Genomic DNA, 60,948 nt, shown 5'->3' with positions numbered 1-60,948 from the left:
TTTGCAGAAGAATCTTTGAACTCAAGTACGTAGTCTTGGAACTCAGTATTTAATGTGGAAAAGAGTATGATTCAAAGATAATTTTTGAATCTGATCCTTCAGCTAAAGTTTTTATTAAGGATATTTTACTGTGGTCATAAGATAGTTAAAGAAAAAGGCAGAAAAATGAATGAGTCACTTGGCTGAAGAAGAACAGCAGCATTGAGGTCTGAGTGCTATGTGTTAGCTCATGTCTAGGAGTATAAAATAAGTTGGAAAACAAAAGCCTGTTTGCAATTTATTTTACAGTCTAACATGTTTTCCCTCTAAAATACAAAAAAAAAAAAAAAGAAATCTTGTATAAACCTATAGCCTGCTGACTTCCTCAGGTTTGTGAAATATCATTCCCTGATCCCACAGGAGGAACAGATGGGTTGTCCTTGTACAAAATATGGTATCCACCTGCACTTCATTAGAGAGCTGCATTTTTGTACATGCCACACCACAAGATCACCATGATGACATAGCAGCTTCAGAGAACAGCGTGACTAGGGCTTTTTTTTTTTTTTTCCCTCTTGTAACACAGAGGATCTGGCAGACTTTTACCTCCTGACACTGTTTAGAGCATATATTGGTCGATACAGTCTCTTATTGCATCTGCTCTGGGAATTAAGGAAAGCAGCTTGAAGGCAGTAAGGTAAGTGCTGCTGCATGCTTTAACCATAATGTTCAGCTGTTTAAATGTAGCTGCAATGGGAACATGAAAACATGACAGTATAAGTTTGCCAATTTGTAAATTGAGCACAAATCAACAGTTGCTTAGTCGATTCACTTTCTCAGTTCCCTTAAAACAGCTTCACGTATTTTGTACATCAGTGATGCAATTTTTTCTGTCCGTTTTGTTCTACATTGGAATATGATTTGACATAGAGTACAAAGAAGTTTGTAAGAGTATTCACTGATTATTTTTTTCATTCATAATATTAGTGAGAGCTCTGCTCCCCATTCACTAAATCATTTTGCTTCATTCTACAAAAAGACAATGTACACTGATATTTAAATAATTAATGACATAAACAATTAGAGGGAAACAGTTTAAATTTATAATTAATTTTACAGCACATTTTAAATATACTAGTGAAACTTTTTAAAAAACATGTAATCTTTTGCAAACTGTGTAGGTAGTTGAACTACAGAATTAAGGTTGATTGACTGTTAATTTTATACTTCTTTTGTTTCACAATACCTTAATAATTAAGAAAATATAGATAAGGTCAAAAATAGTTTGAATAGTATTTCTACCCTAATGTAGCAAGCGTTTTCCCAAAATCTTGGATTTACTATTTAGTATGTTTTGGCAAGTTGCCTGAGCAACTTCACAACTATTTTCACAGGTATTTTGCAACAAAACTGCTTAGAACAGGCACAGACAATTAGTTAAAGCATGTTTATGTTGTAAGATAAGCATATAAGAATGTATCCTGATTTTATCTTTGGTATTCCTGTAGTACAGTGCAACAAATAAGCATGATCTATTAACCTTTTACACTTCTGACAGTGAAACATTCAAATACCTGAATGAGAAATGTATGAATAAAACAAGTTAAATAAATTTCCACTTCACTTTTTTAATGTCACACACATGCCCATGTGCCCTTGAACTGCAGAATTGTCACATAAATTTGGAAACATTTTTGATAAATTAATTTAAAACACTTGCTATCTAACATTTTAGTTACCTTCAGGGTTCTGCAGAGCACTAAAACTTTGTACTCTAATAAAGGACTGTAAGACTATGATATCAGTAATGAAACTTAGCATTATAAATATAATTTGAAACTAGAAAAAAACCCAGAATTTGAATCTGAAATGTCAATGTTATTTTAAAACGATAAAATTAAGGAAGTGTGTAAAAAATGTCACAGTAAGGCCGAAGAGTGTAATCCAAGGAGTTAATTACACTCTTTTTTATACTTTGAATACAGAAGCACTTGATTTCCTCTCTTTAATGCTTAGCATCTAAATAAGACTGGATTTTGAGATGAATTGTGTTACTTCAGTCTTTGCTTTCAGATGAGCTGTACTTATTTACACCAGCAGGGCACTAAAGGTCGAGCTCATGTTCATGTTGCATGTTCTCATGCTGTAATGAAAGACAGGCAAAGAAAATTACACTGACAACTAATACTTCAATGATTATCCTGGTGTTTGTAACTAGGTAAATGTGATGGATTCAACACCACAGAGATCATATACAATCAGATTTCTTTTTCAGGGGATAGCAGCTTAATATCTAGCAATGAGACTTTATGGGTTATGGAGTGGAGGTAACATAAGAACACTTTTTAAAAATTCTTCGTGCTGTACTGCATGAGATCAATAGGCCCTGCCTAAATGAGACTGTTATCTCACTAGAGTATTATGTGGCTTTTAAGTCAATAGAAGCAAAGACATTTAGAATTAGGGAAAGTTTTGTAGCTATGGCCCTACACTTTAACATGTTAAAGTCCTCTGTATAACAATTCCAATAGCAAGACTAATTTACTCTGCTGGAAGATTGCCCAGATCTGAGATCAATGTCTTGTGGTGTGTTTACAGGCTTCACATACTTTCTGAAATTCCTTGAGAGAAAAAAAGGTTTGAAGGATTTTCTTAATCCTTTCATTCTCTGAACAGTAATTAAATACTTGGAGCCTTGTCTTGTACTGGTGAAAATCAAAGTAAGCTCACTGACTTTATTGATCCTAGACCTACTTTTCCAGCAGAACATCTGTCTAGCCGAGTAAGAGTTATAAGCAAGATACTAGTCTTCACAGATTAATTGGCATCTTGGGGAGTATCTGATGAGAAAGCTGTGGCCTTAAAAAGTTAAGTGATCCCACTTATACTGAATCACAAACATCCCCAAGCGCACCAAATGTCCTTTTTCTGTATGTGAACTGAAAGATTAACAATGTGAAAACCAGTGTTCTATTGTTCAATTGATTTAGAATGGGCACAGCCAACACCTCTATTGTACAGAGAATTTGCAAAAACATTTTCACTGTCTGAAACTCAGTCATTTCAGGTCCACTGTCAGATTCACTCATTTCAGATCCACTGCACACATTTGCAATACTGGTTGTTTGGCATGTTAAAGATAATATGCTTTATATTTCAATTAGTTTCTTCTTTAGGTGACTATGAGACTTAGTGGACCATGCTTTACAGAACATAATCCATTAGAAAAAGAGCTTTCAAGCTACACACATCTTAACACACAATGCATGAGAGCATTACCCTCAGTTTTAACAACCCTGTCTCCTTCAAACTTAAGTCAAAAAGCCACATGTTTAGACATGAGACAATTCAGCACATTAGGAATGGTTGATAGAATTTAAATGGTGGAACTGCCTCTGAACATGGCCTTCAGCAAAACTGAAAACTTCTGTGGCAAGTTTAAAAACCTTGTACTTCAACATCTTTCTTGTGACTTAATCAATGAATGCAGAAAGATATGAAGAAAGTTTTACTTAAAACAGCAAAATAGGCAGCAATTTTGCATTACAAAGGAAGATTATACAAGACAGAGGCAGTAATATAGTAGTAACAATGTAATACTAATAACCCAATATTTTTTTTCTTAATTAAAAACTTTAAATAGGAACCATAATCAGTTTTTAATTATAATTTTTATGTGGTAAAATTTCAGATATTGCTGAAAGAGATAAAGAATTAAAGTTATATCTTGTTTATTCCCTTTCACCATACAGGAACAAGACACATTAGAAAGATGACTTTAAACTCCCTACCTATCTTTCTGCTGTTGATTAGTGGCATTTTTTGCCAATATGACTACGGTCCTGGAGATGATTATGGTTATGATCCTTTTGGGCCATCTGCAGCAGTCTGTGCCCCAGAATGTAATTGTCCTTTAAGTTACCCTACTGCCATGTATTGTGACAATCTCAAGCTGAAAACCATTCCAATTGTACCAAGTGGAATAAAATACCTATATCTTCGAAACAATATGATTGAGGGAATTGAAGAGAACACATTTGACAATGTAACAGACCTACAGTGGCTGATTCTGGATCACAACCGTTTGGAAAATTCAAAAATTAAGGGAAGAGTCTTCTCTAAACTAAAGAACCTGAAGAAGCTTCACATTAACTACAACAATTTGACTGAAGCTGTTGGACCACTACCCAAAACTCTAGATGACCTGCAATTAAGTCACAACAAGATCACAAAAGTCACACCTAGTGCACTTGAGGGGCTGATGAATCTGACTGTCATTCATCTCCAGAACAACCAGCTAAAAGCAGATTCTATTTCTGGAGCTTTTAAAGGCTTGAATTCACTTTTGTATCTCGACTTAAGCTTCAATCAACTCACAAAGCTACCAACAGGACTGCCTCACTCCTTGCTCATGTTGTATTTTGATAATAACCAGATTTCCAATGTTCCTGATGAGTACTTCCAAGGTTTTAAAGCCCTGCAATATTTACGTTTATCCCACAATAAATTAACAGATTCTGGAATACCAGGTAATGTCTTCAACATCACATCACTGGTTGAGTTGGATCTCTCCTTCAATCAGCTGAAAAGCATTCCAACTGTCAGTGAGAACCTGGAAAACTTCTACCTCCAAGTCAACAAAATTAACAGTAAGTTAAATTTGCACATATTCATTAATGTTTATCACAGACTGATGACCAGTGCAAGTATCTGAAATAATAGATGAACCAGTCTGAAAAAATGGTACCGGTTAGACTATTAACATGCTGAAATTTACCCTACAGTTGTCCACATTCATGTTCAAAGACAGATATTTACCCAATAGCCACTCAATATATCCTTAAAATGAGAAATTTATGTCTTCATACTAATGTGGATTTTTTTCCTCAAATTCTCATCTTATGTAAATTAGAGTAACTCCATTGAAGCCAATGGGGTTTTCTTATACAATTCAGAAAAAAACTGAAATTTTTGATTGGTGCAAAAGATGTTCAGAAATCTTAAGTGGACACAAAGAGAGAGAAGTCAGGTGAGGATCTGACTATGGTAACTTTTAAAGAGCTGGTAGTCAAAATGCTGGAGGGAAGAGAAAGAGAGAAGACAACAAATTCATAAGGTAGCAGGCACAAGATACTGTGAAAAAAGATACATCAAAACTGTATTTGTTTCTTTCCTCCCTTGCCTCTTGCAGTATCCCTCCAAACCTATCTTGAAATTCAAAGAGCTGCCCCTGTTCTTTTTTTTCATTCCCATTTCACACATTATATGATCAACTGGCAAGTTTGTCTTCATTCACATATGATTTGAAAAATGTTCCTTCTGAAGTCAAGAAATGCCACACCTTGCATGAGACCATGAAGGTTTCTGCTGAGACAGAGCTTGTACAAGGCTGTCCCATTCCTGGGTTGACGAAGAGGTATTGCAGAGCTGGAGAGGCCTCACCAACATGTCAGAAGTTCTCCAGCTGTACCTCTGTTGGTGGCAGTCCCTGATGGAGAGGGAGATATGCCAAATGTAACTGTGGTTCTTCTAGAGGATTTATATCATCTTGTTGGTTGACATAAAGTAAACCACAAAATCCTCCCTGGTGTTTGCCTACTTGTATCTATCAAGGATTAACAGCATCAGTGTGAGCTACTCCATACATGGCTAACTCCACTGTGATGTAGCCTCTAAAACCAAATATTTTTAGTGCAGATCTTACCAGACTGAGGGCAAGACATTTTGAAATGTTTTGTATTTACTATGTTTCATTTTTCTCAGTGGCTTTTTTTCCTAGTGCATCTCAGTTTCTTGTTTTGATGAGGGAAAACAATGAGTTTATGCTTCCCACCTAAGGCCCTATATACAGCAACATGTGAAACTCTACCAGATACTCTGCCACTTCTAAAATAGTTAACAATGATGATTTTTTATTACTCATGAGACATATGAAGCACTTTGCCCTGCTTAGAATGATCCAAGCCTTCTGCAAGATACCCAAGTACCAAGCTTGGCTGCCATTCACTTTTCCAACGATATCAGAGTCAAGGACTATGACAACAATTTTAGCTTTTCCAGGAAAGCTGCTTTTCAGGGCGATGGTGTGGGGAGTGAGTGTTCATCAGCTACTACTACACTGTCATCACGACCCTACGGACTGATGAAACAGAATTATGATGTACTGCGTTTTTTTTTTCTTTACCATAAAATCTAGCAGACTTCAAGCATCAGTATTCTCAGCTACCTAATTTCACAGGTGTAATATATAGTTCCCTAAGATGCTTATTGACAATGTGGGATAAAAATTGATTAGAAATAATCATTAATAAAGGGCAATCAAAGCCCTTGGATTTCACCATTCATGACAACTGACCTACAGCTGTGAGTGTCTAGTCTTTTGGAAAATTGAGTTGATTGATCTGTGATTATTTAAGCCTCAAACCAAAGACAAGTCCCTTTGTTCAGTAAATTATTATAATATACCAGTGATTTGTGAAAGGATGACTGTAGGGCCAGCTTTCATTCCATACGATGGCCTATGGTACATATATGCAGTGAGAGATTTCTGTCTAAGGAGTAATGATAATTTGTCCTCAAATCTACAAAAGGTGTTATCTTTCAGTTTATGCTTACTTAGTTTGAAGTTTTCATTATACTGAGACCCAATATAAAGAAATTTCTCTAAATTTCTTAACTTGCTATGTCTCCCTTTTTCTCAGGTACCTTAAAGCTTGCAATTAACATTTATATTTATCTAAGAAAATGTAATCTGGTTCCAACGTTGTTGATATTATTGGAAAGAATATTTTTCTAAATTACTGTCCATGAGTTTCACCATGGACTTGCTACTATCACTATGCATTGTCATTCATTTAAAAAAAAAAATCTGTTTGAGAAATATCCGAATTTGAGAGACTATAAGTTTTTTGAACAAGAACTGATGAATAAACATATAAAAATATATAGCAGAATTGGCTTTTCCTTAGTATGTTCTGTTTCCCTCTGTATTGCAAGAAGCAGTGGATGAAGAAGATAGCAAAATGTTAAGAAAACAAATTCAGAGTAACTCCTCTGATTTCTAACTAATAAATTGAAGCACATCCATTATATTGATTATAGTGTAAAATCTATAGTTTTATCTACTCTATTGATGCTCGTTGGATCTTCAAGCTAGAATAGGTCCATGGAAGATTTAGAAAAGCCTTTGCTTTCTCCATACCTCAAACTTAAACTGCAGTTTCTAAATTGAAATACCTTTAGGATGCCATTAATACTGTCATATACACACACATGCACGTACACAAACACACACAGACACAGAGAATTTTATTACAGAGTCCTCAAGACAAAAAAAAAAAAAAAAACAACTCTGCAGGATGACAAAAAAAACAAACCAAAAAAAACCTCAAAAAACCAACCAAACCCACAAATAAACCCTAGAATCTAGGAGTTTCAGTGAAACAAGAAGAGGGTCCATGTTTGGATGGCTTTCTCCATGTTTCATCTGTTCTTGTAAGGGATTAAGGAGAAAATTGTTACTTCCACAAGAAACCCCAGGAAGTAATGGGGTTACTCCACACAAATGGAGTATGAAAGGAAATATCAAAACGTTCCAGAGGTCAGTTAAGAGACTATATATCGAATTGTGGAGGTGCTTTATGGTTTTTTATTTGGCTAATTTTATCTATTCCCAAAGGAATTTTTTAACATGACCTGTCTAGAATTGTTTCAATGTGATTAGTGGACAACAGACCAACAATAATGACTATGGGACTTCAGATCCTGTTAGGATTACCCACTGTACTGTTAGATGCAAATCCTATTTTCATCCAATACTTCTTATTCTCTCAGTGTCTGATTTATACAGGAATTCTGTGTTAGGAAAATATGTGGGGAAAATTGCAGGTATATTGTCTCTGAACCTTAATTTTATAAATTCAGGAAGACATTTTTTCACCTGCAACATTAATAAGTGTAACAAAAGAGGAAGTAAACTACTGAGATATTTTATGCCACAGTTCTCCAGTCTAAAGGATTGCAGTTCCCTGTACAGATCATACAGGTAACAGCTCATCAAATGCACTCACAAGACCCACCACTTATTTTCTGCTAGTAGAGACTGCAACTAAAATGAATTATTTTTTAATGTGCTTTTAACAACTGAAAATTATATGAAGAGTATAAAAAACTGGTACCTACATTCCAGCAATGTGCACCAAATATTGGAACAAAATCCCACTGAGGTCCGTGACTGAGTTCATCTGACTTCTGTGAGGACAAGATCTCCATCTACTTCCTAAGCAGTTTTAGTCTCACAAAGAGTCAGCACAGATCAGAATTTTGTTATAACAGTTAAATTTTGTGGTTCACATATATTAAGTATATGTCCTTTGAGTAGTTAACCGTCTCTCCAGCTTGTACAAGCATATCTTCTTTTGCAACCAAATGTCAGTATTTATGTTCAAGAGTAACAATATGGGAAAAAAGGACCTAAAATTTAAATTTATGAAGTTCTTAAATGTTTGTTGTCAGCAAAAATATACTTACTATGTCATTTCTGAATGACAAGAAGATGGAAAAAATCGATATTAGAATTCATGTTTATCTTAAACTTTAGAAACTACACTCAAGTTACTTGAAGAAAACTGGAACTAAATAGTCAATGGTATAGCCTACAGCCCAAGAAAATGTGTTAAAATCTCAGGAATCTACATTTTCATTCAGCAAAATTCCACACAGACCATCCTATGAACATCTCTCAGATCATATGACCTTAATGAACAAAAATCATTAGTTTGGTTCTGCTGGTAGATTCAGAAGAGTATCAGAATTGACTTGGTCTTAAAATTTTGCTATATTACAATATGGACTGCCCAAAGGATGCATTCATCTCTCACACTTCCAAAAGAAGGCTGCACACTACACAAAATCTAGGAAATTGCTTTGATCTGCTTTAATCAAATTTAATCAAGATCTGACTTTTAAATGATATTTCCTTAACTCCTACTCAAAACAACTTATTTTGTAGAAGGTACATGAATCTTTAGCCACTCCTGACATCATATCTCTGTCCAAAAAATTATCTAAGCTGTCATGCTCTAAAGAGCTGCCTGTACATTTATACTGAAGTTACAAAAGCCATGTTTCGTTACTGATAGAAAATTATTGTAATGCAGGTCCTGGAAGAATCCAATTAGAAGAATGTTAACCCAAAAGTTTATGAGAAAGTATGAAAGATACTTCCTCCACTTCCTTTAGTACTACAGTTTGATCATACTTAGACAAGTTAGGTATCCATGTAGAAAAGACACATAAGGTGACCTATGAAAGGTAAATCAAATGGCATTTGATTTTGATAATACTAACTTGATGTCTCAGAAATTATGAGATGTATGAGTTTTTTGACCTTTTAAATTATTTTCTGTGTGAATTCATCTGATGTCGGTGTTCTGAAGAAGACGTATCTCAGACTGCTTCTTTAGTAGTTACGGAGCCTTTTGATAGACTAATCCTCTGTCTGACTCAAAGGAAACACAAGTGGGAATGAAGATCCTCTTTGCAAAATTACACAATATGGTATGCAGGAGACATCAGATTTATTCACATACATTCTCTCCTGAGGGTAGATCTTCTCTGCATGAAAGAGGTCTATAATATGGGTATGTGTGTGCTGTGCATACTGAGCAGAGAACTTCCGTGATACTTGTAATTTCTAGCTTGCAGTTAATACACATCATTGGATAAAAGACAGATTTCCTTTCAAGATTTATCTAGTGTTAGGTGAACCAAATAATACCTCAACTGAAGAGAGACCATATATAACACAATACATAAATTACAATAAATATAAATATTTTATAAGTATTTTTTTTGCATTCATACTCACTTTCTAATCTTGATGTGGAAAGGTTCAACTGCACAATTTAAATGTAAAACTCTTCTCCCACCCTTCTTCTCATTCTGAAACAGGTAAATCAAAATGACACATAAAAAATACACACGAAGTACACAGACACCCATTGGAATGCCTATTCTTTAGGGTAAAGCTGTATAATGGTTTCAATTTCTCCAGAAACCTTATATCTCTCTTAAAAAGAGTGATTTTTCCTTTTAGCTAAATGCCAGATTAGACCTCTATATAAAATCTGAAGTCTAAAAGTCATATTTGTACTGGAAGAAAATGGAATTTGAAAAAATCAGTCTTGAAATTCTGAAACTCACAACAGAAGGAATATCTCCCAACACAAGTCCCTCAAGTTCCAAAAAAAATTAAAGGGATTTATGTCAGTGTAAATGCAAAATATTAAAAATAGTATAATGAAATAAGGTCACAATTTCCAACTGAAATTAAAAAAAGAGCAGAAAAATAGTGCTTTTCTCCTATTTGTCCTAATTATTCATGTTTTCTTCTTATTTCTGTTCTGTTTGCTTCAGAGTTCCCACTGAGCAGCTTCTGTAAGGTAGTTGGACCAATGACCTATTCCAAGATCACACATTTGCGCCTGGATGGAAACAACATCACTCGGGCTGACCTGCCACAGGAGATGTACAACTGCCTTCGGGTGGCCGCTGAGATTTCACTGGAGTGAGATACCTGTCATCATCCAGCTCTCTTCCAGGGGCAGGAACTACAGGAACAACACACCATGATAGTGCTTTAAAATTAGGATATGCCTTAAAGCAAGTGTCAATCTGCATATTATTCATTCTGTTTGTTAATATTTAGTGTGGACTCAGCTAACTTAAGGGAACATGTGCACATTTTTACAAATGTTTCTATTTAGAAAGCACAAGAATTACCAAATCTGGTGCAAAATATGCCCTTTTCTGGCTAGATGAGTTGATGAAAAAGATTCAACTTCATAAAAATCTATATCCATGCATGCAATAAATGCCAGCAGGTTCCAGACTCACAGCGAAGTTAGGTGGGATTCATTGTGAGTTACAGTGAGCAGTACGAGCTGGCCTGTGTCAATACAAGATTCCTGTCCAACTTTCCTAATTATCGTGCCTTTTGTATATTGTTACCCATTTCAAAGGAAAAAAATGATTTACCGATTTATGAGCAATCTAAAATTTGTGAAAATATGTGTTCAGAGCCGATGACATTGTTAAATTAATGGAATATGTGAAAGATAACAAGGAAAAAATATTCAGGTTTAACAATTGTTTACTCTTCTTTTAGTCATGCTTTCATTTAACTTTCACAGTAAGATTTTTATTCATTGCTGGTATAATTGTTGTTTCAAAATAAATCATATATACAAATATTTTTATTCAGTTATTTGCATGCTACTTTTAACCAGACTGTAGAAAATAAAACATATCAAATAGTGTCCTTTAGTCCATATCATTGACAACTATGTTTCTTTCTTTTATAAAATGAAAAAATAAACCAAGTTAAGACAAGAAAATCTAAGCTATTCTATTATTATTAAAATTTGTTATAAGGTTAAATAATCTTTTTTCTCTAATTTGACGTTTCAATATGTTTGTACACAAAATATAACATGTGCCACTACACTTGTGTTGGCCAATAAATCGATGCCTTATGAAGTTTGCAGTAAGAGAATCATGGCACTATGAAAACGTGCAAATTAATGATTCAGTATTGTCAAAAGAAGTGAAATCTCTCAGAAACCACAGGTGGCAAGTATAATGCAGCTACACATGGTAAAGACATGGTAGTATATTCTACTCAGGAATAAATAGTCCAAATATTGTCAGCATCTTGGAACACACTTAAATAAATGTGTTAGTAACTGAGAGCTGTAAGTGGCTTGCTTGCAAGTACAGATTATCCCACGGGTACTATTTTCTTTTCAACTACTAGACTATTAAACACCCAAACAGAAACTTGCTAGTTTCTATAGCAAAACCAGAAACTATCACCTCTGAAAAAAACCCAAACCAATTCATACCAATTCGCATGTTGCCAATTGCAGATGTTCAAAACCCAATCACAAAGAAACCTGGGACTAAAACAAGAGATTCAGATAACAATATAAATATTTCCCTCCTATTTTTTTTTAAATTTTAGAATTCATAAATATTATTGCTTTTTTACCCCTATACAGGAAGGATTGAAAATAAAATTTGTTACTAATTGACTAGGATTTTCATTGCAGAATGAAGTCTAAATCTGGGGCTTTCTGAACAAATCAGAGTGGTAATCACTGTGGCATAGCACCTAGACATTGTAACATAGAAAAAGAAGAAGGAAGTGCATGCAGAACTCCCCAAAGTAAAGAAAAAATATATGGGAAATGGTATTTATCCATTTCCAGAGAGCTTTAACCCAAGATTTCCCTTCATAGAAAAATATACTATACACTTCTAGAGCACAAACTGAGAATGAGATTTGTCACCAGATTGCTGCAATTTAACAACACAACAGAAACGTAATATTCTTTTCAGCTTGTTTCAGCAAACCAATTACTTTTATGCAAAATGAAGGAGTATGAACAGTGAGACTGAGAACAGTCCAACTCATGATAGATCAGAACCTGTTAAGTGAACTTCCCTCAACCTTCTTCTTTCCAGGTAATGCCAAGGTATTTACCTTAGTCTCTCTGAATATGACATATGTCAGCCAATGACTTATTCCAGTGTGCCACTGCCTAAAAGAGTGATACAGAGAATGTGTCCAGTTCTGGGGTGCACGGTGAAAGGGAATGGTAGCACAGAAAAAGTTCCAGAAAGAGAAATTTGAGCTGGACATACAAAAACATTCTCACAGTGAGTTCATAAAGCACTGTCAATAAGTGCCCAGGGAGGCAGTGGATTCTCCAACCTCAGAAATTTTCTTATCTTGCACGGGCAGTGCCCTCGGGGACAGACCTGTCTTTGAAGCTAGCCTTAGTTTTAGAAGGAGGTTGAACTAAAATTTCTTCAGATGTTTATTCAAACTTATTGATAATTTCTGTGAATCTGTGTTTCTAAGAATACTAGTAGCCAATGGGGAACAATACCAATTTTAATAACCAATTCCACATCTGAAGAGTTTAGCATGAACTTCATGGGGAAAATTTCTTGTTTCAGGTTCCAGTCCATAATTCCAACTCCTATGATACTCACAAAATCTTAACTCAGCTGACATTTGGATATAGATTCCATAGGTAGGAACTGTGGAATCTTCCTTTCAATACCTTTGCTAGCTTGTGCAAATCTGTTCCCATTTTAACTCTTGTGATTTACTGAATAGTGGCAGTGAAATCAGAGATCCATCCCTTCTAACTCTCCCATGTGGGACAGCTATAGCAAACATGCCACCATCCTAATGGACAGAGTGGTCATGGAGGACATTTTGTTAAGAATTTTTTTTCAGATTCAGATATTGGTTAAAAGGCTTTCTATCTGTAAGAAAAAGAACTTAATTAGTAGGCCTTATGGCTTTCAAAAATAACTATCTTTCCTACTTAGCCTGAAAAGTTCCACACCAGTTAGTACAGAGAAAGAAAATGAGTGCTAACTGCACTTTAGGACACTCATCTTGAACGTAGAAAGGTCAGGTTCAAGTGCCAGGGCAAATCAGTACTTCATTGTGTGAAGAAAAGCAGCTTTAGAGGCTGGAGCACTTTTTATCCCACTATACCCTGTTCCGAGATAAGACTGTTATTGTGGGCTGAAAGGTACGTATTGCTGCTCTTTAGTGCTATAAAGATGATGCTTTGTGGGTGTCACCCCTTACGAGGTGAATTATATTCATTTCCATATTTGAATTCTTAATCTACAGATCAAATAACACAACATTTTAAACAAGTTTTGATTACTAGAATTTTTTTTAAAGTATAATCCCTCTTATGTGGTACCTCTGTGGTATAGCATACTTTATATTCTGAAATTTAAGCAGGAAGTGAAAAAAATGAGGTAAATACATGAGAGGAGAAATATTATTTACGGTCCATATGACAGTGTAGAAAGAAAGGGATTTGTCCGAATGCATCTAACTTCTGAAAAAGAGGAAAGCTGCAGCATTGTGCAAACAAAGTAGTTTTGTCTTTATTCTGCGTATCCCAGTGTGGGGCAATGCATACAAGTCATGGTAGTTAGTCAACCTGAATAGAGCACATATTCAAATAACTACAAAGACACTTTGAAATCTATTAAATAATACTTGGAAAAATATATTTCTGTTGATGATAATGCTTTCATTGAAACATGCATAATATTTCAGACCGAAGTACTTGAAGCCTTTATAAATTTCATACCTTATAAACCAATTTAATAATAAGCTCTCTTGAAGATAAGTCTTTCAAAATTCCTGTTTCCATAATCTTTCCAGTATAACATCATGTGATTTTGCCATCCATTGTACTATGCACACTGGTTTCCAAACTACATGAACAAATGTTTTCTGAACTTCACTGTTAGATTTCATCATTACAGCCATTTTGCTGTCTCAAAAAAAAAAAAATCAGTAAATCAGTAAGTTCTTAAAATAAAGTGCAATGCTGCATTGATTTGATGAAGAATTTATGATTACCTGCGTAAAAAAAATGAGATTTTTTTATTCAGATTCCTAAGTTTGGGTAAGAAGAACCATCCCCTACATTATTATTATTCCCACCCTCAATTCAGAAGAAGGAAAGGTGTGATGCTCCAAATGAAAATCACAGCCTTGTGCTGAGGTATATATTATACAGAGAATGCAGAAGGGAACTAGGCATTTACTGCTGGGATTCCCAACTGCCACCATGAAGAGCATGAAATCATCTGAGAAAAGGGCAGGTAGTGTTGAAGAACACCCCTTTGATTATTTAGGCTTATTGAGGTCATTATTTAGGGCTCTAGAGCACTGCATGGTGCTTGGCCAGGGATGGGTGATGAATTCTCTCTGGAGCTGAGCTCCAGTGCTGTCTTCAAAGAAAAAGGTAGTGTCAGTTTGCATCAAAGTGCTGGGTGTTGAGGAATTTCGTCTACACTATAAAGACTTAGTTTCAACATGTTCCATCTGAAAGGATAATCAGTGACTGGATTAGTCATGGTAAGATTTGAGCTTGAAGTTGAAACTCTGGAAGAAAACTCAAGTGCTTTGGGAAACGCCAGTGCTTGCAAGTGATGACTGATATCGCAATTCAAGAAAATAAAAATCACATAGTCTAATGTTTAATTTCAGTATTTCCCAAGAGTATCTGCGTTAAAAATTAGAACAAAGATTACTACAATTAATGGAAAATAAGAGCTGAGTTTTCATGTAGCTTATGCCATTTGGCATTTCTTTCTAAATATTAAAAAGCCCCTGAACCTTGAATTTCTCATGTGGCAAAATCACTCTGTAAGATCATTAGTATAAGGGGAATAAAATATTTTTTTTTTCATTAAGTTGTGGGAATTCTCATTTCTGCAGGCCTTGTCATTTTAGAGGACAGATGTTTCTATCAGTTTAAATTTCTTGAAGTCCATTGTTTTACTGTAGGGATCTAAACTGAAGATGGATTAAAATCTTTTTGGACTTTTTAACAACAGAAGAAAATAAGAAAAGAGAAGTTAACAAAAATTAAGGTGAAGAGTATAATTAAAGGATAGTAAAAACAGTTTGTTTTCACTATCTTTATATTATTTCATAATATTTAATCCTTGATGGTCCATAGTTCAAAATTGTATTCTGTAGGTTTACAGAATAGGCATCAAATCACTAATACATGTTTTCATTTACCATTGATTGTCTGGAAAATACAAATCATCTAAATAGCTACACATGGTCCCAGCAACTCAATATATCTGTGTGTAATTGATAAATGCATGTTAGATATTTTAATTTAAGATATATTTGGCATTTTAAAAATTGAGTCCCAGGATAGGATAGATTTGTTTCAGCATTGAAATTGTTGAAAGCGTGAAAACAAAGCAAACTAAGAGATTGACAGCAACATTTACATAGTAGGTAAAGTAAACCTAGCAAGCCAAGACAAATACCAGATCTTGGCATTGTGTAATGGAACCGTTTTGGTATCACTGTGGTAAAGAGTTCAAAACAGAGAGAAAGGGAACAGAGTGCCAGAAATTTATTTAATGAAGCATATTCAGAAGACCAATATATTTCCAATAAAAGCTGAGCCCTTTTCCACAGCTGTTCTTTTCTGAAATGTGTTGCTCTGCAATGATCTCTTTCAGTTAAGCTACCCAGTTCCCACTGTAGTTTTGATAAGGAAGTGAAGTTGTGCAGGAAGTAAACAGCTAGAGTTTTGTTTCTGGACTTTCAGAATTGAATCTTATCTTCCTAAATCCTATATAAACAAGAGGTCAGGTGACATCTCCATTTAACAAATTAAGCCAGTCAAGCTGTTCCCCAGGGTTTCTTTAAGCAATGTATTCTGATCCAAACTGAAAGCTCCCCATGTAAACTCCCTATACTTCAGCCGCCTGCATATGCACAAAAGAAGCTATTTAAATAAGAAATTCAATTTCTTCCACTGAGAGCTCTAAGCAGGTAATTCTAGACTTCCAGAAGAGGTGGGGCATTCCTGCTACTAAGTCTGTTTAGTTTTAATTTCTTTTGTTCACTACGAATGATGTGCAGTAAAATACATCCATAGGGGCAGGGTCTGGAACATCTGGGCTGGTCCTTTGATCTGTCTACAATGTCCCTTGGGCTAGCCTGAAGGGCTCAGTCATCTGCTTTCTTTTGGACTCTTTGATCTTGCTGACCTTCTGTGGCTGTTTTTTAAAAGAAGCAGCAGATATTATTATTTGAGATACATCACTGTCTGGTGGTCAGGGAACTGTTTAGAAATAGAATTTCTGTCTTTTTGACTCTGGGTAAAACTCAGAGCAACAATGCAGAAAGAGAGAGATTGCTACATGCCCGTCATCAGAAGTGAAAGAGGCAGACTGAACCCTGAGCAAAAGTCAGCACCCCCATGAAGATGTCTGGAGCTGCCATTGGAGTATAGGATGAAGAATACACAAACTGGACTGTCTTCAGCTTTTGAAGCACTCCCTTTTCTCTAGTAAACATGAAGATAAGTCAAGAGCCTGTTTCAGAGGAACTGATTGTCCTGTGGAGCAAGGCACATAATTTTTAGTAAAGTACTGCCCAAATTTAGGCACCCTGGATTTCAGCCTTTGCTAAATGGAGCAATCCACAGGGCTAATGAATAAGTTCTGCTTGCAGTATACTCCTGGGTTTGCTGGTGATGAACTATACACATGCTTGATGCTTAACAGACCTTGCTTCGAGTTCTATCTGAGACATATGGCAGCCATTACTGAAAGAAAGTGATGCATTTTTTCACTGTCAGCAGCTCTGATTCTAAAACAGAACAACAGCTCCAAACAGCACTCCGAGTCCAGTCTCTGTTTCTATGTTTTTTACTCTTCTAGTCTTTCTCAAGTTTGTGAGCTGTTTTATTTTCATGCATATAGATTAATCCTCTCAAGGAAATGTTACTACCCCCTGCAGTTGTCAATACTCCTCACTTTTTTCACTTTTTTTAATGCAAATTCTCTTGATTAACAGTGTGGATTGAAAGGAGACAGAGTAAAAATCCTGTAGTAGCTTCAGACATCTTTCTCAAACTAGAACAATCCCAAAGGTATCTTTTAGAATTATCTCCAAAATTCAGGGTGGGTTTCCGCAGTATTTTTACTGTAATATTTTTTCCACTTTTGTTGTTGTGAAATATCTTTTGTATTGTTACTTAACTGCTCATGGTCTCAGATGCTCTTTGTGTTTCACTAATATTTGCCTTTGATCACTCAGCTTCTCAAGTTAAAAATTACTTCATTAACACAAAATTCTTAGCTCTCTCTTACTGAAAATAAGGTTCTGGAAAGAGCCTCAGGTTGGCTATGCAAAACAAATGTCTCCCAAACCATTAGTCATTTTTGAAAATCTTGGCCATGGTCTTTTATTAGTCTGTAAAACTTTATCACCATAATGTGCAACCTATAAATAAGAAATATTTACACCAGATGATGGAGGATTGAACAGAAAAAAGGTATCATGTGTGCATAATCTTGAAGGTTTCAAGGAAAGCAGACTTTCTGCAAAGTCTGCTTAGACACCCAGGGAACCACTTGTCTCTGCAGACATATTTAAAAATTTGTGAGAGCATGTAAGAATATGTATTACAGTTGTCACACTCTTGCTTCCTGATTTTGAGGACATTTCTTTTAATTTTTTCCTGCATTGTTTGCATCAGAAGAAATGGAAATTAATATCATTGAGAAAGTCTTAGAAAATGTATTTTGCTATTTTTTTCTCTGAGTGAAGGACTCCTACTTTGAATGGGATGGAAACATGTTTGATATGGATCAAATACCTGGCCTCTAAATCCACAAATGGCAATTTATGACCCCTTGCTGGATAGTATATCATATAAATAGTGCCGCTGCTTGCCACAGGATAAACAGCAAGTCCCTTTGCCAGGAACTTCTGTGATAACAGAATGAATATCTGGACATGATTAGCAGGTAAAAATACCAGGTAAATTCAGACCATCAGGAAGCATAAAACAAATCAATTATTTTTGTTGTTGCTAAATGTAAACATCTGGCAACATACATTTCTGTGTGCAACAGCAGATATCTGCCATCAAGACTCGGAATTTTAGACTCCTCAGTACAACATTCAGGATGGACTCTGCTCATTCTTCAGTGGCAAAGGGACCTCAGTGCCTCCATATTCTCTCTACAACCTTCATGAAGATTTAGCACAAAAGCAAACCAGTTTTATACTGCACTGCTTGTGGTTTACAAGAATCATAGATGCACTTTTCACGGTGAAGCCTCCTTAAATGGCTAACTGGTCATACAACTATTTTGAATTTCACTCATGGGTGCCTCTGCCTCTCCCTATATCTTTTGGATGCACTCCAGATGACAACCATCCTTGTCAATAATGTGGGGCACCAGCTCTGCTGCAGGAGGTCCAGGTCTTAAACATTTTAAGTGCTAGGGGTTTAAAGTGACCCTCATGATGAAAATAGGGCATCTTTATGGCTTCTATAATTATTACATCTGCTTAAAACTAGAACTTTAATTTTTAGGTATAGATGTAAATTAATTTAATCTAATTTAAATTATTAAAATATTCTACTTAGTATGCATGAAGGAATCAGTTTTACACCTGCTTTGTAAGAAATCCCTGATAATTTTTAAGAGGTGTTGGAGGACCTGGAGTTCTAGCAGAGTGAAACACTTAAGCACTTATTTTATTTTTAAGCACATAAACAATGCAAAAATTACTGATGGTTAGAATGTACTTTTTCATAAACAAGAAACATGGTGGTACAAACATGTACTCATGAAAAAAAGTTATGAGATGTTTAACTTTAGCCTTACTGAAGTCAGTGAAATTATGAAATAGGTTTCTATAGGTTTTATGGTGAAAATCAAACAGATGAAGCTGATCTAAAATAATTACGCAACTAAGCTTTAAAACTAATATAACTCATTAAAAGTACCAGGATATGTTTTATGTTTTCAATAATTTTCATTAGCTTTTTCCTTAAATTATTTATGTCAGTGTTCTGGCTTTGAACATGAATAGTTTTTCTGATATGAAGTTGTTACTTTAAGTTTGGACTAAAAAGGAAAACAAAAATCTTCCAAAATACTTAATGTGAGAAATATGTGTCTATCTTTGGAGAGCAATTTGGCTGCAAAGAGTTTGCTTTAGATCAATGATAAAAGAAAATTTTAGGAGACACTGGAGAATATCATAACTTTGTAGAAATGTATGTAAATATCTCTCTGAACAAAAAGGAAAAGGTAATATTTAATCTTTAAAGAAATGAAAATATGTTATTAAAAATTATTAGGAAATGCTTTTGCTCTCTTCTCCTAATCAAGGCTTTTTTTTCTTTAAACAGCATGACAGCATCTGCATTTAATAAAAATCAAATAAAATATTTCCGTAGAAACAGATGGCACTGGTTTTAATTCTCTGTGGCCAATTCAGGTATAATGAGAATGAGTTATGATGTAATTCAGCTTTGCGTGTAAAGTATCTTCTAACAAAAATGTTGAATAAATGTACACTTTGGGTTACCTGTTTCATCTAGACCAGCTCCCCTCATCGGACAGAACATAAAAAATCAAATGCCTTCAGCTCAGTGGCTGCTTGATATTAAGGCCAGGATTTCCTTCTTTCCCTGCCTGGGTGCTGAGGTGCCTTGGCTGTTTCAGGGGTTAAAAGCTGTAAGCACTGATGCGTATATATGAGGCTGTATTCCTAGAACAGGGCTTGTAGCCTGACTCAAGCTATTACAGTCTAACAGGGACCAATAGAAAGAGAAGAAGATCCAAGAAAGCTGAGGTAAGCCCAAACTCTGAAGCAATGTCAAACTAGAAGCAATAGCTAATAAGGTGTGCATGGAAATACAACTGGGAATACTAGTATGTACTTCCAATTTTATATGCTGCTAATTCTTAGGAGGACAGGGAGCAAACACAGTGGTTAGCAGCCAAAAGCGGCGAATTTACAGTGATTTCTAACTGCCTTCAGATAGCTCTGGAACTTGACTAACGAGGTAAATTGCTTTATATTTCTTTTTTTAAGTGTTATTAAGGTTATGAATATTTACAGAGTAAGAAAGTTGCAAATTCACTGTGTGAAATAGAAATGTTACTCTTTAGAAATACTTTATTTTTCCCTTTGTTTGGAATGCTTCCAGATACCAGTTTCTGGGACTGGAAAAGCTATAGGATACTGCACTTGTTACTGCTAATAACAGTGTTGAAAACTATTAAATTACTACATATTATATGCAGTAACAGAACTGAGTTCTTAACCCTACTGATGCATTAATCCTATGAGACAATTTGCTCTTTATTTAAATACTATTTTTGTAAAACAAACCTCCTAAATTTGACCAGAAATTGCAGCTATCACTTTTGCCTCTACATTGCAAAATGCTTGTTAATCTTCATGAGGCAGTAAGCAAGATAATAGAGTTTGTAAGACACTGTTTTTTATGCTACACAAATATTCACTTTCTGAGTGAATTATCAGTGATGATTTTGTTTATTTAATCATGGAAGAGGGTAAAAAAAAGCAAATAAGTAGGAAAATAGTTAAAAATGCATAAATGTATATGAACAGTTTGGTTAGAATTTACTTTTTGTGGATATAATTTTGTTAGGACTTACTCTTTGTGTCATTTAGAGCAGGAATTTGTTATCTCTGTTTGCTTTAGGGAAGGAAATTTGTAAGTTTGGATATGAGAGAGTGAGTGAGACAGGGAATGGATTAGTCAAACATATTCCCTCCAAGCTTTTAAGAACATGCCCAACAAACAGCTGTTAAAACACTACTTTATCTTCCATTTTTCAATGAAGAAAAAAAAATTAAAATGGAAAATCTGATCCAGATGCCATTATAATTTAAGAGAGCAAAAACAGAAAAGAGGGTATGATTAATTTTAAAAGGAGGAACACAGAGTGCAATAATATTTATATCATCATGGTAATTATATCTTTTCTGAAGATTAACCATTATATAATGTAGATTATTGGTCTGTAAAGGAAAACTTATACAAATTTAAAGGAGGCACTGATTTATTGCTAAAAATTACCTATATTTTCATATTCTTTGGAATGATGCTTGAATGAACATTAGTTAAACTGGTAGCCAATGTGAAGTCTAAGCTGAAGAGGGAAATGTTTATCAACATATAGCAGAGAACAGTTTATACATCTTATATTACTTTTCCGTTTTTTCTCAGCAGGCCATAGATAATACCCTAGAGAACAGAATTTGGCTGTTTATAAAGGAAATATTATTTTATATGCAAAACTCTTTTGTTAATCCAGTATGCTGCTAGGGAGTTTTATTGAGAAACAGCTAATTGGTATTTTCCCCTTCCAAGGCAAACACCATGATTCTGAAAGTCTATACAAGCCTTTTGCTCTTATTCTTGATCAATTTCGTGTGGACTCGAACTGTGAGACAAGTTTATGATGATCTGGATCCTGACCATTGGTCTCGCTATACTTCTGAGTGTCCACAGGAGTGCTTTTGTCCTCCTAGTTTCCCCAATGCATTATACTGTGATAACAAAGGACTTAAAGAAATACCTCCAATTCCAGCAAGAATTTGGTACCTCTATCTTCAAAACAATCAAATTAAAACACTTTCAGAGAAACCTTTTGTGAATGCCACTCATCTGAGATGGATAAATCTGAACAAGAATAAGATCACAAACAGTGGAATTGAGAGTGGTGTGCTGAGCAAGCTAAAAAGACTGCTTTACTTATTCCTTGAAGAAAATGAATTGGAAGAAGTGCCTGCCCCATTACCAGTGGGTCTGGAACAGCTAAGGCTAGCCAGAAACAAAATCTCCAAAATCCCAGAAGGAGTCTTCAGCCACTTGGAAAACCTTACTATGTTAGACCTGCACCAGAACAATTTGCTGGACAGCGCTCTTCAAAGTGACACCTTCCAAGGACTCAACAACCTTATGCAACTCAACATAGCAAAAAATTCACTCAAGAAAATGCCTTTAAGCATTCCAGCTAATACACTGCAGCTGTTTTTGGACAACAACTCCATCGAAGTTATACCAGAAAACTACTTCAGTGCAATACCCAAAGTGACTTTCCTTAGGCTGAACTACAATAAATTATCTGACGATGGTATCCCTCCAAATGGGTTTAATGTTTCATCTATTTTAGACCTACAGCTGTCTCACAATCAGCTCACTAAAATTCCACCAATCAATGCCCACCTTGAACACCTTCATCTTGATCATAACAAAATCAAAAGTAAGTGTGTATTATTACAAGTGTGGGACCATTCAAAACCGTATCTATTTTAAATATCTACTTAACTATAAAAATGCTCTACAAGATAAGGTGATTAAAATCATAGAATCATTAAATAATTTGGGAAGGAAGGGACCTCTAGAGGTAATTTATTGTCATTTATTCCAACCTTCCTGCAATAAGCAGGGACATTTGATGGGGTTTCTCAGAGCCCTGTCCAGACTGACCCTGAAATTTGCCAGGGATGGGGCATCCACCACCTCTCTGAGCAAACGGTTTTCATGTTTTACTGATTTTACAGCATATTTGTTCTACTAAGATTTATGTCCTCAAAAGTTTTCCATTTTGTGTAAATGGGATGAGGTTTTGTACCCAAGGCAACAGAAGCCTGTTGGTTTTAATAATTCACTTTCAGGACTCTTTTCAAATTCATCCAGTTATAGAAGGGGCGTGGTGATTAGGGACATTACATGCTCTATATAATGAAAGGATCTACTCAGTAAGTACTTCATTTCATGCCAAAAGTCAAAATAAAAACGATGACCTTTTTATTCACCACTGCACAGAAGGAAGCCAAGTTTCTATATTTATCTTTCCATCATGGTGACTTAATTGAAGACATGGTCCCTTACCACTTTTTTGTGCCACTTTGGTTAAAAATAATGGTTTGGCTTTTTCACAAAACAAAGACTTACGAAAGGAAGATACTTATTTATAATTTAAATTCATTCACTGCATTTTGCAAAATAAAAGTGTGAAATCATGTCAATAAAAAAAAATTGTATAACTAGCATATATTTAAGAGACGTTCAACAATTCTAACTGTTAATTAGAGTTAAAACTTATGACAGATGTTGTTTCTGAACATATTTAATTGCCCCCTGGTTACTAAAGATTTTCTTTAATTGCTTCACTTCAGGGCCTCAGGTGCAGACTTTATTCTGTCACTTCAAGTGGACACAAAATTGAAATCAATGGAATGTAGTCTGTCCAGTGTAAGAACAGTTTAGTGTCTAAGGTAGTATTTAAAGAGCTGTCCAGTCCTCTTCCTTCCGTAAATAAGTTTGACAAAGCTTAAGACCATGAAAATTAACTTTTGTAGTATGTGTAAAATCAAGTGTCATGTTCCAATGACACATGAACTGTAAAACTGAATCAGGACACTTTTCCACAAGTCTTGTATTCCTCAATGCCTTTACCACTTTTCAAAAATCATTGTCAACTTAAACCTTAAACACAAAACTGACTTAAGCCAAAAAAAAAAAAAAAACAACCCAAAACCCAAAAAACTTAGTAATTGAATATAAAATAGTTGAAATAGTTGCAACCTGATACCTTCAATTAAAATTGGGTATTTATTATGTAAGGGTGTTTACCACAAAGCATAATTTTTCAAGAAGGAAGGGATAAGGACATAATCTACATGAGACATTGCTCTAATAGATAATATCTTAAAGGGTCTTTAGGATTGCAAACAAGGAATGTAATTAGGCCAGAGTAATAAGAGCTGACATTAATTCTGCAGATTGGTTTTGTCTTCTTAAACCCAGATCAGTTGCTACTTTAAGATAATCAATGTCAAAGGTTTGAAAGAAAAATACCTGTAAAGTCTTGATCTGTTTTGTTCACAAAAGAGTCCTGCTGAAGATTTATGTGTGGAGCACAAGCCCCTTTTATAATATTAATTGTCAGGTATTCCTTCACAACTGCAAATCACTGCTTTATTTTCTATTGGTGAATCACTGTTGTCATTGCAAGAGTTCAGACATCAGAATTTCTGTGTAAATGCCATTTGTATATGTTTTATTGTATGTTATTTTGTAATATCAATTCTTCATATAAGTGCATGGCCTTATTTTTCCGGAGACCATTTATGAAGATATAAGTCCTTCTGAAGCCCACGAAACCAATGATAGCCTCATCATTTGTCTCAGTGGAACAAGAATTTCACCTACAATGGCTTCCCTGAGGATCTTGATACACAGAGGAAAGAACTATTCCAATTTTGGAAGTAAAATCAACTTAAAACTAAAAGTAATTATGTCTCCGACAGATATGCAACACATTTGTTCCATGGTATTTTAAAACACACATGCCTACATATTTACCTAGGAGATACACTTGTGAGACTCTGGGTAGTTGTTAAATAGTGGAAAAGAGAATGTTAAAGTAAGCAAAGAGAAGGTATGAAAGGATGATGTAACAAGTGAGCAAGGGTAAGCAGGTGGTATAATTGCACTGCTATCAAAGGACAAATTAAAGGCAGCAAACAGTAAGTTCCCCTGGAAGAACACCAGGAGGCTGGGAGAGATACTGTGAACTAATATTCCACGTGTAGAGAAAGGAAGAAATCCTTGGGCCATGTATCTAAATTTTGTTTCTAAATTGTAAGTTTTACTGGAAAAGAAACAGGATCTTCTGCAGTTCTCCGGCAGAGATACAGTGCTAGCCATCAATGAGAACCTCTTTGGCAGTTTTCCCTTACAGCAGCCCTAGTTTTCATGTTTAAATATTAGAGAACAATTTTGTTGACAAGTAGTGGAATTCATCTTCTTTGAATAAACTATCCTAGACTTTTTTTAATCTAATTTGTGGTAGTCACACAGACTTCCTACTCCATGGAAAGGGAGACACAATTGCATAGGAAAATTCATCCCATCTTAAGGAGCTGTTGGTCCCCTTTTGAAAGTATTAATCTCTCCCTAGAGTTTAAAAAGAGAGTCTAAATGGTTTACTTAGGCTGACACTTATACGTGGATCAATTTAGGCAAGGTGAATTGTATCTCTAGAAGGAAAGACCTGTTCCTCCTACTTAAACAAAATTCAGTACTGTATCCCTGAGAAAGAGAGTGAAAGAGAGAAAAAGAGAAAGAGGCTTTTACTCCCCTGATAGTTTGGGATGGATTTACTGTTTATGGAAAGAGAACAATAAAACCCAAACAAATTCATATCACACATCATCAGGAAATAACCTCTTCCTAGGTGGCCTGTGGTTAGATAACTGCTGCCTCACTTCAAGGCTGGAGTAATTAACCCAGTGGAAATAAGTGCAGTGAGATCGTTTCCAGGTCAGAGAATACAGAGATTTAGGACACACTTGAAGCCCTCTTGTCTTTATGAACAGTAGTGCTGACCAAACAAAGCAGATATTTTCTGCTAGATAGTGTTGATTCACCTAAAACTTTTAATAGTTGCTTTCGTAATGAAAATTCTTAAGCTTTCTGTGTTGTAAATTCACATATAAAAATAAGTTGTAGCTCGTTTCTTCCAAGAATACCAAAAGCTTTTCCAACATTAATCAAATTTCACAAGATAAACACACTTTGATATCATGGAAATAACAAAAGCTTCAGGCCTTGGCCAACTGGGTGTATTTTTCTAGTTTCCATGACGAAGATAAAGTCCACTTCCAAGATGTTGCAAGCATCTGGGCAGTTTTTCAAAATAGAGTGGAGGGGGGGAAAAAAAGTAAGTTATGGGGAAAAAAAATTAAGTTATGTTGTTATTTTTACTTCATAACACTTCTCTGGTTTGGGGGATTGTAGTCAGAAGATTTGTGCATGATATCATTACTAAATCTAAAGGGAGAATTTTTTTCCTATTTCTTTTTAGTAAAAAAACTTATTCAAAAAAATCTGTTACAAACACATTCTCCATTCACTTTTTTTTCAGTTAGTCTGAGGCCAAGACCCTCAAGCAGTCACATCAATCAAAAGATCATAATTTGGTCAAAGGAGTTTGACATCTTTGATAAACAAACACCACTTCAGAGTTTTCTAGAGGCCATTTTGAGGTTGAAATAGGGCAGCAGCTGCCTAACAACTGAAGTCAAAATATAAAAAGCATTTTAGCCAAGTGTCAGTGCAGAGGTAACCTAGAGAAGACAAGAAGCTCAAACTATTCAACACTTATGAATATGGGTAATAATTGAAGCCATAGTTTCAAATTTTATCTGTACAGAAACAAATTATATGTAATGTATATAGAATTTTGGGGATTTGTTAGCTTTCAGATTTGTAAGAAAAATATCCCATTGCACAAGTTATATTCTTGCAATCAAAACCAACTCCACTTAATAATGTGAGAGAACAGAAAAGTAAAAATTAAAAACTAAAAACACTATATAAAAAGTTCCTCTGATTCAATACTGCTCTTGCTTTGAATTCAAGATCTTCATTAGGGAAAGTTATTGTTATCAGCCTAAAATGAATGTACTGTCATTGAAATAAGATGTTCAAAACCCCTCAGAAGTGATCTTGCCTTGCTCACTCAGAGTGTAAAGAGCTGTTCAATGCTTACCATGTAGCTGTCTAACTTAGTATCCTCTTTGTCCAAGGATAAATTATGGATCTAATGGCCTTTTTTCATAATTGCAGCACAATAAATACATGATTCCCTGATCCAGAGGACATTATATGAAGATGCTTATTTTCAATCAACAGAGTATTTAAATGGTAACAAAAGCAACAGTCTCCCATGCTAGCATCAGTGGAAATTTATTTTATTTGTGTCCTAAGTGAATTTTATCTTCATGAACTTTTCCCATGAAAATAACCTAACATGCTGCTCTACATTTTCAGGTGTCAATGGTACTCAAATATGCCCAGTTTCCATTGCCCTAGAAGAAGATTACGGTTATTATGGCAACATCCCTCGCCTCCGATACCTTCGTCTGGATGGAAATGAAATTCAACCTCCAATCCCATTGGACATCATGATTTGTTTCCGACTACTTCAAGCTGTTGTCATATAAAGATATTGCAGTGTCACTCTTGTACTGTGAGAGTGTTAAGACACAAGTTTTGCTGGAATGAAACTTGCTCTAACTCATAAATCAAGAAGTAACAACTTTATTTGACTTTAATCTTTTTCTTTGCTTGTATCTTTTCTACCACTGAAAAGGTTCTTTAAGAAGGGATTTTGTTCTTTGTTCAGTAGGGTTCTTTCAGAAGGACATGAAACATGCTTAACACCTTATCCTACAAATTCATAATGTGAATATACAGAAAATCATCGGTGTAAGGTTCCAAATATTTCAAAGAAATATTTCTTGTCAAATGTGACAATTCCTACCCTGCTAACATCACTTATATAGAAAGATTATGTGTCCTTATTTTGTTACATAGCAACTAATGCAATGAATTTGGGTGCGCTTGGCCAAATGGATATGCTAATAAAATCAGGAGCTGCATGATTTCTAGTTATCAGAACTGCCACTGACATTTGAGATAGTGACTCGTGGTGAACAACCACTTAACATGCGAATAACCCATAAGTTGCTGTCATCCTTTGAAGACTAATACTTTTAAGGCAAAAAGTATATGAGGCTTAGCATCCAAAGCAGTATACTGAATATATAGCATGGTAGGGATTCATTCAGTGAATTTCAGAACTGGGATAAACTGATCCAACTCAAATCCAGCGACAAAAGACATGAGATGCAATCTCGTTCTCTCAAAGTCCCAGTTTTCTTGTGTTTTATTCTATTTTTAGTTTAGACATCATTCCTTTCTGCAACTTTAGGATCATCATTGAATATTTGGTTAATTTTAGTTTGGAGAGAGATACAACCAAGAATAGTAATGATTACATATTTCATGGACTAGGTACTTCATAAAAATGTGAATGTCTAGTTAATACAATGATGAAGAGAAAATTAAGAAGTCAAGAGATACATCACCTCCCAATTATTTACTAAACTAGGAAAGCACTTGCATAGGAATTGTATCATTTAGGCAAATGCAATCAACTCAGAGCAGTATTCAGCTATCTGCTAACTCACGTATATGCACACAATAATACTGGATTTTAGAGAAGTCCAAATTATTAGAACACAATACAATAACAATCCACTAACAAGAGAGATATCAGAAGGCAAATTTTATGAAATATGGTTGATTTTATCAAATCTAGTTGATTTCTTTTCTATTTTATAACAGAATTTCAGTAGATGACTTGAATATTAGAGTCAACTATTCACTCAGAGAGTATGACATTCTTATTTCTGCTAGCCAGCACAACAGACTATTCATCAGTCATTAGTTTAGTCTTGCATTTCTAGATAGAAGCAATTAGTTGCTCATTGATATCTTGCATCTATTGCTAACATTTTAAGACTGGCTTCAGTGGCAAGCATTTAAACCTATGCATGTGGTATAATTTTTGCTTTTCAGATTAGATTTTTTTTAAAAGTAGATTCTTAAAAGTGTTGAGAACTGTAATTTCTGACAATCAATCATTTTTATCTGAAAATCAGGACTTATTCTGCTCCAGAGAACTTGTGGAAACAACTTTGTATAGAAATCCAGCACAGGAATAACCCATTCAGAAATCCAATCACTAAACCATTTATTTTTGCTGTTCTTTTTATGTGATTGCTGAGAAACTCCTGCTCTTCTAACAAAAGTATTTTCTGTACCTCTGTATTGACCCTATATGAAAATATACAGATTTTAATAGTCTTTACAATATGTATGCATGTTTAGTTCTGTTCTTTACTCAATAACAGCATAGTAATTTATTTTTTGAAAAAAAAAAAAACTATGTGACAATACTACTAATTAAATTATAACAACAATTATATTCTTGTAGTTGGAAATGAATTTCTGCTTAAAACATAGAACAACTACATGTACTCCGAAGTGAATAGTCGCAGGCATATGATATTATTTGCACTTCCAATCAGACAGCAAAGCATCTTGAAAAAGTTACTACCCTTTTGGGTACCACATACACATTGAAGAAAAGACTAAACCTTTCCCAAAGAGATGTTAAGCTTAAATATGACAAAGGTTGATATGTAAAATCATAAAGGGATACTAGAGCATCAAGGTACTCCATTTGTTGCATAGGGGCATTATGTGACGAAATCAGGAGCACAAGATCTAATTAAATTATTTTTAACAATTATTTTCATCAGCTGTATTGCTATTTTTCCAACACAGTGTAATGTGGAAATCCTTATAAATTGGTCCTTCAAATAGACAGTACTATCCTATGCAACAGTTCTAGAACACGTGTAAATTGATGCTCAAGATTTGTTTCTGTCAAATACCAGTTAATCTGAGGAAAGTGAAAATTCGTGATACATCCTAGGACAAACTTCTATTGGGCTGAAGAGCTGCTGCTGCCAAGTGCTCTGTGTTCTATACCTTTGATGCAATGCACTGTCTCCACATCTGGGAGCTACTTAATCAAGAGAAAATCTGAAGTATTCTCACTTAGGCTAATTTGTTCCATCTTGATGCTCTCCCCCAGAACCAGCTCTATGAAGTAAAATAAAAAAGTTATGTTGCTGCAGTGACCTTCACAAAAATAAATCAATACCGATTGGGGGTTAAGCTTCTCTACTGCATGTACATGGTCATTTACAACAGCTTTAATATTCTTAAATATCCTGGGAAAGTTGGTGAAATTTCCTTTCAGATTACAATAGCAGGCCTAAATCGCATTATTGTGTGGTACTAAACAATGTAGGCTTTTAGCCACTACACAGTCAGTTCATTCATTGTGCCAGAAAACTATAAAGGAATATATAAAACACATTGTATTTTCCCAATGTTGAGAGCTGCTAATACAATGTAAAAAACATCACTGTACTTGAAAGTCTGATGTTCATTCTTCCTAATCCAAGATTTCTCTAAGGCTTCCTACTGATATTTCCTAGTTCAGAAAAAATTGTATTCTTTTACTCTGAAAGAAGGGAGGAACACACCTCTCAGCTCTCCTGTCTGAAAGTGCCCCTGGCATCATAGAACAGTCACTTGCTTCCCTTACCTGTCAGAACACATTGCAAACAGTTTTGAATGGAATATCATGAACAGAAACAAAGACATTTACAAGTATGAGAAAGTGAGAACAGGTCACCATAAGTATACCGCAGCCATGGTCAATCACTAATCCACCCACAAACATCTAGCGCTTTTATCAGAAATCCATATTACATATTGGGTAATTTTGAAATTAGGGTTGTTAATACAGATGTGATATCACCTCAGCCCAGGGGACAGACAGTTGCCCTGTAAAGAAAAACATTAACGCAAAGTGAGAGACTAAAGAACTGAAAAATACCCAGACGTTTCTGACATGTCTGCCAGCATGACTGGAGGCTGGAATGCTGCATCTATCAAAAGGCTGTGGGGTTTTATAACACAGCTGGCTCTGCAGGAAGAAAAGTCCTTTACAGACGCTGCCAGCATAGTTAAAAATTTAACCAAGTGTGATTCTCCCTGCTCCATACTGTTCTCTGGCATTTTCGGTTTCTTTCTCAAGACTCCAGTGTGCTACCACTATTCTTCAACATTTTGAGGGAAAAACACCACCATAACAATTGTGGATAGATAACAATGACCACAGCAGCCTGAATGACACCTGAAGGAAGAAACACAAACACTGATGTAAAAATTCAGAAGACAACTAGAAAACTAATTTGCACGTTTGCAACTGCTAACTCCAGCTTGTATCCTGTATCATTGCAGGGATTTTCAGTCACCCTTGCTGCACCCAAAGGGTTTCCAATCTTCGCTACAAGTAGTTGTTGTTTACTTTTCCAGCCTAGAAAAACTATTTGCTGATATCAAACTGCAGCTATTTTCATTACCTACGTGGAATCAGATTACTGTAACCTCTACATTTCTGTGTTGATTGTTAAACAACTAATATCCTTCTTCTGCCACACATGGTTGATAATCTTTGGCATTGTTAAAATCAGCAAGTTAATATCTTTCTCTTGATTTAAAGTCTCCTTCATAATTGCATTTTTTTACCCAGTATTGCTTACCCATTTAAACATGATGGGAAGCTCTATGGGGCACTACACTGTCTGTGTAGTGATACTCAGGAATAGTAACAACAATTTCAGGTCAAGTGTATGAAGTAATATCCATAATTCACATCATGTTCTGCCCTAGCTAGCTTATTATCTCAACCATTAGTAGAAGTAATATGGTTTCTAAGCCCTGTGATTGCTCTAGCAGTGCTAGTTCCGGCAAATTTACACTGCATTGAATTAAAAACATTTGCCAAAACAGTTTTTTCTTATACTCCCTGCACTGTTGACAACAGCCTGTATATTCTTCAAATTGGTTTTGTCTTGATTTCTGTAGCAGTGGAATGAGCCCAGAGGAGAGTCACTAAGTAGATTAGAACGCTGGAACACTTCTCCTGTGAAGAAAGAGAGGGTTGTAACTGTCCAGCCTGGAGAAGTGAAGTTGTAGGTGCCCTATGCTTGGAAGTGTTCAAGGCCAGGTTGGATGAGGCTGTGAGCAACATGGTATAGTGGAAGGTTCCATGCTGATGACAGAGCTTTTGGAACTAGATGATCCTAAAGATCTGTTCCAAACTAAATCACTCAATGATTCTACATCCATTTGACCAAACTCTCTGCCTATCAGCTTGATTTAGTTTTGTTTCTTCAGTGTTTTTTTGCTTATGCATCTTTATGCACATGGTGTTAATGTCTGTCCTGATGTCCTTCCCTTTCCTGGTAATTCAGCTCCATCTGGAATTCCCCAGGGAAAGGGTTCCCTGACTGCACACAGCTATGGTAGCAGAACAGCCCCACTGCTCACAGCTCTCACACCTCTGCCAGCGTCTGTGTGCAGACCCAGGCTGGTGCTCTCTTGTAGGTAGAGTATATCTGGAAATCTCTTTTCCAAGGCTTTCTCTTCCCACTCCCAGTCTTTTTTGTAGGAGAATTTGTGAAGAAACTAGAATCACATCTTCCACAAAGAAAACCTGTTCTTAATTAAGGGCTGGGGCAATGAAAGTGACATATGGGCCCAGCAGCTCTTAGTGAAGCCATGTTTTTTTCAATAATTTTTTATTCATTAAAATGGTCTATCCCCATTTTTATGAAATATTAGTGTATTCAGAAAAAAAAAGAAAAAAAGAACATAGTTTCAGCCAGAGGAAAGGAAAGAAAAAAACAGTGTTCATGCTTCTTACTTAATATTCTTGTTGCTAAGATGTCCAAATAGCATGATATGCCCTTCACCAATTAATGAAATCCTTGAATTTGTCTGAAATCATGCTCCCTCTACTAGGAAGCCTATTTTGAGGACGGTAATCTCCTTGTGATGCTCTACTTTGCTACAGGACTTGAAACAATCACCGATTCTCTCTCCTGGCAGTGAGAGTAGGCTTCATGGTATTATAGGATCTAGGCTCAAGACCCTGTCTGAATTGGAAGCAGATTGAATTGGACTGTAGATTTCTTTCTTTTTCCCTGAGGAGACTGTTTTCAGCACCAGACTAGAGGTTTATGATGTTTTGTGAATCTTAGGATTTGTTTCTTTTAATGATTGGAACTGCTTCCAATGAAGAACTGATGGCAAGCTTTCTCAACTCTGCTTAGCAGCAGAATGGAAGTGAGTTAAACTTAAAATGTCTTTGACAAATTTTCCAGGAATAAGGTCCCCAAATTCCCTGCCTCTGAATAGCTGACCAAACTGGGAAGAGAAAGCTGTGCATGAAGGTTTTCTCTGAAAGTCCCAGTGGTTTGGATACTTTAAAAAGCTAGTTATTTACGTGTTTATTTTGGTTTGGTGCAAGTTTTTAACCTTTAAATTTAAAATATTACATATGGACACAGTGTGAGCTCTATTTTTTATTTTTATATGAAGAGAAAGACTAAAATGATTAATTCCTCCTCAAACAAATATAAATATGTTTACATTGGACTGACCATCAAATAAACAAACAATTAGAAAAGAGAATTTTCTGTTCTCCAGCCAAAATTTCATTGATTTCCTTTTTTCTCCATTGTTCTTTACATCTGCATTCTGTCTGGGATCCATGTAGCAGACTTATTAGGTATTAAGGAACACTGAGAATGAGTTCAGCTGCAGTATTATCCATGCTTCTGATTTTCCTTAAAGCATTATTAAGACTTGTGGCTGTATATTCCTACTTTTGAAAACCACCTTTTTTTATTCAGGGAAAAAGGTGCTCCCAGGGATTAAAGGCTTTCTGTTCTTTCCCCATATTTAGACATCCTCTGCTTACCTTTTGACACTCATGTGGTTTTAATTCCTGCTGGTTTAGTACTAGCTCCATACTGGGATTTTTCTCAGTGGAAGTACTGTAAGGCATGGAGCAGGAAAAGTCCAATTGGTGGGCTGGTTCTGACATGGGTGTCTTGGGTTTATTAACCAAAAAGGTGCTTATTCTATTCCATCTGTTGAAACCTGGCTGGAAAGGTGTTTTTTCTTTATGTGTTGTAACTCCAGGAGGGAGTGAGTGGCTGCCTTTCTGATAACAAGCCGGCTGTTAAAACCGGGTGAGGCATTGTTTCTTATCTCTGTTCACTCTCCCACTACCTCCATGGGGATATCTTCTGTTAATGGGCCATAAAAGCTCACCAATGACCTGACACATTACATCACCCTGTTGTGATATGCTCTACCCAGGGAGGAGGAGCCAAATCATTTCCACCTAGATAAAAAGGAGCCACAAGTGTCACGAGACATACCAATGTTCCCATGGGACTCCTGAAGGAAGACTGGACCCATCTCTGGACCCTTTTCTCTCCAGGACCATCTCTACTTCCAACAGGAACACGTCTGCCACTGCAGAAGGGCTTACTTTTGGACTGTTTCCAACACCCTGACCAACAGGTTGTATTCTGACTCTGTCAGTGGTCTTTTGTATTATTGCATTTATTTTGTTTTACTTCTTTTCTTCTCTTTTTATTAAATTGTATTTCTGACTAGGAGTGTCTCACTGGCTTTGCTTTCAAACCACTACAATGGGTCATCTGGGCTTGGTGAGGAAATGACAGCCTGGGTGTCTTGTATCTGAGGATCTGAAGCAAACAACCTGCAGCTCAGCTTATGAAGGCACTGATATATGTGGTATAAATCAAGGCAAAAATGGGTTCAATAACTCAGTGAAGTCTATTTCACCACAAATGTACAAAGCAGAAAATCATCCAGAGCAAGACAGATGGAGATAAAGATGCAGTTGGGGCAAACTGTCAAGCTTAAAAGTATGTGCAAGTAATTGTTCAGGTCATTGGAAACGTATCATGAAGCTTGGTCAGTTTGCTGCTAAGCCATAAACCCAGAGGAACTTCAGAGAGAAGAAACAGTGCAAAACTGTGAATGGAAATGCTTTATCCCCTCTAACTGCCTCTATTGACTGCACTGGATGAATAAACACTTGCAGAGCTTTCTGATAATGTGTAAGGATTTGTTTCTTGTTTGCCTTCTCACAGGTAAATAATAAAGTTAACAGCTTTGGTTTGAAATATTATTTTTTTTTCTATACTGATCATTGTGATTAGGTCTAAAAATTCATCAGGCAGCAATTCTAAATCTCCAGAAATTATTTAAAACTAACCAGTTTAGGAACAGCCCAGCAGTCATAAGTGTTGCTGAAAGCTCATGTAAACATTTAACTTGTTTTAAAAAATGCAAGAAACTAAAAAGACTAGCTCTCCTTTGAAAACTGTTATTGTTTAGAGGGATAATATACTAAGTAGTACTACAGTTTGCATTAAGTTTTCATTATTTCAGAAACTATTTTCAGAGGAATTTATGTCCCTTATTTAAAAGAAAATAAACTTAGAGCAAGCATATCTTGTCATTAGTAGACAAATTGAAAAGTTTTAGTGAAACCTTTTCATTTGATCTGTTACAAGACACATTTTATGTGGAATATTTGCCTCCCATTGAAGTGTAAACATTTAATATTTCTAAATTGTCCTGCTCTGTGTGTGTGTAGTGACACATATAAAATTTTTAAGGGTCTTTTTAAATTCAACAAAATGCCTGATGTACTGGGAATCACTGGAGCTATGACTCCAGCTAACTTCCTTGCTGGGTATATAAATTCCTATTCTTTCAAGAGACTAAGCCCTCAGACTTATGCCTTTTAACTTGACTTAAGATGAGTTGAATATTCTGAAGCCTTACCCTTTCTACTGCTGGAAAAAAAAGCTGAAATAAAATTAGGTAGCTGGTACAGCCCTGGACCAGAATTAGGTGAGACTTCCTCCCCTGCATCACAAAACCACTGAGTTATTTTATCAGTTGTAGAACTGGGAGTAGATGCAAACTGTGATGAAAACGAAGTGACATGAACAAATCAGAAATCAATTAACAGATCACAGTCAAAATAGCTGTGGATGGCATTCATTACTTAGAAACTTTAGCCCTATAGAAAGCCCTTTTCCACTTTTTTAAAAAGTGCCCTTTGTAGTTGTAGAAAAACTGCCTTTTTAGGGAGAAATCTTAGAGGTCTCAAAAATATGTGCAGGAGCCTTAGTAGCTACTACTTGCTCAGTACTTCCAGATATAGGAAAATGCTCTTCTTGTGGCCAGTATATGAACAAGTGACAAGACACTTTATCTTTCATTTTTTGTGTAACCAATATGACCATACTTTGATAAGGAAGAAGAAAAAAGAAGTCAAATACTAGAAGAGAGAAAATAAAAGACATGAAAAAGATGACTAGGAAGGGAGGAAGAAAAACTTGTGATGAGGGGATAAAAGAGGAAGAAGGAAAAACATTTGGAAAAGAGGGTGGCTTGAGAGAGGCCTTCCTTACTGGGCATCCCTTTACAAGAGAATAAAAGAATGGGGAAGGAGACAGAAGACACTCATGTGCTTTTAGGGAGGGAAACTGGGAAAATATCTGTCCACAAAGGCTATAAGCATAGCCTGAGACTAATAATCCTTCAGCCTGGTCTAGAGTTACTTTTGGGAACTGGTATGATGGCAACAGCTAAGAGAAAGTGTTCAGTATATGTAATGCTGACTAAAGCGCTGATTAATATGCAGTCCAAACACAAAGGAGTTGTGCAGATGTGTGAATAACACCCATGAGCTTTCTTCAGATCATGCATTGCTGTATTCTGTGCATTGCTTCATGCTTTTTTTCATGCCTTTTTTCATGCCCTTTAGAATGAATTCAGAGAGGAATATGGTAATATGCCACAACCATCAATTTAATTAGTTGGAAACCACAGAAAGAGGCAATGTCAGCTGGCAAATCAGCTCTGGTCGCTTTGCAGGCTTAGTTTTCATCCTGTAAACGATATGCTTCTCCATGTTTTATCAGCTTGTATGCTTAGTTTTATGAGCTGACATATCAGACACTGGCTGATGTAGAATCCCACCTTTACTAATTTTCAGAATCATGTTTACTTGTTGAGTCTTACAGAAGTGCTATGGCTGCCTAAATACTTTCAGGTGCTGAATCATGGCTCAGATGTATTACAAGATCAGAAGCAAAGTTTTGCTTCTTGCAAGCCTCCATTTCACGTCATGCAATGAAAAGTCCTATTGTTGTCTAGGAACTTTGGAAAAAAAATGTCCATGTTGAAGGAGAAAAGTCAATATTTGATGGTTATAGAAAAAATGCTTAAAGAAGTTGTATGAACCGTCCAAACACTGCTTAATATAAAATTCTTGGCCACCTAAGTGAGATTTGTAAAGTCACCTTACTCTTGATGGGAAAACGACTGGATACTTAATGTTGATTGATATGGACCAAATTTAAATTTAAATTCATATGTTAGAATGTCTGAAATCCAACTTGAAATTTTTTTTTCACTGAAGAACAAGTTACCTTTCAAGATAAAAAAATTTCAGGATTTTTTATTTTTTTTTAAAGGCAGATAAACATCTGATCTTACATCCTCTGGGGTTCCAGGAATGTAAAAGTGAATTTCTTATTATACAGATAGATTGGGTTACATTGGTCCCAAATGGATTCTGGTCAACAGTTTGACAGTGAGAACAGCAGCTCTGTTTTGAAATGGCCATGACAGCAATAGCAACAAAATTCAGCTGTTCCCTCATTCAGGACAATGAAGTCAGTAAAGCAGCTGTTCCCAGACAGGGAGGATGATCTTATGTGTTCCTATTAAAAAACTAAGGGAAAAGGAAGGGCTAAAAGGTGAAGTGCAAATTTCCCTAAACCCTATTCTATCTCAATCATATATAGTACAGTAAAAAAGATATAAATTTTGAAAGTAAACAGTAAAAAAGATATAAATTTCAAAGGAAGGGGAAAGTCGAGAAGAAAATACTCAACAGCTCTCTTACCAAATCCCTGTACCCACAGAATTGCTTTTTGGCTCAACCTTAACACAGCATATTTTTATCTCAATACACAATCTAATTAGGGAATAAAATGTTGGTTTGGATCATTCATTGCCTCTCCACAGTGACTCATCTTCTTGCCAGAATTCCACAGTGGCAAGGTTGTTCTTTGTGTCAATAGCTCCCAATTGAGTGATACATATGTATGTTTTAGTATGGTTTTTTCCATCTAAATATGTGTAGCACACAAAAGAAATGTACTGCATGAATGTAGAAGACACAAGAGAGAGGAAGAGGCACAAGAGTGAATAAAAGCTACTATAAAATAAAGACTTTTATGAAACTGGTTTTAGTTAGAGGAAAATGAAGCTTTTAGCCATAATCAATGCTTCAAGCTATTCTGGAAATAGTCCAAGATAAATGAAATGAGAATGAGGTACATGAAAGCTTCTGGGTTTGCAAAAGTAACAGCTGTGTCTAGAGAACCTGGACAAGAGGGCTTCTTATTCAAATATGTCTGTTTTAATAGTATTTCTAATTCAAGCATACATCTCAGTCCATTAAGACAAAGAAAAAAACCAGGGTAAGCACACAGGACAAACACCATATGATCTTCAATAAAAAGCCTTATAATCAAACACTGTGTAATTATTTCAAGAATTGAGTGCCAAAAATATGTTGTGATTCCATGAAATGTACCCTTAAGGATTTGTGAAAAAGAATAGATATTCTAGGATCTGTGCCCATTTATCCCCTTTTGTTCCACATGAAAGAAATTATATTAAATCAACTGAATATCTGGAAAGAATTAAGTCATCATCTTTCACTGGCAAACCTAAAGGAAAAATTCACAAGAAAGCACAGTTTTTATATAATAAAAGTTCTCATGTTTCATGGAGTAAAAGGGAAAAAGCTAACTGCCAAAGGGAAAGTTTTTGTAGCCTTTGGTTATTCTTCTCAGACTATATATTATGGAGTTCTCCTCTGCTCCTTTTATTATCTTTATTCAATGATATAAAATTCCAGACATAATGAAATGAAACCATTTCAAATGCTCTTGCATTAAGTCCTTCAGGAGCAAATTTTTCTCTGTAGCAGCTGATACAGTGACAATCACTGGCAATATAGAATAGTAACCAAAGCTGACTGGTCCCCTCAGCAGGATTCTTTTTAATGATAAAAATGTCTGACTTACTCACTGCCCTTGAATTCTATTTAAAGTAGCACATGGGCCAAAATCTGTGTTTGTTAATGGGGTTTCAGAGGTGTAAATGAAAGCAATGACTTTTGCCAGCAGAATGAGCTCACCACAGGCTCCAAGTGATTTACCTCAGAGATGGCTTTACTTCAGTAATGTAGTTTTACAAGTCACACTGCACTGTTCTTTAATTAGTTTTGGCCCATCATGTTTTGGCCCATCATGCTTATGTAGTAGCTATCAGTAAACCACCATAAAATGTTCAGGGCTCAACTTTCATTACTCTGCCCTCTGACAGGAAAATCTGATGTTTTTCACCAGCTGCAACTCTGTCCCTCAGTATTTACTAAGGCAAAGAAAATCTGTGAATACTAGAAATCACAAATGAGATGAACACTTACGTCTCTGCATAACAGAGAGAAACTGAAATGTCTTTTTTCCTTCCAAGAAACGATTAGGTGAAAAAGTTGTGGTTCTGCATCTTATTTATGGGTTAAACAGCAACATCAGTAACTGGGTATCCTCTTACTTCTCAGGTCACTCTTCAGTAGCTCTTAGTCTTTCCCTCAATCTCTTCCACTCCTTGTTGATCTCCCTTTGCTCATTTTCCTTAGACAAGTTTAATGATTCACACTACTTGATCTTTATCCTCTGTGGTAGGGATTCCCCAGTCTCCTGCTGACAACTATATTAAAGAAACAGGAATTTTAAGTGGGGAAAATGGAGCTTCCTCTTTCTTTTCTGTAATTCTTCACAATGCCATCTATGTGTCTTCCTTACTGATACTTACATCTCACCCAATCTTTTGGATGCCGCAATTCTATGGTCTGATTTTTTTCACTACGTGCTATGCTGTTTTGTATACCTGAACTGTTATTTCTATGCATGGTGCTTGTCAATATTTTCACAAAGCTCTGCTATTAAAATACCTTCCTTCTGATCTCCACAACAGCAATTCTTTTTATTTTCCTTCTCTCCTTGTACATGGTCATTCAGATACACTTCATGCATTATAAACACCCAGTTTCAAATGCTCCTCCTTGCCTGCCATTTTGACTATGTCAGGCTATTGCTGCATATTCCCACTTACTGCCTTTCCCCAGACACTAAAAGAACCTCTTCTGATCTTCATGTACAGGTTTTTCATTTGGAGCAAAAATCTCCATTGCCTTTTATCACATAAACTAACTAATGCATTCCTGTGATTTTACACTAAAATGACCAAAGGCTTTTCACCATCACAGGACAAATCCTCTACTGCTCTTACAGTTAGGAACTTTAAAGCTTCCACCTGAATTTATATATGGCTGACAGAAGGTCTTTTGCCATGCTTCCAGCAGATAACATTTTCCCCAGTCACTCACAGTGGACCAGCTGACTGCCAAAGGAATCAGCAAAATAACTGTGGACATCTGGGCAAACAACATTATAATAACTGTACTGCTCATCAAAGGACAGAAACAAAAAGAAAGCACCATTTATACAATGAAATTTAACACTGTTTCCCATGAGCCTGGATGTAGAATTTTTCTCTGCACAGAGTTGTAGTTATTCCCTCAGTCTAAAGTTAGATGAATCCAGATTAATCTGGGTTTCCAGACTTCAGGAATCTTGCACAAGCTGAAACTTCCCCATGAATGATTCCTTCACACATTCATCAGCACAGCTTTATGTGAAAACTGGACATAAGCCACCGTGAAATAGCACTGAAACTCACTGTATTTGCAGTTAAGTGAAAACCTAACACTTTCCTTTTCCCTTCTGTGTATCATCCATTCCTTGTGTATTTTCCCAACACCTGCTTGGATCAGGTGCTCAGGTTTTGCTTTGTTTGTCTCTTCAGGGTGATATCCGATAGTGAAATTCCACTCAGTGAACAATTTTACCAGTATTTTAGCTGCATTGGCCGTGATGGATAAAAGGCCTTTCATCACCCTGCTCTGATCCTCTATCTGTTAACAGCAACAGAGAGATGATGGAGTTTGCAGAGCAGAGACCACGTGGTAACAATGCAGATGGTGAGCTGAGTAAATACTGATTTTAAGTAATGAGGGTCAATGACACATTCTGCAGGCAATGAAATGCACCAAAGAAAACTCCTAAAAGACAATGCCACTAATCAAAAGTTTAAAGGCCATTTGATCTCACTATCTTGAGATCTTTTGAAGCTACCAGGACCTGTGTGTGTGTGTGTGTGTTTATCAGAAAAACACTTTTGGAAAGTGCCACTTATATTTCAAATAGAGCTAAAAAGCAATGTTGTAACACTTCAGTTCAACAACACACATAAACACGGAATATTAACTCAAGTATTTCTCTTGGATACCTGCATTTTAAAAATATGACTGTCTGACCTGTAAAATAGCAGAGAAATTCACATGCTGCTCATTAACAAATAATTGTTTCCTTCATTGTCATCCTCATAGCAACCTGCACTTTTGCTGAACTGCTATCTGTGTTGACATTTTCTCCAAACTTTGTAAAGAGGTCTTCCAAATATTAAATTTTTATAAATGAATGTCTGATTAAAAAATCTTTATTTCTCATTCACAGCCACATTATTTTATCAGCAATAAACAAATCAATAGTCACTCTAAGAGCTAAAGATAATTAATAGTTTTCCTTAAAGCCCATGAGAAAAACCAAGATTCTCACATTCTTTGTACATTAGTGTCCCAAAGGACATGTTCCCACATCTACTCAGAAAATAAACGGTATAAAGCAGAAATTCAAACCAAATAAACAGAACTATTGGCTGAAGGGTCTCTTATTTACAGTGCCAGAGGTCCTGGAGTCAGGCTGTGGTTAGCCCTGGCCCAGAGCAGCTATGTCTGTCTCACTGTGCAACTCTTTCACTTCTGCCCCACATTCCCTGACCACAGCACCCACCTCCCATGCACCCACTGCATGCCACTATTCCTTCTCTACCTTCAGCTGTGCAAGTTGAAGCATCTAAAAGCTGGATAGAGCCTGAAATTCTGCGCATAGTCAGGGTTGGATCATCTAACAGGACCTGTACTCAATCACAGAGTCCATAAGAGATTAGGAGAATTAATATATTTCCAATATACTAGATCAGAGCAATGTAAATTAAGGTTAGTAGAGCTTCCCTTGAGATCAAAGCCCTCAGAGCCACTACCTTGGCTTCTCCTAGAAGAAACAATCAAAAGGAGATGATGCATATATGGCATTGAAGGGTGCAACTGTTATTTTGAGAACATGAATACCAACTGCACGTCTGACACACTGGTGACTGAGCAAACTCTTAAACTGACTGATTTATACAGTACACTAATAATTCTCAGATTGTATTCTACAGTCTGGAGGAATTATAACTTTTTGGGTCCCTGTGTGTGAGAATTACTTGTTAGAGAGATGGACTGTTATGAAATTTAAGATACTACAAGTTATTAATATCTATTTAATATATAAGATTTTTTAACAAATTCAATAAAAGCAGAGAACATCTTTATGTTGCAAATGCAGGATTAGTTGAAGGCAGTCAAATACAAAAGGTCATGCCATCTTCTTTACATTTTTTAATGTTTTGGAAACACATATGGAGGGTATAAGCCACTGCAACATATCTAGTACAAAATGCAAACTTAAGACCACACATACAGTTTCAAACTTCATATGAAACTGGGAAATATTTATGCTAATGAGAAAACAAACTTTAATTTATTACATCAATTTCAAATTTTCCATAGTATTGAGAACACTGTGCTACAAAAAGTCTCTTATATTCTCTATCAATTAAATAAGTGCTGTATAATAGTGCTCAAAATTCCATTTGAATAAATGGGTGTGTCAACATTGAAAACAAAGCTTGTGATCTACCAAATTCCAAATCCTTGTCTTATTGAACTTTGTTTCTGGTTTTTTTTTTCAATCCCAAATAAAATATAATTTGTCTTTTAGCGATAAATATGATAACCCAGCTCTGAACTGTACTTGTTTAGCTAAGCAAAAACAGGCTGAAATTTTCCATCTCTCAGGCCAGGAACTGAATTTTCCTGAAAGGGTCTAACACCACCAGTCTGCAGGCTGGGCTGAAACAGCAGACAACAGCTCTGTATGCTAATAAAAACCATTTTGCAACACCACATGCTTGCATACTCAGCAGTGCTATCTTATATTCAACCATGATTAAAGAAAGAACAGCAATTTCTTTCCCTGCCCCTTCTCAAAATTTATGTAAATTTTACCTCTTAAACAGCAAATTGTAAATTGGGTTTTAGAAGCATGACAGTCTGTCTAATGTGAGTGGAATAGAACCCAAGCATGTGAGCCTGAAGCTCTGGCTCCTGTCTTTGGCTTCACTGGAAATTCATGAAACTGCCTTTGTTAATGAGCTCTCGTATAACCTGCAAAGATCTGTGTGCATGCACGTACCCGACAGATCAACCCAGGTGTGTTGTAACCCAAGTAATTTCAAAAGTATGAAAGGAGTAGTAACAAAGTAGGAAAAATTGACCCATCAAGATTTCTCCAGCAAAATCTTCAGAAAAAATTTTTCCTTCTCTCATATACATTTTTGTATGGAACAGGGAAAATTTTTATCTTAGGCACCAACATCAATTTAGATGATATTTCAGTCTTACCACCCAACTGTTTCAAAACCCAAATTACTAAATATCCTTCAAAAATATATTGTCTTGTTACTTTTTATTCAAATAAAAAGAAGTGCAAGTCACATGATTTATTATAAAGGGAATTTTAGACCTGTTTTAGCAGAGTTTGAATAGTTGGACTTCTCTGATTTCCAAAGTGCTTTTTTTAGGCTAACTACATGGTTTATTCTTATACAGTATATAGTAACAATCTGACAAGCTTTTCATCTGCTTTAAAATTTATAACATACAGAAAGAAGAAACAGCATGCTATAATTGATTTAATTTGTGGGCTTATTATACAAACAAATGTCAGAGATGTAAAACTGGCTATGTATTTAAGAAAGATCTTTGAACTTCACATCAAGCCTGGCTTAAGGTGATTAAAAGTAATAAGTTTTGGATCTCACTCACAGTTTGCAACAGAGTTTAGTAATTTCAAAAACAGATATTGGAGGTTCTAAATCACCCTTTCTGAAAGGAAAGTGGGAGCCATCCATTCCTGTTGCTACAACTGTGAATTGTTTGATGATACTGTAAATGTGCATGATCTCTGTCAAAACCAATGCTTTTTCTTGACAACTAAGAAATTCCAAGTATATTGAATGCAATGATGTATCAGAGATTATATAGATATGGCCATTCCATGTGCAAGAAAACAATACTCTGAATGCTCATTTAGAAATTCATCAATTTAGTAGACCAGACTGCACGAAAATATCCTGAGATTTTACTCTTAGTAATCAATATTAGATGGATTTACATCTGACAATTTTTAAATATTTTTTTCTGAAATATTTAAAATATTTAAAAAACCCTTACCAAAAGAAAAAAAAAAGAAAAAACCCACAAAAACAAAAAACAAACCAACAAACAAAACCCCAAACCAAAAATCCCCCAAATCCAAAACAAAACAGCTGGACAGGAAGTACAAAAAACCCCAGCAATATATATTTGAAGGACAGGGAAAAAGTCTTATGCTATCTGCCTGCATCAGCCATGGAAGTAAGAGGTGACAAAGTAACCATAGAAGAAAAGAATAACAGACTTTAAGAGTATGTGAATTGAAATCTGTCATTAAGAACAAAAAATCAGGCAAACATGAGAAATAAGACACTTGAGTAGATCTGTATGTAAAGGATAGTTATTTCTGTGACTCATTAAAAAGCTTCTTTTTATTGCTTACATTCACTGTTTATGCAGAAATAATTAAATCTAAACAAGACTTTGCTAACAAAAACAGTTGTAGCTATTTCACATTTTCTGTTTAACTCTCTTTTCCCTGCTGTTTATGTGAATTTGCACAGGGGATAGAACAGTTGGAGCACTCTAAATCCTTCTTTTGTACTTCTCTTAACTTTGATGAGCAAAATGGAAATGCTAATCCCTTCTGCAGACACATGATTTCCTTCCTTTCTCCTTCTCTCTGAGATATTTGTTTTTCTGTTATCCAGCCTTTGTTCCCTAGTCCCAGCAAGGTTCATATGATGTTCTCCTTTTCCCAGGGCCCTAGGGTGAACGGAATTCCACAATCCAGCAATTCATGAAATGCAAGTGATACTGAGAAATGCAAGAGATCTATCAAAGCAGATTACTACCTCTCCATTCTTTCCCTATGCCCATGGAAAAAACAAAACAAACAAACAAAAAACCCCCAAAAAACCCTCCAAAAAACCCAACTCCCCCCCCCCAAAAAAGAGAAAAAAAAAAAAAAAACAACAAACCAACAACAAACCCACAAAAACCAGTCAAGATTGTTCCATATTGCAGAAGGAATCAGTCTATAATACTGGCCTGAATTTTAGCCCTGAAACTGATCGTAGTAACTTCAATGATTCCAGCATTTCACATCATGGTTTTCCTTCATTCAGTATAATTCTGACCACATATTTAAGATTGGAAAATTAATGATAAATAATGATTCAGGAAACAATAAAGTCACAGATAAAAAACAAGGTGAGAAAAACTTTATTTTTTGGACATGAAGCAGATGCATTGGTATATCATATGCATTCATGAAAATAATGGAGGATTTTCATATTAAATGACTCTGAGAAGTATGATGTGAAAGGTGGTTGATCCAGGTGCTAAAAGGGAGTGCTCTTTGCTATGCACTGTAGTAAAATTCTTCATTCAGTGGGCGTAATCTGGAATACTAAATACTACTTTTATTTAGAAAACTAAAACCAATAAATTAGAGTTAGGTAAAGGTACATTTATGTAAGTAAAAGGATGTTTTTTGAAAAGTCATATTTTAAATCCTATTGTTTTTTAAATTTACAATAATACATGACTTTGCAAAGAATTTAGAGCGTCTTTAGAAGGAGTCACATTTACTTTGCAGTCACTTGTCTACAGTAAACTCAAAGAAAACAAACATTCATTTGCTTCCTCATACTAACATTAACAAGCTCATGAGGCGTAGCATTTTTTGAGAAATGAATATTCATGGACCTCCCACCTCTGACCAAAACACAGTTGTGTCTGTCACACAGTATGAGTGATCCCATTTTGTTCCTCTGACAGATGTATTTCTGGTCACAGAATATGAAAAAGTTGGAGGAAACTGAATGTGACTTTTTAAGATACTTCGTAACCCAACAGTTGAGCTAACTGGAACACTCATTTATTACCTCCCTTTTATGCAGGATTGGTCCCTGACCCAGGAGAAGGTGACCTTCTATTTTGTAACAGTTGTTTTAGATGAGAATATACCAACATGTTAACTTATTTTGCTTTATTACTCTTACACTATAGCTTCAGACCAGGAGAATCTTTTAGCTGGGTGCCAAGGTAAAACAACAGGTGAAAATGAACAAGTTATTTTGGGATTTCACTCCTTACAAAGGTAGACATATCTTGCTCTTGTTAAAAATCAGTACTAGAATTTTCCAGAGCTGACACAGTAGACTGAAGACCTCTGCTTCTGTTCAGACAGGCAGGCCGAGAAGCTGACAAGAGGGAAAGTTGGTACAATACCCATGCTCTTTTGGAGACTTAGGAAGGATTTTTCATTTCATGGCAAAAGCAGCATTTTTTCCACACATTTTTTCTTATTGTAAGTTCCTGGAGATGAATCTGTGAGGACCGAAAGAAAAGGAAAAATTATAATGAGTGAATGTTGACAGTCTGGATCAAAGGCCCAGTGCTTTATAATCAAAGTTTTGGAAAAACAAGAATTGGACGACCCTGAGGCTTTGGCACTGAGTTCAAGAGCACACTTAGGAGTCATTGCACCTCCAAGAACTGGGAGAACTGAAATGGAAACAAAGCCCTCTCAAAAAAACAGGGGAACAAATTAATTCATTTTCTACTGCCAGAAATTATGCAGTGGGAATACATTCTGACTAGGAATGTGTTAGGCAATGGTCACAGCTGGGTATGCTTCCAGTTTAAGCAGAGCCCCAAAAACCACTGAATGGTATGGAACTCTCTATTAACTTCAGTGAGCTTTTAATCAAGCCCAAGTGAGTCAGACAGCAAGATTTAAAGACAGTTGAGGAAGTTCATAAGACAGTAACTTAGATTACACAAGGCCAGAGGATCTGGAAAAACCCCAAGTGTCAGTGAAGGGACTGATTAGAGGACATGAAACCTCGCTCCCAAATGTCCTTTTGTCAGTCTCAGGAATTTCATTATCTTCTGTGATAACAGGATTCAAAAAATGCAAGCAGTGATCTGAATCAGTTTCTAACTCAAGCACAAATTTTCTGTGAGCTTTTTTAAATGCTTGGGTTTTTCTCAGCAGTACCACAAGGCCTCTGAGTAGGTGGGGTTTTTTTGGTTTTTTTTGGGGGGGGGTTTTGTGGGGGTTTTTTTGTTTGTTTGTTTTTTTTGTGTGTGTGTGTGTGTGTGTGTGTTGGGTCTCTTGGGTTTCTAGCTGGTCTAGGATTGCTAGCATCAGGACTTCTGTCATCCAAGCTCAAACGCATTGCCAAACATTAATTTCATCATCAACTAAGGCATGTCCCCTACAGATACACCACTCAATCTCTAAATTCTTGTTCTTTAAAGCATAAACCAAAACAAACAAAACTGTTTTCTTATTTGTGTGCTATGTAAACCATCATGCTTGTAAGCTTGTAAAATTCTTTATATAAAGTATATTCTTTTTCAGATAAGTTTCCCTAGCTCAAACAAAAAAAAAATTGAAGTCTAATATTTGTAAGTTTACATTTGCCTTCAATTAATTTTACTTGCTTTACTTTTTTACTTGCTTTAAAAATTTAATTTTTATTTGCTTATTGTTTCTGGAAAACAAGGCCAGCAAAGCATATTGTATTCTGACAGGAATACAGTATACCACTAAAATCAAAGTTCTGATCCAGACAGAAAGTGGTTTGAATTTCATTGGTCTTATAAAATGAAGAAAGCAAACTTACAGACCAAAAGATGCAAAGGTTTCAGGCCCTAGGTCTCAGTATGCCTAAATCTACTTAGTTGTGTAAGAATGAAGAAAAGTATTAATATGAATAACTTGTTACAGATAAGAATTTTTCTCCAATAAATAAAAAAATGAGATCTTTTGCACAAGTGAAAGCAACGAATATTGGACTTACCTAGAGAGGATATGTTTTGTAAATGAAGGAGACACATTGGAAGTCAGGCTTTAGCAGAATAAATCTTAAATTACCAAGCACAGCAGAAAATACTATACTTAAAAGTGAAATAATGCTAACTACTTGCAAATGGAGCAGCAAAACAATTATCAGCAGCACTAAGATGAATGACAAATTTTTGCTGCAGAAGGTACAGATGTTTGTTTTGTTGTCAGGAAGGAGCATACACAGGCGTTGCAAGCAACCAGATCACTAAATTGAGGAGTAAACTGAGGCCATTGATCTGAAGAAAGAGAAGAGCAACAGGACACTGTGGTTTCATTTTACTTACTACCCTGATTCTTAATGGAAGAAGGTGCTTTTGCAACAGGAAAGACAGTGAAAAAATAAATTAAAAATACCTGATTTAATGATTCAAGACCCCTATTATCATAGAAGAAATTAATGCTAAACCCTGCCATCCAAGAGTGGTCATAATGCTGTAAGCCACTGCAGACTTGTCTCAATTGCTCAAATAGATCATGATACCTTGAGCTACTTGGTGTGCCCCACAACAACCTAACCTCTACCTGTCTGCTAACAGAGCTATTGCTCTTCTACTCTTTGACCTATGGGCCAAAGCCTGCCAAACATCTTGGATTCTTGCCACAAGGCATTTGGCTTAAAATTCTTGATGTGTTTTCAGTGCCTCATGTAAATTTGGTCCACTAGGATGGCCTTATTGGGGAAAAACAAAAATTCCTGTAGAAGTTACATAAAGCAAAGGGAATAAAGTTTCCTTAGCACATTGGAGCCTTATGCATGAATCTTACATCCCTCCAGAGATACAGGAGAGGTTCTGTTGTTAATATTGAATGTTGACAGTATTAAGAGGCATATTTCATTGAAGAGTTGGAAAAATGATGAAAATATTCAGAGGAAAAGGTGCATGTTGTACAAATACTGATAATATAAAAGTACAAAATTAAGTAGGAACTGATAACAAAGAAAATGAAATCAATTAGGAAAAGAAATAGCTAGACATGCTAATATAGTAAAACTGTTTTCCAATGTAATAGAGCACATTATACTACAGTGTATGCTAATCATTTACAGCATATGATAAAGGTTCATATCTATTAAGAGAGTGGCATTTTCTCTCAGAAGGAAAACACTGGTAATAGTATATTCTACGAGCACTGCTTCATAAGTACTTACAGAAAAGTAAAGGGGGATAAAGTACCTCTGAATACACAGCAGATAGTGCCTGCAGTGGCTGGAAATTCATTAAACATTTTCACGTATAAGAAGTCACAAAATAGAGATGTTACATATAGAAAAGAAGTTAATATATAACCCAATTTGTTTCAGTCTTGGTTTTGGACACTGAAAAATTTGTATTTGTAGGTTACCAGATAACATAAAAAAGTTGTTTCCAGAATACAACTGAGAGTGTGAGAGCGTTATTGGTATATTGGTAGGAGCAGCAAAAAATTTGAGAGGAAGTGGTAAAAAACTGTCACATGAAATAAATGTCATTTCCTTACTACAAATCTTTGCTTGACCTTCCAAAAATTCAGTTCAGCAAAATCATCTATAAAGGTGTTTGAAGACTGAGAAAATCCCTGGGCTGAGGTCTTCAGCTGAGGGCAGAAGCTGAACTACCTCCCACGGCCCCAGAATACCACTGCCATTGGTCAGGGTCTAACAGCGCTGGCTCTTCATTCTGAGTAACTCCATTCCATTTGAGACAGTGGAAGCTAAAGGTAAGTTTTGGCATTTCTGTCTTAGTTGAATTTTTAACGCTGGAAATACTAGTATTTGTTTTATTTTATCGTGCTTAATACTGCTTCAAAGCTCGTAGATTGTAGAGACTATTTATTTTTCCCTGGATATGTCTTAGTTCCTTCCTGTGAGAGGTGTACATAATCTTCATCAAAATATTTGATCTTACAGCTACTGCAGATGCCAATATTTCTACAGTGCATTCCAATATATTATATGAAAGGGAAATAGAGACATGCAAATCCTGCAAATTAGTGCAGAAACTATAGGCATAGATAAAATTTGTTTTTCCACAGATATTTGCTGATTTTGTCTCTATATATATGTAAAAATTAACACTTACCAAGACTTATACCCTTTAAAAATATTTTTTTTAGGAGTTGTGACATGAAAACAATTTTGCATAGTGAGCAATATTTTATTTAAGAATTGTTTATTCAGAGGAGAAATTACACCATATATGTTAGTACTACACTTTGAATTGATAGCTGAATCATCTGGGATAAATGACATGGAAGGGAAAAGCAAGACCAAAACCAATTCTGTCAAAAATGAGCAGCAGAAAACATAAAGACAGACAAAACCCTGCTAATTCTAGCATACTTGCTTATTTAAGAGATTGATTATGTTTTAATTTTTTTTTTACTTTATTTAATTTTTTAGTAAAGCAGAATACTTTTAGCAATATTGGAACCTAATACTGAAAGGTGAAATTCATCTAAGCTTTCTCAAAGAGAAGACCCAGTGACTCTAGTTTCTTCCAGCAGCAGCTGAAGTCTTTCTGAATAAAGAAAATGAGAGAAAAATGAACGCCTTGTGTTACTGACCATCCCCAGAGGAATTTCATATCCTCATGCCTAAACCAGCTTTATAAAGACTTCTTTTCATGAAGCTAAAATTCAGCTCATTGCTAAGTACATACATTAAAAAAAAATCATGTATTTCTTATACTTTATTATAAGAAGTTACAATTTTGAAATGAAATATTGAAGAGTGTGTACCATGACATCACATAAGGAGTACAGTTTATTAGACTTATGCATTGCTCATTATTACTGTGCTTTTGGTGAAATTAATGTGAGCTGTGGACAAAAAATGGTGTAAGTAAAGAATGCTGAATATAGCCTTGTCAGGCATCTTATATGATAACAGGGAATGCATCACTTAAAAGGCAAAGGGAATGAATAAACACTAGTGCTCAAGCCTAGCATGAATTTTCTACCACTTTACAAAATTTTGGAACTTTAAATTGGTGATAATTAAATTTTATAGAATTTTAAATGGATGATAATTCAATTTTACAATTCTATTTTCCAAGGATAACAGGTGAATACACTACACCACAATTTTTCACTACTAAAAAAAATGGTGTTGATTGAATAATGAAGGAATACAGAGTACTGGTTCTACTGTCCACAGGGCTATGGGACACATTTTTTTATTTTGTGCCCAAGACCGTTGCAAAAAGTATGGTCCAATGTGCCACACCAATTAAAATTATGTTCTGACAAAACAACTAATAAGTGAAAAGTGTTTTGATTATGCTTATCCAGAAATAACAGTTTCTAATGTTTTCTAATAGATTGGGGTGGGGGGGTGGGTTGGTGTAGGTTGGTGTTTTTTGGGTTTGTTTTTTTTTTCTTTTCTGTGGGGTATTTTTGGTGTGGGGTTTTTTTTTTTTTTGTGGGTTTTGTTGGTTGGTTGGTTTTTTTGTTTGTTTGTTTTGTTTTGTTTGATTGATTCCATTTATTTTTTTTATAATGGAGGAGAGATATAACATTACAGTTATACATCCCAGAAGATTATTTATTGTGCTAAAGATAAGTAATATAACAATTTACCTTTTCTCTAGTTTCTCAAATGTTCATATCTAAGTGCAATGAAATATGAAATACTCATCAGAAATATTGTGAGGTTTATTTATAAGTACTGTATTTGTGACATTAAATTGTCATAGATTCCTTGTCAATACCACAGTACCTACAGATTGCTTGTCAATACCACATTACCTACAATCTGTCCATTTTCTTCTCTTTCAGAAAAGAAAACAGAATGCAGACTTTTGTAAATGTTTTTCTGGGATTTTTTATCTTTGAGTCTGCTGGAGCTGCCCCTATCAGTGAGACCATTATTTATGATTCTGAGTTCTATGACATACCACTTGGAGAGCTGCCTCATCCATTTGCCTATGATGAAAACAAGCAGTCTGACCAAGTAGAGGTAATTAGAACTTAATTTATTCTGTCTTTCCAAAGTGCATAAATGCAGTAGTTATTGATCCATTTTTCTTTGCCATGAAAATATTTATCAGACAAATCTACTCATGTGGTTTCTATTGCCTTTGCAGTTCATTCACTTTTTCCCTAACCTACAACCACAGCCGAAATATATTCTGATTGGGGTTTTATTTGTGGCAATCTTTAGGGGAACGTGAAAGGTACCATGCTTTCCTCAGGTCTCCATGCAATTCCACAAATTCTGTTGGAGGTCATTATTGTGATTTATCTGTCTGGGTGAGACATGGAGGCAGTGGTGACAGGATTTCCAGATTTCCCATTAAACGAGGTTGGAAAAAGCTGTTTCCTTAAGTTTATGTTCAGTACAAGTATTTCAGGCTATAAATGCTAATGCTTTCTATTGCTGTTAGGAAAGACAGAAGGAAGAAAAAAGAAAGGGAAAGCATTTGAATTTAAACACAGGAAAGTAAGAAAAATAACTGAAGAAAGACTGTTGAAATTCTGATACAGTGTGAGCTGATAAAGTATGTCTCCTGTAGAAGCAAGGGACTCCATTTGTTCACTTAAATGCTTCCTTCCTCTTCTACAATCCTTTATTTCTTTACAATTACTAAAAGGATAAATTAATTTTATTCTCACCCTGCTGATTAGACATCGGCACAACTACCCTGAAGGTAATATAAGCACTCTGTGATTCAGGATTGTGTGTGATAGAAGTTGAGTCAAAAATATAACATTTAAATAATGTGGCATTTTCATTTTTTATACATAATATTTTAGTACTTTTTACACTTGATGCGTAATTCATTAAAATGCAATCCTTTGAAAGATTCATGATTACAGCAGGAGGGACAGGAGATATTTTTTCATCAATGTGAGACAGAAATTGTGTAACAGCTTTGAAATCTAAGGACAGAGACAATTTAATAACTATATTCCAAAACAGGAGAACTGTAGAGATAAGAATAATGTTGAAGTTATCACTAAGATCGGAACCTTATAATCTGTAGGAAATAAATTTTCAATGTCTAAGAGGGATTGACAAGAATTCTGCTGTAAGGAACTTACCTTGCCTTTGGCATGTTGTGTTTGTGACACTCTTGCGCTCTACTTGATCCTGCTTGAGCTTTCTTTCCTGATAAAGTCACTACCAATTTTAGTTGCTGTGCTCTATTTCACATTGATTAATAAACCACTGTTTCTGTCTCTCTCTGCTCTTCGAAATGAAGCCTTCATCATTCCTACAGAAACTACTTTCTTCCCAGAAATGGGAGAAGTTATTTTCAATGTGCCTCATCACTGAGTTTTTCTCATTCAAACAGATTTCTTAGTAATGCATTGAATGGTAGGTGGGATTCTCCTGTGCTGTGCTCTCTCTGTGAGGTCCTATAAGACCAAAACATGGGGTGGCCCTTTCCAAGTTTCTGAGTGAAGGATAGAGTTAAAGGAAGGGTTTAGGTGTTCTTTTCCAGCTGAAAGAAAATTCAGGATGGCTGATGTTGCACTCAACAAGAAAAGATACAAGAGATCCCAACACAGGTTGTTTTCTTTTTAGAAGGCATAGAATAGGCGGAGTCAGGGTAAAGTGGTAAGCTTCTTTTCCAGAGCAGGATTATCTTTCATTGCTGAGCTCTTCAGACAGCCCTTTTAAAATTCATCAGGTGAAGTTCATCCATGACAGCAGTTGAACAGAGTTTTGCTTTGCATATGGATGGACCTCCCTGTGAGAGCCTTTTCTGGTATAAGTCTAGGAAAAATCTTTTTTTCTTTTTTTTTTTTTTTTTTTTTTTTTTTTTTTTTTTTTTAACTTACATTCCTAATACCATGTACCGCCCAAGAGAATCCTAAGCATTCATAGCTCCCCATATCCCAGGAGATATGAGTGGTCAGTGCTTTAGAAATCAAGAAAATTTTATAGATATGACAGTGCACTATTTGATAGGGCATGTAAGTCTTGCAAGTTATATTTTAATCTGAATATAATTGATGTCCCTCAAGTTTTAAGCAGAATACATTTCATTTCTTGATTGCAGATATGACTTTACTGCTTAAAATCTTGTTGTCATAATGATGTGAACAGCAAAAGTGGCTCTATGTGCAAAATCCAATATTTATTCAAGGTCACAGGTTAGTTTTTATTATGCATAGTTTACATGATGAGCAATACCACAGAGACCGAGACAAACAGCAGGCCTTCAACAGATCTAGCCTGTGTGCAGTAACTCTTTAGGACTTGAATTTCCCTTTAGAGAGCACTGAATCATGTCTTCAGACTTCTGAAATGGTGGAGATAAGATTCAAATAACATTTTCTGTTGTTGCTGTCTTCAATGTAAGATTTTAAAATTCAGTTATGTGCAAATAGAATCATTCAGTTTAACCCATTTTTAGACTCATTGGCAAAATGCAAACTTTAACCAAGGTTGTATATCCAACTGATTTGCAGAAGGTCCAGGAGGCTGACCTGTTCTAGCACTTCAGATGCATTTAGTGTTCTACTGCAGTTAATTTCAATGTGAATTAATCATTTGTGCACCTCAAGGAGTTAAATTAAAGCACCTGTGTCCTCATGGCCTTTTCCACACCATTACATACTGTAATCACACATTTGATGTATAATCACCAAAGTGAGGAAAGACCTAAAGGTATATTAGAAAGGGATTCTTTCCACTCATTCTATCTGATTAAAATTAGGCTTGGCAGCCCAAGACCATGCTCCAAGACAAGTATGAATCATTCTCTTAGGGTATCTGTTGAGGTGGGTTGACCTTAACTGACTGCCTGTGACCATCAAGATGCTTTCTCCCTCCCACTTCTCAGAGAGACAGGCAAAGAAACTAAGGTTAAAAACTTGTGAGTTGATATATAGGCAATTTAATGAAGAAAGACAAAGGTTGCATGCAAAAACAAAGGGAAACAAAAGACTTATTCTCTTCTTCCCATCAGCACGTGAGGGCCAAACACTTCCAGGGAAGCAGGACTTGTGTATGTGTAGGAGGTGCTCCTGATGACAAACATGTTAATAATCAAGCCCACCTCTTTGCCCTCGCTGCCTCCTTTCTCTCAGCTTTTATTGCTGACAAAATGCCATATTGAATATATAACCCTTTGCTCAGCTTGGGTCCCCTGGTTCTATCCCTACCCTACTGGTGAGAGGGAAATGTTGGAGAGCCAGCCTTGGTGCTGTGCCAGCCCTGCTCAGCAGTCACTGAGCACTGGTGCATTATCAACCTTTTCAGCTGAAAGCACAAAGCACAGCACTGAGGGATACCATGGGGAAGGTCAATTCCATCCCAGCCTGACCCCATACACCTATCTTCCTCAAATAACTTTTGACGAACCATAGACATCTGTTTCAGACTTAGTATGAGAATTTCATTTTAATACAGTTAACTAAGAGTGACTGAGTCAAAGTTTCTGACTTCTTTGCTACGTCTCATACCCTGGAAATATTGTTTCTGGTATGTTTCTAAAAACATTTCTAGATAATGGCTTTTGATATTCTTCCACTTGAAGTCTATTTTTGTCATAGATTCTAGAATAATCTTAAGGTTGGAAAAGGTTACTAAATGTATACATGGAATACTTTTTTAATGCAAATATTTGCATGGGGAAAGTAATTGTAGCTGTGAATTACTTGTGAGAATTGTATTGAATCCTCAGTCAAAGCTATGCATTGTCACGTGTTAGGTGACAGTATAGATTACAAAATCTGTGGTTTCTAAGATCCCAGGTTAGTGAGACACAGAAGTCCCAGCTAATGCTTTGCATCCAAATGGAGATTATTACTGGAAAAACTCTAAGTTATATATCACTCAGAAACAAAATGTAGATCGAGACATTAAGATAGCAGTATCAACTCTTTCACAGATAATGGCTAAAAAAAAGGCAGTGTAAAAGAAAAGCCTATCATCCAGGTAAGAATTCCAAGGTCCTCAAGGAGAAAAATACAGCAAAGAAATGTCACCAAGAGAGTACAAGCTTTGTGTTGGATTTATCTTCTGATAGTAACAACAGTATAAACAGGAGCTGATGTATCTTCTCTTTTCTTTACAGTTCATTAGTATTTCGAATTAATATTAATATCATGATAGGGTCCAGAGGCCACAGTCAAGACTGGGTCTCCCAACTCCACTGGAAACATACACAAAGAGAGATTTCCGACTTTGAAATTAATAGAATCAAACCAGACTCTCAGAGGAACTCTTGTGTGAGCTTCTCACTTTTCCCCTCTTTGAAACTAAAACTTTGTTTGGAAAAGTATGAGAAAAACTGATTGTGGAGAGAGATTCTTAAGTACATCACCTACTAATGCCTAATAAAATGGCACTACAATTTTATCAGTGTCTGTTAAACATAATCAGTCAATTTTTCTTTAGGTGGGAAAAACTAAGTCAGAAAAATAAGAAGTAAAAGTATAGGAGCACCAGAAAAATATTTTCATTGCTAAGATAGGCTATCAGTGGGGCTGAAAAGCAAAGGGGCACTTAATTAAGGTTGGTTAAGAATGGCCTAGCACTGAAAAAGCAGAAAAGGAAGGGAGTTAAATACCGGTGGGTCTGGGTCTGTTTACACAAAAGAGGTGAGCTATAAAGTATGATTCACAAAACATTCAGAAAGAAACACAGTGAAAATCTAATATTTGATGCATTTTGATTAGCATTAGTTCATAGCTTGTTGAATTTGAATCAAACTTATAATAGGGCATTTTGGTGCCTGCATAAAGCTCAGAACTTGAGTTCCACACACACATTTGGTCATGCCTGTATGCATACACATAAAGTGTCTCTCCTGTTGGCATAGCACACACAAAGAGAAGCCACACTCGAACGAGAACTCACTCTTGCCATTCTGCAGAGTTGGGAAAGGCTTACACTGCTGTCCCTATCTTTGTCACAGGTATCTGATTAATTAAGAGACTTAAAAGTGGATATACAATGACTTTTCAGAATATCCTATACATTTTTAAGAGACTCTGTTAATTGGTACAAGTAATGTACAAGTCAGCCACATAGTTGATAAGGGAATCAAACTTATCCTTTGAAGCTTTATCCCCAGTAGGAATTTTTTCTTGTTTTTCAGAAAAGCTTCAGAAAGCTATTGACTACAGCTCTTGTTATTCACTTCTCTGCAGTGACTAACAGCTCTATTTCATTTTAAGATAAAACAATAGGAGAAAAGAAGTCTTTAAATGCAAAATTCAAGAACAAGTATAGGCCACTTTTGGAAAGGAAAACAAACTCCCTGCCCATGGCAAAGGGGTTGGAAAGAGATGATTTTTATATTCCCATCCAACCCAAACCATTCTGTGATTCTATGAATAACTTCTACCATAATTAGGTATTTTCTTGTAAGCCTTTGGTAGTTTCAGAACAGCTAAGGGAGAAACCAATTCCTTTTGATGGGTCATTGTGTGGAACAACTGTCCCTTCAAGGTTAAAATGCCTTAAGTTTTGAATTTTTATTTGTGTAATAAATATATTTTTTGCAGTAAAAGAAACACTGGAACAGAACACACTTCACATTCTTCTGTGGATTTAAACTTATCACATGTAATACGTCAGCTTTGATCCTAAAAGATGTAGATATAAAGTAGACACATAAAAAAGATATATAAAAGAAACTCCTGAGCCTTTCCTACTCTTTTGTTTCTCTCGCCTCCTTTACTGTCAGTGGTGAGATACAGATACCTAAAGAGCCCATCCTAAAAGTCATTTCTGAAGCCAATGTCTGGAGCTGCTTTTCAGAAGTTTTGTCTCATTCTGTACTGACTGTGAAACGATGCTAATACAAACTAAATGCCCAGCCTATGGATGGCAAGTTAAAAGTCGGATTTTACCAATTGCATTTTATCACTTACTGTTGTGTTCTGATTTCTGCATTCTAGATTTTTGTAACTTCCTGATCTGAAAGTGTCTCTGAATTGGCCAGCCACACTAAGAACTTCTGTTAGAAAATGGAGTCACATTGGATAAATATAGGATGAGGAAAAAACTAGGTGCTCCATGCAATCCTAGGAAGAATATCAACTATCCTTTGGCATGCTCTGGGACTAATCTGCACTGGTATTCTCTAAAATTCTTGATTGATTCCAAAGACAGAATAGAGTAACTATTAACCACATAGATGTCTAAAGATAGGTGATGTGATACCCCTTCAGTTTTTTCTTAAGTCATGTATTAAGGCATGGAAGGCACATTGAAGACTTGTAGCTATTGGCAAAGAGAAACATACTTTATTATATTTCTCTGCAAAATTCTTCCTGCTTTGTGATTTTTCACAATGTGTATTTCTTAAAGTATCAAATTAAGTACAAGTCCACTCCCTACCTAATTCCAGGTTCCCTCCAAAAAAAACCTTATGGAAAATAATGTCATTAAGTGATATACAATAATTTATGTTTCAATGGGGTTTTTTTTAGTAAAGTCCAGTTGCCAAAAATAAACAAACATCTGGAATATGAGGGATTATTCTGTACAGTATATAGTCCAAGAAATATCTTTGTCTTGTTAAAATCTTGCATGATTTATCGAACTTTGTAAAAGATACAAAGTTGCATGGATCAGATGACCAATAATGGGAAACAGACTTTTACCTTTAGGTCACTGGTTAAAGTCCAAGTTACGTACAGCAAGAAAATACTGTTCATGCTCTGCATCTGGTATCTAAAACACATATATCAGTGAACTCCTACTCCGCTACAAGCACAAAAATTTGCAATGCTATTAAGTTAATGTCAATAATTTTAATTTTCTTATGACACTCACAACTGCAGACGACTGAATAGATAATGCTGACTTCTTGGAAGAGTGTCCCTAAACCCCAGACTTAGTGCATCTGCAGGGAAACTGTGGGGAGACTTTCACCTGTGCATCTACAAATCTAGGTAACATCTTTCAGTAAGAAAGAGATAACAGTGTAGAAATGGAAGTGCTAGAGGTTAACACCTCCGGGTTGCTACCCAACAGCTACAGTGACTATTCAACTAAGAACCCTCAGGAAGCACAAAGTAAATCACAAATCCCAAAACAGTATGTCCCATAAAGAATGACCCAAATATGCAGAGAGGTGGCAGTCAGCGTAGATGACACAAATTCCATAATAAGTGAAAGGAAAATTATCTTTGGTCTGAAGCCTATTTACAAAGTCTGTCTTGAAAATACTCTTCTCCAGAATATTACATTCAGTAGAACAAAAATTGCATATGAAGATATTAACAGATTTTAAGATCTCTGGATTTAATTCCAAAGTTCTGAAGAGGGATTCTTATCTGATTTCCACAAATCTGGTGAAGAAGTAGACAGTGTGTGCAAGAACTTTAGTGCAGTACTAACCTGGGTCAATAAAATTCTGGAATGCATCTCTCCCTCTAGGCTTCCTCCATTCAGAGAACAGCTGGCCCATTTCCTTTGTTCCCAAAGCCTTCTTTTGATTTGCCCCAAGTCCATTCCTGGTTAAGCTGTCTACTGTCAATGCAGCAGATGGTAACATTGTGTATTTGTCTGCACAAAATGACAAGAAATGACAATGAACATCCTTTTACTTACATCAACTCACGTTACTCAGTTCAGCTGAAGGTCATCTTGCTCATTTAATTACCTTGCATTTTGTGAGGTTGTGATCTTGGTAACAGTATTGGGACATTTTTATCCATAAACTCTAATTAGTAATAGTATCTGTGGCTTAGTAGAATACAACTAAAGAATATAGAGAAAACCTAAAACATTCCTAGTCAAAATCTGAGCCTGTGTGGTTCAGAGTGCTTACTGGGTTTTTTTATTGCTTTCATGTTTTCTGTCTTCAGTGAAACTAATTGACATAAAATATTTGAACCTATTATGATTATATAACCTAAACCAAATTATTTGTGTATAAAAAATAAGATTTTAGGTAATTATTTAGATGTTCTAAGGCAATCCAGGATCATAATGTTTATAGTGATATGATTACTGCTTGTAATGATATATAGCTACACTGCAGGATAGTCTATTATGTGATGTAAAGTGTTTTTTTTCCCAAATTTTCACAGTTCATAGAATCATAGAATTATTTTGGTTGGAAAGGATCAAGATCTTCTATTTCCAAACCCTCTGCCATGGGCAGGGACACTTTCAACTAGCCCAGGTTGCTCAAAACCCCATCCAACTTTTCCTTGAGCAAGGGAATCCATAACTTCTCTGGGAAACCGTTTACAATGCCTCAGCATCCTCACAGTAAGGAATTTAATAATATATAAAATTTTCAGTTTCAAGTCTCCCTTGTCCTATCACTACACGTCATTCTAAAAAGTCTCTCTCCAGCTTTCTTGTAGGTCTCCTTTAGGTACTGAAAAGCTACTATAAGGTGTTCCTAGAGCATTCTTTTCTCTGGACTGAACAACCCCAACTCTCTCAGCCTATCTTCATCTTCTTGGCCCTCCTCTGGACTTGCTCCCACAGGCCCATGTCCTTCTAGTGCCGGAGACTCCAGAGCTGGATGCAGCACTGCAGGTGGGGTCTCACAAGAACAGAGTAGAAGGGCAGAATCGTATCCCTTGAGCTGTTGGTTACATATGAAATATATATACACATACAAAGAGATTCAAATAGGGATCAAATACAGCAAAGCTTTGCCTGTGTTTGGAATCCAAATGTCAGGTGTTTTAGTTCCATTAACTTCTATAGTCTACATATAAAATCAATATTTAAAAATTCTAACTATTTGGCCAGTCTGGATGAAATTTCTTTTTACCTGTCTTTTACAATTAGAATTTATGAACACCTCTGTGAGAGATTTACAACTTGCACTTCATGGAGAGAGCAAAGAAAGCAGTAGCTGTGGATGGTTTCAAAAAAGGAGATGCTTGGTCAGGTGAAAGAC

At 35.7% G+C, this 60,948-nt stretch overlaps 3 protein-coding genes across 3 annotated transcripts in view; all 3 read left to right on the top strand.

Annotated features, from left to right (window-relative positions):
- The first annotated feature begins 406 nt into the window (after window positions 1-406).
- On the top strand, window positions 407-11,375 carry LUM (lumican). The gene is made up of 3 exons (XM_066183364.1): window positions 407-676; window positions 3,732-4,628; window positions 10,396-11,375. The coding sequence occupies exons 2-3, from the start codon at window positions 3,752-3,754 to the stop codon at window positions 10,548-10,550; spliced, it is 1,032 nt and encodes a 343-aa protein (XP_066039461.1). The 5' UTR covers window positions 407-676; window positions 3,732-3,751; the 3' UTR covers window positions 10,551-11,375.
- A 10,410-nt stretch (window positions 11,376-21,785) lies between these two features.
- Window positions 21,786-29,166, top strand: KERA (keratocan). The gene is made up of 2 exons (XM_066184602.1): window positions 21,786-22,671; window positions 27,252-29,166. The coding sequence occupies exons 1-2, from the start codon at window positions 21,786-21,788 to the stop codon at window positions 27,422-27,424; spliced, it is 1,059 nt and encodes a 352-aa protein (XP_066040699.1). The 3' UTR covers window positions 27,425-29,166.
- Window positions 29,167-51,905: 22,739 nt separating this feature from the next.
- Window positions 51,906-60,948, top strand: part of EPYC (epiphycan) — a 17,187-nt gene continuing 8,144 nt past the window's right edge. The window contains exon 1 of the mRNA XM_066184601.1: window positions 51,906-52,073. Coding sequence (XP_066040698.1) covers window positions 51,906-52,073 — 168 coding nt within the window. The remainder of the gene's footprint in view (window positions 52,074-60,948) is intronic.

Source organism: Chamaea fasciata, unplaced genomic scaffold (assembly GCF_029207755.1).
Source record: "Chamaea fasciata isolate MVZ Bird 193981 ecotype frontalis unplaced genomic scaffold, bChaFas1.0.hap1 SCAF_5, whole genome shotgun sequence".
Classification (NCBI taxonomy): domain Eukaryota; kingdom Metazoa; phylum Chordata; class Aves; order Passeriformes; family Sylviidae; genus Chamaea; species Chamaea fasciata.
This window is presented reverse-complemented; position numbering and strand designations above follow the sequence as displayed.

Bases quoted from the DNA above. Each gene is read 5' to 3' on its own strand.
- KERA (XM_066184602.1), top strand. From the start codon at position 21,786: ATGATTCTGAAAGTCTATACAAGCCTTTTGCTCTTATTCTTGATCAAT. The intron at 22,672-27,251 runs GTAAGTGTGTAT...CTACATTTTCAG, and splicing joins TGATCATAACAAAATCAAAA to GTGTCAATGGTACTCAAATA.
- LUM (XM_066183364.1), top strand. From the start codon at position 3,752: ATGACTTTAAACTCCCTACCTATCTTTCTGCTGTTGATTAGTGGCATT. The intron at 4,629-10,395 runs GTAAGTTAAATT...TGTTTGCTTCAG, and splicing joins CCAAGTCAACAAAATTAACA to AGTTCCCACTGAGCAGCTTC.